Raw genomic sequence first — 65,355 nt, forward strand, 5'->3', positions numbered from 1 at the left:
AGATAAATCACATGTACTGAATGATTATGATGATGATGGAAGTTCATACTTGATGTATGAAAAAGTTTCTCTTGGTTTTGATAACATACTTTATCTCCAAGTATTTGAGTTGTATGCAAATTATTAAACTATCTCTTGTTTCAGTGTAGGGCATGTACCTGTTTATATCTAAACAGGTGAGCACCTGTTTAGATATTTTTCAGACTGAAGAGCTGGAAAAACCAGAACAATGAACAACATAATGCGACCGACTGATATGTTAATGCTACATTAATTCACGTATTAAATTATAACTGCACATGACTTAGTTTTTGTGTGATTTCTATCTGAACAAAAATGTGCTCAAGCCATTAAGAAATGATTACTTGTTCTGATTATCAATTATAAGATAAATTAATTTTGTTCCTGTTACTAACAAAAGATGAATTTATTTGTTCTAGTAACTGAACATTGCTGAGGAAATGTTATTTTTGAATTTTGAACATTTTCATTTGCTACAATTTACCTCCATCTGTCAACTTTCCTCCTCTATGAATCATGAGACCTTGCCGTTGGTGAGGGGGCTTGAGTGCTCAGGGATACAGAGTAGCTGGACCGAAGGTGCAACCATATCGGAGAGGTATCTGTTGAGAGCCAGACTAAGGAATGATTCCTGAAAGAGGGCAGCAGCTCTTTCAGTAGTTGTTAGGGGCGTGAGTCACAATGACTTAAACGGCCGTATCAACATCACTCAGTCCTCTGAGTACTGCGCAGCTGAAAGCAATGGAAAACTACAGCTGCTTTTTTTCCAAGAAAATGTGGCTCTCTGCATTTTCACATAGCAACAATGGAGGCGCCTTCCTTGGTAAAATATTCCGGAGGTAAAATAGTCCCCCGTTCGGATCTCCGGGTGGGGACTACTAAGGAAGGGGTCACCAGAAAATTAAAAAATAACATTCTACGAGTCGGAGCGTGGAATGTTAGAAGCTTAAAAAAGGTTGGTAGGCTAGAAAATTTAAAAAGGGAAATGGATAGGGTGAATGTGGATATAGTAGGAATTAGTGAGGTTCGGTGGGAAGAGGAAGGCGACTTTTGGTCAGGTGATTTTAGAGTAATTAACTCAGCGTCAAATAATGGGCAGGCAGGAGTAGGTTTCGTGATGAACAAGAAGATAGGGAGGAGAGTGGAGTATTTCAAAACGCATAGCGATAGAATCATTGTAATAAGGATAAAATCAAAACCTAAACCGACAACGATTGTTAACGTTTATATGCCTACAAGCGCCCATGATGATGATGAGGTAGAGTGTGTATACGAAGAGATTGATGAAGCAATTAAACACGTAAAAGGAGATGAAAATTTAATAATAGTTGGAGATTGGAATGCAAGCATTGGAAAAGGCAAGGAAGGAAATATAGTGGGTGAATACGGGCTGGGCAAAAGGAATGAAAGAGGGGACCGACTTATAGAGTTTTGCACGAAGTATAATTTAGTAATTGCCAACACCCAATTTAAAAATCATAATAGAAGAATATACACTTGGAAAAAGCCAGGCGATACTGGAAGGTATCAGATAGATTATATCATGGTTAAGCAAAGATTTAGAAATCAACTCGTTGACTGCAAAACTTACCCTGGAGCAGACATTGATAGCGACCATAATTTGGTGATAATGAAATGTAGATTGGGGTTTAAAAACCTGAAGAAAAGTTGTCAGATGAATCGGTGGAATTTAGAGAAGCTTGAGGAAGAGGAGGTAAAGAAGATTTTTGAGGAGGACATCGCAAGAGGTCTGAGTAAAAAAGATATGGTAGAAAATGTAGAAGAAGAATGGGAGAATGTTAAAAAGGAAATTCTTAAATCAGCAGAAGCAAACTTAGGCGGAATAAAGAGAACTGGTAGAAAACCTTGGGTTTCAGACGATATATTGCAGCTGATGGATGAACGTAGAAAATATAAGAATGCTAATGATGAAGAAAGTAAAAAGAACTATCGGCAATTAAGAAATGCTATAAATAGGAAATGCAAACTGGCGAAAGAAGAGTGGATTAAAGAAAAGTGTTCAGAAGTGGAAAGAGAAATGAACATTGGTAAAATTGACGGAGCATACAGGAAAGTTAAGGAAAATTTTGGGGTACATAAATTAAAATCTAATAATGTGTTAAACAAAGATGGTATACCAATATATAATACGAAAGGTAAAGTCGATAGATGGGTGAAATATATTGAAGAGTTATACGGAGGAAATGAATTAGAAAATGGTGTTATAGAGGAAGAAGAGGAAGTTGAGGAGGATGAAATGGGAGAAACAATACTGAGATCTGAATTTAAGAGAGCATTAAAAGATTTAAATGGCAGAAAGGCTCCTGGAATAGACGGAATACCTGTAGAATTACTGCGCAGTGCAGGTGAGGAAGCGATTGATAGATTATACAAACTGGTGTGTAATATTTATGAAAAAGGGGAATTTCCGTCAGACTTCAAAAAAAGTGTTATAGTTATGATACCAAAGAAAGCAGGGGCAGATAAATGTGAAGAATACAGAACAATTAGTTTAACTAGTCATGCATCAAAAATCTTAACTAGAATTTTATACAGAAGAATTGAGAGGAGAGTGGAAGAAGTGTTAGGAGAAGACCAATTTGGTTTCAGGAAAAGTATAGGGACAAGGGAAGCAATTTTAGGCCTCAGATTAATAGTAGAAGGAAGATTAAAGAAAAACAAACCAACATACTTGGCGTTTATAGACCTAGAAAAGGCTTTCGATAACGTAGATTGGAATAAAATGTTCAGCATTTTAAAAAAATTAGGGTTCAAATACAGAGATAGAAGAACAATTGCTAACATGTACAGGAACCAAACAGCAACAATAACAATTGAAGAACATAAGAAAGAAGCCCTAATAAGAAAGGGAGTCCGACAAGGATGTTCCCTATCTCCGTTACTTTTTAATCTTTACATGGAACTAGCAGTTAATGATGTTAAAGAACAATTTAGATTCGGAGTAACAGTACAAGGTGAAAAGATAAAGATGCTACGATTTGCTGATGATATAGTAATTCTAGCCGAGAGTAAAATGGATTTAGAAGAAACAATGAACGGCATAGATGAAGTCCTACGCAAGAACTATCGCATGAAAATAAACAAGAACAAAACAAAAGTAATGAAATGTAGTAGAAATAACAAAGATGGACCACTGAATGTGAAAATAGGAGGAGAAAAGATTATGGAGGTAGAAGAATTTTGTTATTTGGGAAGTAAAATTACTAAAGATGGACGAAGCAGGAGCGATATAAAATGCCGAATAGCACAAGCTAAACGAGCCTTCAGTAAGAAATATAATTTGTTTACATCAAAAATTAATTTAAATCTCAGGAAAAGATTTTTGAAAGTGTATGTTTGGAGTGTCGCTTTATATGGAAGTGAAACTTGGACAATCGGAGTATCTGAGAAGAAAAGATTAGAAGCTTTTGAAATGTGGTGCTATAGGAGAATGTTAAAAATCAGATGGGTGGATAAAGTGACAAATGAAGAGGTATTGCGGCAAATAGATGAAGAAAGAAGCATTTGGAAGAATATAGTTAAAAGAAGAGACAGACTTATAGGCCACATACTAAGGCATCCTGGAATAGTCGCTTTAATATTGGAAGGACAGGTAGAAGGGAAAAATTGTGTAGGCAGGCCACGTTTGGAGTATGTAAAACAAATTGTTGGGGATGTAGGATGTAGAGGGTATACTGAAATGAAACGACTAGCACTAGATAGGGAATCTTGGAGAGCTGCATCAAACCAGTCAAATGACTGAAGACAAAAAAAAAAACTGTCAACTTTAATGTGGTAGTCGCACAATTTATACAGAAAATACAATTCTAACTCATATTTATAATGAAACCACATTTTATTAGCAAATTATTGTCATCTACTGAATGATTTAAATTCTTTTTTAAATTATACGCATCATGATGGCAGCTTGTGTCCTTTTTGTGTCGTTGATTGCAATCTGTTTTAAAACGTAAATGATTGCAATCTCTGCCCGTCAGCAATGAATTCAGTTGAAAAAATAGATCTATTTTTATTTTTAACTTTTCTGGAAATGTCAAACAACGATTCCATTTACTTCAATTTAAAGTATATTTCTGGTGTAGAAGGTTTCTTTTTTAACTGTGGTTTCCATATCGGATTTCAATAAGTGATATTTTCTTCCTGTGGATGTCTTTAAAATTCTTCAAATGTAGGTGAGAGTGTTTCAGTAGTTAGTACATTGGTTATGGAATCTTGTAGAATCATTGAATCCTGCATCAAAAGATCTTCTGAAGATGAAGATTCGACGATTCTTCATTCTTTTTTCATATTTGTTCTCCAGTTTCTTTTTTATTCGCTATTATCCTTTTCTCTATGCAGTTATTTATTTTTTCTTTGTTTCATCATATATCGCACCAGGGAGCTTTATTTTTTCTTAATGTTTCCTTTTTTTTCATTCAGCAAATGCCAAGGCTAGCTTCGTTATTTACACTGTTTATTATCAGTATAACACTATTTATAAATAAATATAATTTAAAAGTATTATAACTATAAATACACAAATTAGGATACTAAATAGGACTGCATTTCAAAAATTTAATACTGCAATCGATAACATTGATAGATAAAAAATTTTTTTTTAATGTTTCTCTAAGTGTGATACCATTTATTGAATTGCTTTGTTGCGTACATTACAGATCTATAAATACAATTTTTCTATCACCCTTACTTTTAAATAAATTATGCCTGAAAAAACTAAGGGAAAATATAGTTAAAATTTGTAATTTTGCATTGTCATACCTGTCTAGAATGATTTCGCTGATGCTTTTCTATTATAAATAGATACATCCTGAATTAATGAAATTAATAAAATTAAACATTTTTTTAGAAATTCCAAACACAAAGTTAAAACAAAGGTAACAATCAGGCAACATGGTAACAAAGGTAACATGATCCTTTGGTTCACAGCAAATAGCAAAGCCTTTGTACCTTTCAGCCATCATTTTAAATATAAAGAACAATTAGTACATACTATATGAGAAGCCCATGTCTTATCCTGATCACCAATTGTACACTGAAAGAACAAATGATATGCTTTTTTAATTAAAGGTGTATTATTTTTTTCTATTTGATTTTACCACCACATACAGAAAAAAAGGCACCCGCATCATTTACACAATTTCAAGGCATTATGATATGCACTGTAACAAACTTATGACAGCAATAAGACTAAACAAAATTAATTCATTCCAAAATCCAGTGCTTAAAACCATCACAGCTGTGTTTTCAGCTATATGTTTTGATCTGCACAGACATGATTATTAATCTTGTCCATGAAGGCTCATTCTTCAGTATTAGATATGATGTCATAATATGTGACTATGATATGATGTAGTCCTTTGTCTAGTATTGTTTATTTATAGCTTACAAATTATATTAACAAAGTTAAACAATAAAAAATGAGCTAACAAAATACAATATAGGAGATTAAAATGCTAACTATACATTCAAAAATGAAAAAAATCCTTTAATTTAAATTTAAAATTTTTTCAAAAATGGTGGGCGATAGAAAAATTCTGAGTTCATATTAGTTTTAAGCATAAAAAAACATTAAAATCATGTATCACATGTTAGGAAACAAAAATTATGTTTACACTTATAACATTCATTTTTAAATTAGTTTTTACATGCTTGAGGTTCACTTGAAAAGTTATGAAAACGGTACAGTCTGACATTAAAGTCAACCAAATGTAATCTTATTAAATACATCTATTTACACAGACGGATAGCATATGTTTTATACCTCGTCATATTTAATTGAATAAATCTTTCCCAAAGTGAAATCATCTCTACATATACTTGCAGGAATAGGAATCTGGAAAATTTTTACATGTACCACATTTTCATTATTTTGTCTTTTTATGTGTTGAAGTGAAATAGTTCAGATAATTTTAATTTAATTGTAATTAATATTATGAAATAAAATATACTTAACGTCGATTTGGAGTAAAATTCCTTTGTTAAATAAGATTTACTTTTAATGTAAATTGTAAAATAAGCGAGATTGAATCGTAAATAAATTTAGTTTACAGTTTTGTAAACACTGGCACGAGAAATATTTGTATAATCGTTGATATACGCAGTATATAACGTTAGATTACAAACTTTAGATTTCACGTCCCCCCCCCTCAGTAAATACAGTTGACCTGGCGAGATAGGGGTACTTTTCGTTTCTTCTCCGCAAACGTTTGCAAATCTTTCCACTGTATATAACTCAAGATAGTATTAAATACTAATATTAACAATAACCAGGTTGGAGGAATAAGCGAGCGTAGGTTAAGTTTGATTAGATTATATTTGTAATATAAGAAATTATGCTTATATTTTTAATATGAACAATGTTAAAAATGACCGGTATGAAACAGCACGTTAGTGTCTGTTCGGGTTATTTCTGCAATCTGATTATTCTTAATATCAGTACTTCCTACTGTATTTTTTAAGTTTTTCCTGCTATTTCCAGACGAAAAACTTGCAAACTTTTGGCGGGGAGAAACTAAAAAGAACCGAGACTGGTCCCAAAGAACAATTAAAAAAATGTTTAATATACAATTCAACTGAATTTGACGTTACAAAAGTTCTAAGTATTAATTAATATTTAAATCGGCCTAGATATAAGAATTAGATCCCGTCAAGTATCATTTTTATAGTAATAGAAAAATATTTCACTAGCTGCTAAATAACTCGTAGTCATTCCAAACGTTTGTTCCTAAATATAACTTTTCATTTGTTCCTAAATAAAACTTTTCCCGACTCTTATAGCAATAATATAAGTAAACCTGCTGTTCAAGATAATAACACTAATAATATTAATGTCGGTGAGAACGGTAGGAAAATTAATATAAAAAGTACAAATGTGGATTTACCATTAAAAAACCGATGAAAACAAATTAATCATAACCTAACATTTTTTCCGATCGTAAAAAATAATTCGTTTGATCATTTGAATAACAAAAAGATCTCTCGATGTATTTCGATATTTCAGTAATCGAAATGTTTAACTTACGTGATTTGAGATTATAACATTTCCTGTTAGTCTCGTGTGTATGCAGTAAATGATTGTGTTATTTTTGCAGGTGTGTAAATTTATTGTAAAATTTGTGGACGGTGATTTTTTTTCACAAAATGTGAGTATTGGTTCCGTTGGTTTTATATTTCTGAAACGATAAATAATTGTAACATGAGGCGATAACGCAATCAGTGTATACAAACTACTGTGTAGCCTACATAGTAAGTAGTAGCTTATAATCGTTAACGATTGTTTATAAAAAGACATTTTATATTTTGGTAAAAAACATTTTTTCCTCGTATTTTTGATTCGAGGGTAATTAATGATGTATATGTTCAAATAATTTAATTTTTTTGTGTGATCTTACGCAATAATTCTATCCATTAAAGAATCGAGGAGTATCTGCTTATTTTTAACCCTTTGGCTTCTGACGATCGAGTAAAGTTTTTTGTTTTCCTTTTATAATTTGCATAAATAGGATGCAGTAACACTGTATACACGGTTGGTTTAAAAAAAAAACCGTAGTGCCTCGATATTTAAGTCCTATCACAATTAATTGTGACATCTGGGAGTAAATTCACACCCGGTACAATTGTGATATTTGGTAATTTTTTTAAACCTATTATACTTATCGAGGGGGTTTTGAGTATTGTTTGTTTGTAAATACAAGTAACAATAAATATTTTTATCTTTTAAATTGTAATTGGACAATCTGTTACACAAAGTAATATTAAATTCGGCATGTTACACAAACTTACCGGGTTGTTCTAGTGGTGAATGCGTCTTCCCAAATCAGCTGATTCGGAAGACCAGAGTTCTAGCGTCCACCCCGAGTAAAGGCAGTTACTTTTATACGGATTTGAATACTAGATCGTGGACACCGGTGTTCTTTGGTGGTCAGGTTTCAATTAACCACACATCTCAGGAACGGTCGAACTGAGACTGTACAAGACTACACTTCATTTACACTCATACGTATCCTCATTCTTCCTCTGAAGTAATACCTGACGGTAATTGCCGGAGGCTAAACAGGAAAAAGGAAGGACATGTTACACAATAAAAAAACAAAATAATAGAAAAGTACATACCATAAAATGTCTGTTTGTTGCGTTACTGAAAACTCCTCGGTTATCTAAGTAGGCTTACGTGCATGTCAAAATTAAGAAATTTATAAACCTATAACCAGTTTTAATAATTAAAAATAATAAAACGTTGATAGAATGAATAACTTTAAAAAGCATTCACACATTTTTCAGTAAAAAAGTAAACTACATAAGTTTTTAAAATTAAAAATAACACGAGATAAATATTAATTTTTCACACGTAAGGTAACTTATTATTATGTGAAACTTTTTGAAGCGATTAGATCGTAACGTATGTCAGCAAATGGGATCGGCGAAGGTATGTAAACGTTACTGCTACTCCCGATTCTAGAAATGTTACTTACATCATCGTCGTCTAAAGTTTCTTGAAATTGTCGTTTCCTGAACCCGTGAATCAAGTATTCAGATATTGCCAAACAAAAAAACAAGAGATCTAGAATATTTTTTAAAAGTGAATTTTTTTACATTCAAGGCGGTACCTCGTCCAACTATTAACAATAGCTAGATCAAAAAGGTGTAGCACATCTTTTAAAGTCCGTTTTTAGTTTTTATAAAATACCGGTATTATTTGACGAGCCGATCACATAAATCTACACCCCCCCCCCCCCAACCTCAACTTTTTTCATTTTACGTATTTATTATATCACGGCGTGGAACAGTAATGTACTGTTTAGTGATTTGGTTTGTGTGTCATTTCTCCCACCACCACCCCATTCGTGCCAGAATTATAGCATAATAAAATTTTTAATGAAATATTTGGATCTTATAAGGGGAAGGCACATCTGTTCGAATCAAGACTTCATTTCTTTTTTTTTTTTAATTTTAATATATTGATTTATTAATAACCTGTGATTGTAAACACAAAATTTAACAATAAATAATAATTCAATATTAACAACACAAAAAAAAAGTAAAAAAATTTACGGTTATGAAGTCTGATTCGAACCGAGTGCGCACGGTTACGAATCTGACACGTCCGCACTTACACCATATATCTACTTCAGCGAATTGTAACAAAATTAATATATAAACTAATATAAAATGCTAAGGGAATTTTTAGTAGCAAATATGTGTATGTGTAATTTAATAGGTGTACAAGGAACTCATGTGGTGTCCACATCAAATTTTTTTATGACGTAAAACTTTGACCAATTTTCTAGATTATTAGACATAATGTTTCTGGAAAAATAGTAATTTAAAAAATATGTACCATGTGAACACAATTTATGCGTAAAAAATACAAAAATTCTCAACAAAATTGAGAATGAACAACATTTATTTTTGTTTTCAAACTTTGACATGACCAAACACTATTTTCAAGTTTTTAATTTTCTCGGATTTAACAATACAGCTAGAGCAGCTATAACTTTAACAACAAAATATATAATAGATTGATCAAAATAAATCTAAAAACATTTTTTTTTAAAGTTTTTTTGTGCCTTACGGAGACATTAAAAATTTGTTTTTTTTTTTATAAAAAAAAATAATGGTTTAAAATAAATTGTAAATATTGTGAAGAAAAAAATTATTCTAACTCTCTCAGGCCCAATTTCAGACAGATGATTGTGCCAGTATTCTTATAACTCTGGACCCTGTCGCCGATTGATTTTCTTCAAACTTTGTAGACAGGAACTACCGCCTTTAAGGAGAAAACTTTTTTGCAAAAATTGGAAAAGAGGTGAGGGTGTTCTGGCAAAATAAAATTGCATACTCTTCTTGGGACACTTTAGCAAAAACCTTTACTTACCCGTCTAGATAGCGCTATAGCTGTAGAAGGGAAAGTATTGCGATCGGTCTGATTTGAGCATATAACGTTTTCACCAGATCTTCACCTTTTCACACCTAAGGAACCCGAAAAACCCGATGGAAATTTTCCGGATGTTCGCATATACTTGTGTGTGTTCGGGTGTCATCCTCTAAATCACCTTATATCTCCAGAACTACTTGATCGATTTTAGCCAATCTTGGTCAGAGTACTTTTACGTATGGGGTATTGATTTCGTTAAATTTAAAAAAAAAAGATCAAGGGAGTGAGACTGTAGAGCAAGGTCACCCTCAGTATCTCGAGATTTCGCCTAATTGTCGTCTTTTTCTTAGGCGTATTTGTTAACGATTAAAAAATAACAATATTTGAAAAAAAGGTTTTTTTGCAAAATCGTACCCCTACCCCAAAAAATGCTATAAATTAGTGGCGAGTGGGCATACTGGGTCGGTAGTATCCCTTGTCACCACAAGGAGCGTTAGTGTAACACTGACGTACAGCTGGTGTGACGTCAAAGGTGAGCGATAGAATTAACCATGATGAAAGTAACAAGTTGTAGCATTGCGCACAGTATTCGGCGCGCATGCGTATACGCTCATCCCAAAATCTCATTTTCTACCGGGTTATTTGAACATATAAGTAAGGAATTTTGGGACAAAAGTTTTTAGTTGTACAAAAATTTTACAAAATTTTAAATACATGATAATGATTAAACGAGCTAACAATAGAATATTTATTAAATATAATAAAAAATTTTTTTTTAATAATCCTTAATAAAAATAAATATTTTAAACAAGTCTATTGATTCTTAAGAGTATTGAAATTGATTGTTAATTAAGATAAAATTCAAAATAATGAATGAAAACATAAACAAACAAACAGGGGACACATCTTATGAAGTGCAACTTCAAAATTTTATAACTAAAGATCTGATATTATTTATTTTGGTCAATCTTCGGAATTGATGATTTTTTAGTTTAATTAAAAATATTATCACAAAACACTCTTTGAAAGAAATTGCTTTTAATAATCTAATTTACACGGGAAAATGAGATATTACTTATTTTTTTACGGATACCAAAATGAATATTACTTTATAATACTGAAATAAAAAGTTGTTGTTTAGTGAAAAATAATTTTATATTCAATAAACATATTTTTCTAATGAGTCAAATGAAATGCAAGGGATTTTCGAGGTAAACCATTTTAAACCGCGTGCAATAAAGAGAACAATTGTTCTGCATTCAGGTTTGATATCTTAATCCGTTTTGTTTTACAACTCTAACTCGTTTTTTTACCTGGACAAAACAGAAAAGAATTTTCTCTCTGAAGTCACAATTCTGTTTTAGCTTTTACACGGATAGTTTGTCTCTGAATTTTCTCGATTTTATAACTACTCGCTTTTAAACAGTGTTTTTTTTTTTTATACAAATTTATTCTGATGCAAATGTAAATATGCCGTCGTGTTATTTCCCCAATTGTTTGAGCAGAACTGATTCGCCAGCGAAAAAGAACGTGAAATATTTTCCGTTCCCGGAGAATGAAGCATTACAAAGTGTGTGGCTACAAAAATGCGGAAAATCACGTGATAATATAAAAATTGAACATGGTAAGTTCGAAAGTGTGTTTTTTATCTGAATTTAAATTTTGATGAAATAAATACGATTAAATTTCGAATTCAAATGCCTGTATGGGAAAAATGAAAAGAATATATTACTGGCTAATCGATCAATGGAATGAAATTTTCTCTGAACTTATTGACTTCATCTTCAATTGTTATTAAATTTTAAGTTCTAAAATTAATTATTCTAAAAAATTATATGATTTATACAAATTAAATGTTTGCATAGATGAATTGTCCCCTCCCGCCTTGATAATTCTGCCCTTAATCACAATGATGTCTTGCTTCTGTTTGTGCGCCAACCGCATAAACGAATTTAAACATCATGGCGGGAAAAGGATTTTGGGACGAGCCACTGCGCAACGCTGGGTGTCCGACACCTTGTTACTTTCAACATGGAATTAACACGTTCCGTACACTTGTGACTCGTGACAGGACGGTGAGGAGCCACGAACTAGCCCGAAATAAGCCGATCGCTTGGTCGAGTTCTCTCGTAGTCGAGCCACGCGCGTATTTCAAATTCAACTTCTAATAAAGAAATTACGACTTGAACGTGAATTAAATTGACGGCTTTTTGTTTATAATTTTAACATTTAAATAATTATTAATTATTCATAATTTTTAGTTATACTTATTTACAATTATTTTTGAATAAAAAATAAATATTTGATTAATTATAAATGTATTATCTACTTCATTCAAGTGATGGGGAAACTACAATAAAAAATTTAATTGTTTCCACATACTCAACATTGTAATCGAAACTATTTTTTTTTTCAAAAATCTTTTGTCAAACGTAATTGGTTTCTCAAAAAGCATATTTAATCTTAATTTGATAAAATTTTTTTAATAAAAAATTTTGTTCTAAAAATATGTCGTCTAAGTATTCAATTACATGGTTATATACGAATTTTGTATATTTTTTTAATTAAATGGTTTAAATAATTGTTTTTCTGACAAAAATAAATTTAAGGAATTTATGAAACGGCTGCTTTAATTTCGATCGATTAATATGTTAAAAAAAATAATAATTCGTAATTCTATTAGGCCGAAAAAGTTTTCGCTGTTTTTATTTAGAATTTAATGCTGGGAAACGAGAACTTTTCAACGTCCTAATAGATTAATAATTATTAATGAAATAAATAACAAAGTTTTATTGATTTTTGTCCGCCATTTTGAATTTTGAAAAACGAATATAAAATTCCTAATATACGACTTGAAAAACCCTTGTATAACGAATTTCATTAAAAAACAATGCATTTTTTGCCTACCATTTTGAATTAAAAAAACTTATTTAAAATTCGTAATAAGCGAATCAAAAAATCCATCGGTACAAATTTTTGTCGAAAATGGACTATCAGAAAAACGTATTGGGTGAAAGGGTTAATGAAATAACGTCTACATCAATCTTTTGTAGATATGCCGTTTACTGTACTATGCTGTACACTACATGAAGTATTTATTTATCTTGCCCGTTCTTGACTCCGGCAACAAGAACCGTGGTTAGAGGCAATAAAACGTTTTTGAAATATTTTCTTATTTTTTCCAAAAAATTATGGCATATTCTTGTAAAAACTTTTTTTTATTATACAGTACTTTATCGATAAAAAAATCGACATTAGTTTTCATTTGTGTTTTTTTTTTTTGATAACACACTTTTATTAAGAATAAACCGGTAAATACATTTAAAAATCAAATAAGAAAAATTTCAATAATAATCATTATTCAGATTCATTATTCTGGTCATAATCGCTATCATCATTACTAAACGGTTCACTCTCATTTTCAGAGTCAGGTTGCATCAAAGCTAATGCAAGTAACTTCTTTTCTCGTGAAGACATAATCTTATTTTATCTTTCTTTCTTTTTTTTTCCTCTTTAGCCTCCGGTAACTACCGTTCAGATAATACTTCAGAAGATAAATGAGGATGATATGTGTGAGTGTAAATGAAGTGTAGTCTTATACAGTCTCAGTTCGACCGTTCCTGAGATGTGCGGTTAATTGAAACCCGACCACCAAAGAACACCGGTATCCACGATCTAGTACTCAAATCCGTGTAAAAATAACCGACTTTACTAGGACTTGAACGCTGGAACTCTTGACTTCCAAATCGGCCGATTTGGGAAGACGCGTTCACCGCTAGACCAACTCAGTTGTTTTAATCTTATTTTATCTAAAGAACAAAACCGACGCTGACTAACTACATCGATGGTTATACGCAAACTGAGGAGCAGCATTGCAACACCAAAATTATTGATCGAACGATCTGACAAGAATCAACATGTCTGTATTCAATGACCTTATACGAGCCATGAAGTCTTCTAACGTGCATGAAGGATTATGTCTGCGTGTTTTTGTTATTGACTCTTGAGAGCAAGAGCAGCATAAATATATAACTTCATAACATAAAATCTGGTCTTGGCGCTACGCTCAAGAATATGTTGCGCAAAGAAACGGCTATTGACCCCATGGTCAAGAACACAATAATCGATAAAATTAAGAAAAAATTAACACTATATACCTATTATTATAAGAAAAAACAAATAAAACAACACCGTTTTTTATTAAGTTATACCAAGAATTACCCCCGGTCACTAGTAAATTAAATTTTTGACCTTGTGGCCAAGAAACGTAAAGAACGTGTTAAATAAATTAATTTATTTTTTAACTCCGGGACCACCGTTAGGTATTACTTCAGGGGATGACATGAATACCAATTTTTGTAGCGTGTGAAAATGCCATGGCTGACCGGGATTCGAACCCGGGACCTCCGGGCGAAAGGCCGAGACGCTACCACTCGTGCCACGGAGGCCGGCAAATGAATAATGTAAATTGTAAAAAAGTAATTCGTCCTGCTAGATCAGGAACTCGATACCCGGTGCGTTAAGCCTTGCGGCTACACCTTTCTGCCGACCGCACTAACGAAATTTGTTCTATTTAATTTGTAAAATTACATTAGTTTAGTTAGTGCCGACCGTCGCCGCTACTACTGGCACACCCACTCGAATTAAATACGGTATGTGCGCGCGCTTTAGTTAGAATCGTCGAATTAAATAAACGAAATTTATTTTATTTAAATAAAATGATAAATATTTTAGCTTTATCGTTGTATTTTTAAACAATTTTAAAAAGTTACGGTTTTTGTAATTTATTGTCATCGTTTGTGAATTATTTTCTTAAAAATTATTTCAGATTTTTCACGATCAAAATATATTTTATTAGGCAATAAAGTCGCTGAAATAAGATAATACCCTCCACTGATCGGGTTACTTCAAAATTTAAAAAAGAAATTGAAAAAGTTATTTTCGCCCGGTTATAAATATTGATACCCTTTACATGGTAAATCGGAGCACGACCAGTAGAAGAGCCATATATTATTACAGGACAAATCCTAACCACAATTTACTTTTCATTTTTTATTACTTATCCCATGTCTGCAAGGATATGAGATAAATTATAAGCTATAAGTTAATAAGCTCAAAGCAATATAACTTGAAATTATAGGAAAGTTATAGCTTATGGACCGGCTCTGGACCTTCTTAGGCGTGTCCTACTTTAAATCCAAAATGGCAGCTTCAAAGTCGGCTCCTTCTAGGAATAAACTATTTTAGACAGCTCTATAGCTCTAGAAGAAAAAGTATCGTAATCGGTCCGTTTAGGCATATGCGGTTTTCACTGGATCTAGCCGTTTTGACACCTAAAGAACCCAAAAAAATAAAAAAACCGGATGTAAATTTTCCGGATGTTAATGTTCGTATGTACGGGTGTGTGTTCAGTGTCGGCCTCTAAATAAACTTACGAAATACCGGGCCGATTTAGACTTATCTCGGTCACATTACTTCCATATTTTGGGCATTGATGCTATTAGATTTTAAACGTAAAAGGCCAAAGGGCTGAGGCTGTAGAGCTAGGTCACCCTCAGTAACTCGAGATTTCGCCTAATTAAGGTCATGTTTTTCTAAGGCGCAATTTGTTAACGATTAAAAAATAACAATTTTTGCAACATCCCACCCCACCCCACCATAAAAAAATGTTCTAAACTACTTACTGCTGTGTTGTGACATCACAGGTGAGCGGTATAATTCAATAAACGAATGATATTTAAACTGTAAACTCGATCTTACAGGGTCTCGGAACTCGATCGCCCGGAAAATGCCATGCCTGATCGGAATGCGAAGCCGAGACCTCCGAATGAAAGGCCTAGACGCTACTACTCGCGCCACGGAGGTCGGCCTGCTGTAAACGTGCTTGAAGTATTTACATTTTCAGTAAGTTTATCTAAGTACTCCTGAAATGGGATAATCTGAGTGGTTAGTTCACAAGGTCAACAGAAACCTTGGAAGATATTTTCAGAATAAAAATTATTCCAGCTCTTTTGCAGTAATCTGAGCACTTCATTAGTGCCTGCGCATTTTTCACAGTGTGACTGATAGCACGCACGTTTCATTTTCTATATCAAAATACCATGGTTGAAAGGAAAATTTTATAATCAAATTTCATTTCAGAGCAGATAACATGGGTTTTACATTTTGGTGTGTGTGTGTGTGAGAAACCTGACCCACCAGCCATAAGAAAAAAATTACGTGTTAAATCAGCCCACCGGGTTGGTCTAGTGGTGAACGCGTCTTCCCAAATCAGCTGATTTGGAAGTCAAGAGTTCCAGCGTTCAAGTCCTAGTAAAGTCGGTTATTTTTACACGGATTTGAATACTAAATCGTGGATACCGGTGTTCTTTCAATTAACCACACATTTCAGGAACGGTCTACCTGAGTAGGACACTACAGTTCATATTTACACTCATACATATCAAACTCATTCATGCTCTGAAGTATTATCTGTAAGGTAATTACCGGTGGCTAAACAGGAAAAAGAAAAGAAAGGTTATATATGCTGACGATGTAGGCGTAATTAATTATCTTTTCTATAAAGGAGCGGATATTAATAAACTTACTAAACACCAGGATGAGTTACGACTTTCTGTACAACTTTTGAAGAGTAGTATACCAAAATATTTAGCGGTAAATTAATCCAGAATCAATAAGTACTTTGCTGTAAAACATTTTTAAACTATAATCTATAACTATTTTTTAACTCTAATGTGAACAAAAGCATTATTTTTTTGATATTTGTAACGCTGCGGATATTTTGATATGATTGATTGATGATGGTTTGTATTGATGCTGTAGGTCAACGCTGCTTCTTGTCGTAAGGATGTATCTAGTTATATCAACTTCTTCTTTCTTTCCTGTTTAGCCTCCGGTAACTACCGTTCAGATAATACTTCAGAGGATGAATGAGGATGATATGTATGAGTGTAAATGAAGTGTAGTCTTGTACAGTCTCAATTCGGCTATTTCTGAGATGTGTGGTTAATTGAAAAAACCAAACCACCAAAGAACACCGGTATCCACGATCTAGTATTTAAATCCGTATAAAAATAACTGACTTTACTAGGATTTGAACGCTGGAACTCTCGACTTGCAAATCAGCTGATTTGGGAAGACGCGTTCACCACTAGACCAACCCGGTGGGTCAGTTACATCAACTTAGGTGTATATTATGATGTGTTGCATCATAGCAATTATGGAGTAATTGCTATGATTGTCTCTCTCTCTCTCTCTCTCTCTCTCTCTCTCTCTCTCTCTCTCTCTCTCTCTCTCTCTCTCTCTCTCTCTCTCTCTCTCTCTCTCTCTCTCTCTCTCTCTCTCTCTCTCTCTCTCTCTCTCTCTCTCTCTGTGTGTGTGTGTGTGTGTGTGTGTGTGGGCGATCTTCCCGCTCCTGAAGTAATGCTTCTTTAAACTTCTGATAACTGCCGCAATTATGCGCCGATCACTTTTAAATTGTTTCCTAAAAATTACTCGACAAAAAATCTCGGTCTAGTTCGTTAACGGCCAAAATGCGACCAAGGGATGGAAACGGATGGCTTTAATAAAAAATCGCTATAACTTTCTTATTAAGTAAAATATCGAATTTGTTTAAATTTCTTACTATTCTTTGGATAAGGGCCTAAAACTTATCTAAGGAACGTTTTTGCTATAACCAAACATTGGCCCGGCGGATGAAAAAAATGGGGTTTCGAAGACAAAAAAAACCGTACCTACCTTAATAGGCACAGTATCGAATCGGTTTAAGATGGTCGTTAGTCCTCTAAAAATTCCATAAAACTTTTTTTTTTAACAATTTTTTGTATGACCAACCATTAAGGCAAGGAATGACCAAAATATCGCTGTAATTGTAAGAATATGGGGCTTGTCGTAACCTGAACACGTGAAACTTTTTCACACGCAGCCGTTATCGTATTTAGTAAATTTGAAGTTTTTGTTAACTTTAAGGCGGAAATCTTTTTTATCCCCTACTTAGCACCGGTGAAATCTACCTCCGCCTTCCGGCGTGCCAAAAAGGATTTTTTTAATTTTATCGTAATCAAATTCCTCAAATGTATTAAAAAGTAAAAAATACTGTAAAAAAGTGTTAAAAAAAGAAAGAAAATCACAAACAAATGTTACTTAAGTAAAACATTAAAATTTTGTATAATTATTTTATTTTATTTCGTATATGCACATTTATTCAATAAAATTTAAATAAAGAAAGAAGTTTTTCAAATTTAAATGGGTTAAAATCCTAATTTTTCATTAGTAATATGGCATTAAAAAAAAAGAAAGAAAGAAAATAAAAGCAGTGTTAAAAATCGAACAAACAAGGTATTTAAAATTTAAATGGATTAAAATACGTAATTTTTCATTAGTGGTACGGTATTTAAAAAAAAGAGACAGAATTAAAAACTAAGAAGGTATTTGAAATTTAAATGGATTGAAATAATAATATTTCATCAGTGATACGGTATTTAAAAATTAAAGAGACAGAATTAAAAACCAAACAAACTAAGAGGTATTTAAAATTTAAATGTCCACCTACGATTTAATAAATTATAAAAAAGATTAAAAAGAGAGACGAAGGTAAATATTTAATTAATAATTTTTATCCTATTTTACAATAATATTTATTTTTCATTTTAATTATATTTATTGATAATATCAAAAATAAATAAAAAAATAATATTATTATTATTAAATTAAAAATTATTAAAAATAATTAATTATTGATAATATAAAAAAATAATAAATAAATAAAACGATGTCGTACGTTTAAAAGATACTAGCAGACCCGGCAATGCTTCGCTATTGCTACGTATATATATATATATATATATATATATAGAAAGAGAGAGAGAGAGAGAGAGAGAGAGAAAGAGAAAGAGAGAGAGTTTTTAAATGAACACAATTGAAAATTTGATAAAAAAATAAAAAACTGAACATCAAAAATTTTAACTTACACTTATTCTCCTTTTCCAATTTCTCTCTTTCATCCTTCTCCCAGTTTCTTTTTTACCCTTTCCGTTTTCCCCATTTTCTTTCCACCTTTTCCCCGTTTTCCATTTTTCCCCTTTGCCCGCGCGTAAATCGGTCCATTAGTTTTTTGGTCTTTACCGGACACACATACGAACATGCCTTATATATATATATATATATATATAGAATAAAAAAGTCTGTTTGTATATTTGTTTGTTTGTTTCGTAAATATCTCGACACCGGCCCCACCTAGCGGGTATAGTTTTTGCAAAAACATTTCTTTTCACGTAACTAATATTCTTATTCTGAATACGAATCAAATCGGTCCATAAATATATTTTTTCTAAATATCTCAACCCCAGCGCCATCTAGCGGGTCCATTATTTACAGGGATAATTCTTTCCGTGTAAGTAACACGTATTCTGAATACGAGGCAAATCGGACCGTAAATATAATTTTTCGAAATATCTCGACGCCAGCGCCACCTAGCGGGTCCAAAATGATTCAGACACCTTCCCTGGCATGCGTCAACGGTTCCCCAAAGTTTCATCGCTATCGGTTGAACGGTTTAGGAAGGCATACGAGATATACAGACAGACACAAAAGGAAAAATTCATTAAAAAAAAATAAATAAGGGAAAGAGAGAAAAACAGAGAATTTGCGAACGATGTACGTAGTTAAACTTTTCCTTGCGCACAGTATAAACCGTAGCAATATTACAGCCCATCTCCGTGTCGTAGTGGTAGCGTCCCGGCCTTTCATCCGAAGGCCCCGGGATCGAATCCCGGTCAGGCATATAAAATTTATTTATCGTTGATCTACAACTTTAAATCGGTGTAAATCTGTTGTTACTGTACATAAATAAATAAATACATATAAACATACTTGTTTATATGTATTTATTTATTTATGTAATCCTAAAATGTTTTTTCGACAAGTTAAAGCTAATGAAATATTTTGTTCGGGTTTCAGCTACCCCGGTCAAATGAGATCGTACCGAAATTTTTAGGACTTTGATTGAGGGACAGAATTTGTGATTTCTAATTTTTTTTTAATTGAAATAACGAATAAAAAAGGTTCCAGAATCGTATCTGTAGTCGTTTTTGAGAAATCTGTGCAGAAAACCAATAAATTGGGGTAAACAACCCTGTTTTTTAAGTTGACGTACAATAACTTTGTTAAATGGGTTTTAAATACGTGAAACTTTCAAATAAAACTTACGGCAAATTTAATTCTGAACAAAATGATGTAAGATAAGTTGAAAAAATCTGATGTGGACACCATATGACTTCCTTATACGCCTGTTGAATTACATATACACATTTTTAAAAATACATAAATTTTTATTTCACAAATAACTCCTGATTTTTATTCATATATTTTTTTTTGTCTTCAGTAATTTGACTGGTTTTATGCAGCTTTCCAAGATTCCCTATCTAGTGATAGTCGTTTCATTTCGGTATACCCCCTACATCCTACATCTAAATTTTTCTTTTACAACATTAACAGCTAGTTCTACGTAAAGATTAAAAAGTAACGGGGATAGGGAACATCCTTGTCGGAGTCCTTTTCTTATTTCAGCTTCTTTCTTATGTTCTTCAATTATTACTGTTGCTGTTTGGTTCCTGTAAATGTTAGCAATCGTTCTTTTATCTCTGTATTTGAACCCTATTTTTTTTAAAATGCTGAACATTTTATTCCGGTCTACGTTATCGAATGCCTTTTCTATGTCTATAAATGCCAAGTATGTCGGTTTGTTTTTCTTTAGTGTTCCTTCTACTATTAATCTGAGGCCTTAATGTTATTATTTAATTATTATTTATTATAATTTTTTTTCAATCAGAGGTTAATAATTATTAATAAATCGATATATTTAAATTTTAAAAAAAAGTTAAAAAATGGATTCGAACCGATGTGCCCTCCCGTTTGTACAATCCAAATATTTCATTAATTTAAATTTGATTTGGCTGTAACTCTGGAACCGATGAAAATAAGTACTACTTATAATATATCGTTGAAAAATTCTCAATTTCAAGTTTCAAAATTCTCAAGTCTTATTACTACAGTTAAGAAAAAATTCCAAAATCCAGTGTTTTTGGATATTGGGCTTTTTTGGACAGTTTTGATCCAGTCGATTGTAATCAAAAGAGGAGGTGCACAACTAGAGGTTACAACAGTCTTAATTCCAAAATTTCAACATCCTACTACTAATCTTTGTACGTCACGTCACAAGATACGTACTTACCTCACGCCGAAACTAGTCAAAATGGAATCAGGGATGGTCAAAATAGATATTTCCGTTGAAATCTGAAAACTGAAATTTTCCGCGATAACAGTACTTCCTTTACTTCGTAAAAGAAAGTAAAAACAAAGAAAAGTTAAAAAAAAGTAATTATAATTAGAAACAGTACATTACTTACATTGTCAGAAAATAATTTACGTAATTAAAAAAAAAAATTTATTATTAAAAATTGCCGTTAAAAAAATTAAGAAAATGGAAATTACAATAATTGTAAAGTAAAAATAAATAAAAGTTACTAGGATAATAAGTATTTTATTAATAACAGAAATACAATAAATTTTTTGTTCAAAGGTGGCAATAAAATAACAACAGCTGATCAAAACCCTTATTATTAGGGTGTAAATCATTCTGTAAGGTACATTAAGTATTTATCGGGTACTTTGAAATGCGCTGTCGTTAGCGAAGTTTTCTATGAATTTTAGTTTGAACGTGATCGGTTTACCGTTGAAATAATGCCGTACTTATTTAGAATACGCCGATAACTGTATTAATTTTGGTTGTGTATAAACGGTATTACATCTACTGCAGTAGAATATGAAATAGCTTCCGACATCTGAGGATTCCAAATCCGAAAAACACAACTTTTCGGGAAACAGGTTCATTACCTTGTATTTATAACAGCTACGAACACGACGCTGTTATTGATGAAATTATTATCGATGCGGTTCAGCGCACTTAAGCCTCCAGGCGACGATTGCTAAGGGGAAGGCGAGTTTCGAATGTAGCGTGGCGGAGGGTCATTCACCGTCCTTGGTGTGGTTTCTATAGCAACGGTACTGTTACACTTGTCGAATAAAAACATTGTGTTTGCAGTTGCAAGCGGTCTGTTTTTTCTGCTTTCGTATTATTTTTTAGTTCATTCGCTAGGAAGCGTTCCAGCTTTTGACAGGGGTTTACGCCGTAATTTTTGTTATTCATTTAGTTCTGCGTAGCGTTGTTTTGTTGTATATTTTTATTAGTTTGTAAATATATTAATATATTATATTTTATAATATAATATATTATAAATATTCAGTGGCTAGAAGAATACATTTTTTCGTAACTGAAGTTCTTTAAAAAAATGAACTCCAAACTGAAACGAGGACAAACAGTACATAGTGAAGCCCGAGAAATAATTCGTAGAGTTATAAATAAATGGGATGAGGTGTATAGCTAGGGTAAATTGAGCATCCCATTCAGAAAAGAAATCTGAAAGCGTCGACGTACACTGGAAAATATGAGCGGACCATATCTATCGTATCCTTGTGGAACGCATACGTTATGCGGCCTTGCGTCGTAAATTTAAATTGCCCAGCAATTTTCTTCAAATATTGAGCAATAATATAGAAGTTTTGGACCTGGTGTTTTTATTTCTCCTAAGTATTAGCATTTTACATACTTTTTAATAGAACTCTTAAAATTTTCTTTTTTTTATGTTGTCTTTGTTTTTAGTATTTTAGTTTGTTTTAATTTTGTTTTTAAATTTCTAAGTTTTTATTTTGTTGTTGTCTTATTAGATTCTATATTTTATTTTTTATTTCATATTTTTGTTTTCCAGGAGATGATAACGCGAAATTGTTTTTTGCCCAGAAAAAAATCTAAGATACGGAAGGAATATTTAGAAGCAGGAGAAAGTGTTCTTACAACTCCACGGAAAGAGAGATCAAAACATCAAGGAGCATCGTCATCCGTCGATGAATTCGATAGAAACGTACGAGGGTAAGTCAATTTTATCCGCAGTGTAGTTATAAATTTTATCGCAAAACAAATAGTGAACTTACATGAAAGTCATTTTTCAACATAGTCCCCTTGCATTTCAACGCACTTGGTCCATCGTCCCACAAGTTTCCTCATGCCCTCGTAAAAGAAGGGTTTCGGTCGAGCTGCGAGCCAGGAATGCACCGCTTCTTTCACCGTTTCGTCCGAGATAAATGGACGGCCCCTTAATGCCTCTTTGAGTTGACCGAACAAGCGGTAGTCAGAAGGGGCAAGATCAGGACTATACGGAGGACGAACCGGTACTTCAAAGTACAATTTCTGGAGCGTTTCAGCAGAGCGGGTAGCAGTATGTGGACGGGCATTGTCGTGCGACAACACAACACCTTTCGACAGCAGTCCTCGGCGTTCGCTTCGAATCGCAGGCTTCAGCTCGGCAGTAAGCATCTCACTGTAACGCCCGCTGTTTATTGTCGTGCCCCTTTCCTCGTAGTATTCCAGTACCGGGCCTTGTGAGTCTCAAAAAACCGTAATCGTCAGTTTTCCTGCGGACGGCCGGGTCTTGAACTTTTTTTTGCAGGGTTAATTTGGACGTTTCCATTCCGTACTCTGCCGTTTACTCTCCGGCCCGTAATTATGGATCCGTGTTTCGTCACCGGTGACGATTCTGTCTAAGAAGATGTCCTATTCGTTACCGTAGCGATCCAAATGTTTTTGGCAGATGTCCATGCGCGTTTGTTTATGCGACTGTGTGAATCGTTTTGGGACCGGTCTTGCACAGGCTTTATGAAACCGAAGTCTGTTACGGATGATTTCGTAGGCAGAACCGTGATTAACTTGCAGACGATGTGCCGCTTCAGCGACAGTTACTCGTCTATCTAAGAAAACCGTGTCGCGCGCACGCTCAATGTTTTCCTCATTTCTGGCGGTAAACGGTCGTCCGGCTCCTTCGTCGCGCGTAACACTTGTGCGACCGTTTTTTTTAATTTTCACGAACCGTTTTTCAATCCGTTCGTAGACACTCCATTACGGCAACACACTGTTGCCGTACTGTACCGAAAGTCTTCGATGAATTTCGGCCCCTGATACGCCTTCCGACCGCAAAAAACGGATTCTTCTTTGGTGCTAAGAGAAAGCGGAGGGGCCACGATTAACGGCAGGGCAACGATAATGGAACTAACCTAGCAGCATCAAACCTGCACAGACATAACAATTAAAACGCGCATGCGTCATTTACGCACACGACAGTACTACCAACATAACAAAAATATAACTAAATTGCGGATATTAATTGAGTTACACTCATATATTTTTTATTGTTTGGTTATTGCCGCTGTCAGTAGGCGCGCTCTGGCGCAAGCGATGTTTTTGAAACTAGTGTTAATTTACTAGATGAGTAATGTTTCCGGTGTGGACGGAGAAGGTCGGCTTAGCGCCTTTCCCTTTACGGGTCATATGAAAATTGATATAATTCGTACTTATAATTAATTAGTTTTCGGTTTTCATTAGTACGTTTTCTGTGTAATAGCGCATTGTTATTTTAAATTACAGCATAATAATGATTCAAGCATCCAGTGATTTTATTACCGCTACGTCCACTTATACCTTTACGTTATGACCGTTAATCTATATAAACATTCATTCCATCGTAAATTCTGGGTAATTATTCAGGAAAAAAGTGAGATAAATTTCAGCCTCACAGCATTTCAACGAGTTGTACACAAATTGATGTTTTAAAAGAAAAAAATATATAAAATCAGCGAATGAGACGTTGATGATGATCTTGTAGTCGAAATGCACTGTTTTGTTTACTAGGATGAGATAAGAAAAAAAATATTACTATTTCAGTCGTCTGAAGTATTGAATTCTTAGAATTTAGGTTTTTTTTATCGATGTTGCGGACAAATACCATTATTTACGCATCCCCGACGAGGTGGGGGTGTCGAACTCACTCGCACGGGTTCGGCTAGATGTTATTGTAGAGCCCGCACCCTAACTACTAGAATTCCGGTTTCACCGTTCCTTTCCACTCGGGGCCTCTTTTACAATTAAGTATGTCATAACCCGGGGGTGACAAGGCAGGAGAGCGGTAGGAGTCCCGCAGCTACATCGCCGCCGCCCACCCGCGTAAGCACGGACAGACGGCGACTTCACTGAAGGCTGTCCCTCACCCTCCGACTCTTGACGCTACTTCTGACAGCTCTATTATTCTGACTGTTTCTTCTCGGACTGTTTTAGTTCACTGCTTTGACTAAATAACTATAGTTTAGTGAATTTGGCTAGTATTCACATCCTACGTCGCTGTTTACCTTACTTTTGGACATCGGTATCACTCGCTACTTGCTCAGAGGCTATTGGAGTCTCCCCGCTTCATCATACCGCCCATCCGTGTAGAATGCGGTTCAAAGTGCACATGGAAAAACTGTACATCCGATTTTTTTTTTATCGCACAACTTTTTATTTTACGTATAACCTTCTTATAAGATACTTCAAAAGGAACGTTGAAACTAAAAAATAAATTATTTCTAATAAAGTAAAAAACAGAAATGTATGTTCCCTATTTTCATATTTTCGGGTTTAATATTATTCTGACATAATAGTGATTTAGGAATAAATAATCCAGACGAATATGCATAGAACATCTCCAATATTGTTTGCCAAACTAAGTAATAAAATACAACAAATTAATTATATTTTATTGAAAAATCAATAATTTTAAAACGATGAAAATTTATAATTTTTGGGAATAGGTTAGTAACTTTTAAATCAGCCGCTTCACAAACAAGATAAATATACCGTTGTGTAAATTTCGCTATTGCATTATGAAATTTTTGTCCTAGAATACAAATAAATACCCTTAGTAGTCGGAAAACACATCGAGACATCAAAACAGGTCTCATAAGCATAGTCCCTTGTAATTTGCGCGGGTACTCGGCCGCGAGTATCAAATTCCGGTTATCGTATTTTTCCAGTAATCGATTTATAAATGTCGTCCGTACTTTTTATTATCATTAACGTTTCAGAAAACGGGGGGGGGGGGGTTGTCGATATTCATTAAACTGTGATTTTTAAAAATATATTTCATCTTGTTTCTTTGTGGATTCTACACGACTTGTAGAATAGTTTTTCACCCGCTTGAAAATGCAGTTTCTAAACGTAGGCTCGGTATAAAAAAGACATCCAAATCTCTGATTGTATCAAATTATTTACTAATTAACCCGTAATTCTTTAATTAAGGTTAATTAAAGTTTGTCAATTGTTTTGTGTTGTGCAGGCGAGTTCAAGAAAAAATTTTAACCGAACGTTTAACATATTTTTTCATCTTTAAGTGATTATTATTTCCTTGTACGAATTAAAGGAAGTATTGTAATCGCGAAAAATTTCGATTTTCAGATTTCAACAGAAATATCCATTTTGACCAGCCGTGAATCCATTTTGAATAGTTTCGGCGTGATGTCTGTACGTAAGTATGTATCTCGCGTAACTCAAAGATGATTAGCCGTAAGATGTTGAAATTTTGGATTTAGGACTGTTGTAACATCTACTTGTGCACCTCCCTTTTTGATTGTAATCGACTGAACTAAAAAGTGTCCAAAATAGCTCAAAATCCAAAACTCTAATGCAGTAATAACCTTTCATTCAGAGCTTTTCAAAAATACGAGGTGTGTGAAAAAGTAATGAAACTGACTTTTTATTTACCAAAGTTTTTACTTTTTTCAAACAACAATGCTATCCCCTTCAAAGTAGTTCCTTTGGACAGCTATACACCGGCGGAGTCGTTGTTCCCACTCTTGGTAGCAGCGCTGGAAGGCTTGAACCGGTCGGTCACAGTCTTTTTAATGTTCTCCAAAGTTCCAAAATGACGTCCTTTTAAGACATGTTTCAATTTCGGGAAAAGGAAAAAGTCACAAGGACTCAAATCAGGTGAATAGGGAGGTTGAGGAACCGTAGGAATGCGTTTTGAGGTCAAAAATTCCCTGATGGAAATGGCCGTGCGACACGGGGCATTGTCATGATGAAGCACCCACTTGTCTGCAATGTCTGGTCTCGCGCGAATCGCTCTTTTCCTGAGCTTTTCAAGGACACATTTGTAAAACACTTGGAGTTTTGTCCTAAAACGTTTGTCTTGGAGGAATAAATTCTTTATGCACGTTACCCCTACCGTCAAAAAAGCAAATCAGCACGATTTTGATATTTGATTTGCTCATTCGACAATTTTTCCGTCGAGGAGATCACGGAGTGTGCCACTCTTCGTTTTGTTTCAGGATCTTACTCAAATATCCAGGATTCGTCACCTGTGATCACACGATTGAAGAATTCTTGGTCGTTGTCGATCCTCTCAAGAAGATCAACGCACACGTTTCTTCGATCGTCCTTCTGTTCCGTTGTGAGGTTTTTCGGCACCGATTTCGCACAAACCTTCCGCGTTTCCAAATCGTCTGTCAAAATTTGACGTACGGTGAAAGCGTTAAAATTTAACCGTTCACTCATCATCCTTATTGTTAAACAACGGTCTGATCTCACAAGAATCCTCACACGCTCAACGTATTCGTCAGATTTTGAAGTCGAATACCTCCCTGAACGAGGTTGATCTTCAACGTGTTCTCGGCCTTCCAAAAATGATTTGTGCCGACGGAAAATTTGCGCTCTTGATAAGCAATGTTCTCCGTAGGCTTGTTTCAACTTTTCAAAGGTCACACAGATGATAATATTTTCAAGTGCTCCCAGGATGCAGTTCGGAAAATGGAGAGAGGGTGCGATGGGATGCCACTGTAATATCTTGGTTACTGCTTGTCCAATTTTCACGATTCCAACGGCGTATGTATCAGCAGGTCAACCACTAACTGTTTAACACATTGGGTACACTCTTGATTGACTGGATCTTGGTTATCCGAAAATTAAATCGTTTAGCCCTACGTTTTGATTGCATTCACCCACCGTAAAACATATCTATCTGTCTTTTGCTAAATTCACTCAAACCAGTTTGCTTGCGCAACTGTAAAGTATAAACTTATGAAGACTAAAAAGTAGAAAAAAAGACATATGAAAGTCAAAGCTTCAAATTAAAAATTAGACGTTTTTGCCAATTTTTCATATGCGTTATGCCTAAAGAGTGAAGTAGTAACGATTTAATTTCCAAATAACCAAGATCCAATCGATCAAGAATGTACCCGATGCTGTGTATCAGCAGGTCGGGCGCTAAACAATTAGTGCCCGACCTGCAGATACAAACGTCATTTGGATCGTGAAAATTGGATGAGTGGTTCCTGAGATATTGCAGTGGCACCTCATTGCACTCCTCCCCAATTTCTGAACGGCACCCCGGGAGCACTTGAAAATATTATCATCCAACAGATACCACTGGGAGTGGACAGGGTTATTGAGCTGGGATCAAAAAAATTTTCAGAGGGCTAGGACCGACCATTTTCAAGATATTTGCGATTTTCATCTGAAAATTCAGATTTGGTTAAAAAGTACTAAATTTTCCCCGATCTTGGTCGCAAATTTTAGATCCAAACTTACCGCAGGCTAGGTTATAATTCACTAAGAAAATATGCATGTAAATGAGGTTGCATAAGTTCAAGGGGCATTTTTTTCACTAATTAACGCACATTAGCGACTTCAAAAATGTTGCTAAAATGTGTCGTCATCAGGGGCAAACCTGTATGCAAAATTTCAGAGCGAATGGATAAGCAGAACTCCTTCAAAATTTGACTGAAAGGTTCTGTACTGTGAATCTCACTTACATAGTCCAAGATCGAGTTAATATAAGAGTGGTAATAAATACCTTGAGACCTAAACACTAAGAATAACAGCCGATTAGTCTGCTTAATATTGCATAACATATATGTTTCAGTATCTAATAAAGAAATAAATTAATAATATATAAACTCATGATTAAATAGGTAACTAATATATATGTGAATTTGTTTATCGATTGGAATTAGCAATAGTCGTACTGAATATATACTGTCTTTAATAGAGTAGTATTATAAAACCCTGCTCATTAGGCAGCTAATTAGGCTTGGACAAGCTATACAATACTGTTTATACACATAGTGTATACGGTATAGATAACAAAGCATGTGCAAATTTTACATAGTACATAATGTGACGTGTCATTCATATCATCATATCATAAGAGGTTTATTGGCTGACTAGGCAATATGACTTGACTTAGATCGATTATTATCCTGTGTATAATGAACTTGTAAATCATCAAACAAAAAAGCCTATTTCTTATCGGTTTTCAATTCCTATTACAGAATATTTGTTTGCAGAGATAATTTAAACAACATTTGTTTATTAAAATTTGTACCTACACAATATTTTTTTCATAAAGACTAAGCGTACACAAATTATAAACACACAGTACAGATTGTGTGGTGGCCTATGTCATATCATTTTTTCTGAAAATTAGGATATAAAAATATGTACTGTATATTATTTTATTGCTCTCTTTGTTAAATAAAGAGTAATAAAGCATCATTCAGAATCTAATTTCCACAGCAGCACAGTATTATTAGTAGGCCTATATACGCACAGTAGAAATTCGGATAATCTGAGGTTCCGATAATCAGGAGTTTACTGTAATGCTATATGATAACATAACAATTCAGAGATAAATGTTAGGGTTAAAAGTGTAATAAAACATAAAAGTATTGTACGTGAAGTGGCTGAGAACAGATTGGAAGGACAGATGATGTCGATGGTAGGCTGCATCATGAATAGCTGGAAGATGAGTTTGGTTTTTTAGAAACTATTGCTCGATAACAGAAACTTTCCCACCGCTGTACCTCTCCTGGAACTGCATTAAATTACAAAAATATAAAACGACAAAAAGTTGATTAAAAATAGAATTTTTCTTTATCAGTCAATAAATAAATATATTAATTTTACATTGTAATGATTATTAATTTTTAAATCGTTATTACCTACCTCTTCATCTCATAAGTTCTATTGAAATTATATTTTGCGGTTTAATTGTTAAGATATTTATTTTGACAAAATGACATATCATTTGTTAAAATATAATTTCACATGACTAGGTTAAGACAGAAACTACGTGGAAGGTTCAGAGAAATTTTTGATGATCGACAAAGTAAATTATTTACTTTCATAATCTATGAGTAAGTTGCAATTAAAATTCAAGCCTGAAAGTGATTTAATGATTAAAAGGTTTTTTGCTAGCGGTGAACTTTATTCTCTTAACACTTAATCATTAATACTCAGCAAATTTTTAGAATTCTGTATAAGAGTATCAGTGGTTATGAATATTACTTACCGCCAATGAAAGTGGAGATATCACTTCTATGCCAAAAAGCTTAAAAAATTTTCCCCTAAAAATTAAGATTAATTAATTAAAACCCAAACTGTCTTATCCAAATTAATCGCTTCGTTACTAATATTATATCGGTCTTCAAGGTACATTATTTTTTATCTATGGTAATTTAATTAAATTCATGAACTTCAGTATAGAACTAAGCCTCTAAATATAATAATAAAATAAATAAAATTTTTATTTTACTGATGTTATCACTTTTCTACATTAGTTTATTTAAGGGTTTTTATATATTGTATTGCAGATTTTATGTATTGAAATAGATTCAATTAAAAATTCACAGACTACTATTTCGTCTCCAATATTATTTGATGAAAATGAATATTCTATTTGTAATTAAATTCAATGATAAACGTCTTCCATAACTGGACTCCTTCCAACACTGCTGAAAAAAATGTATGAACCAAGTTATTATTAAATAATAAACAAAGAACAAGTCTACAATTTGTATTAGTATAATTCCTTGTTTAATGACATATATTACCCAAGCAATTTAATCCACAAAGAAATTAGAAAATTTATTTTTATACTTGTTTTGAAGTAATTTGATGAATTAAAATACAAGAAATCTGAATTAACGAATTAAGACATCTAAGTCTATGTATGTGCGATTTAATATAATAGTTGACCTGGGAAGTAAGGGTCTCCTAACCGCAAGGGTATCATTCTATAAAGGGACTGTTAAGAGGGTACTGACTTTAGCTATTGCCTCAGGCTCAAAGATAAAGTCACAGCTTTATCAAAAATAAAGCTCAAATATATAACCAATATTCGTGGAATCAATTTTGGTAATAAGGAACCTTGCTCGACTCAAGGAGTCTAGTTTGAAGATGATGTTACACCTGATTGTGCAAGTTTAATGTGATTTTTTGTTGTTTTTTTGTTTTTTTTATGTCATATGGGAAGTGCCACTGTGTCATTAAACTATAACATTAAATTGTTGATTTTATGTTTTAGGAAAATGAATCTTTGCAAGTGAGAGAGGAGCCACTGTGCAACGGTTATGATAATTACAATGAAGTGACGAATCCTCTTGAGATTGTAAGGACAGAGTTAATTGAAAATGAAGCGGTAAGTTTAATTGTGCAATTATTTTATAATGAAATTGATTGAGGGTACTGCCACATTGGCCCAAACATACTGCTGTTTACGATAATTCACTTGTACCCACGTCTCAGATTGCAACTCCAAAACTCCATAAAAATTTACACTTTGACAATGACATGTGAAAGCATGTACTGTGGTCATCTGACTTTGCTCCAATTAATTATTTCCTCTTCCTAGACCTGAAAAAATGGCTCGTCGGGCAAAGATTCATTTCAAATGATGCAAACGTGAGATAATTGCTTATTTTGCAGAGTTGGACAAATCACATCATACTGAAATAATTTTAAAAGTTGGAAAATCTGAGCAAATGTATCGAATTGTAAATGAGAACTAAGTTGAAAGTTTATAAAACATTTTGCAAAATTTTCAGTCTTTTTTGTCAGGCTTAGATTTTTCTGAACAATCTGACCCGTATTTGTTTTCTGTTGACTTATAAAATCAATTTTCTCAGAATTAAATTTGTGATAAATGATTGCTTTTTTTTTTGTGTTAATGATTTAAGAAACAATTTCCCCTTGTCATGTGTGTAAAACGGTTAATTTCGCTTCATAATTTATGCCAAAAAAATTTTAAGTGCATCATTATTTTTCACTACCTGTAACTAAAAAATTTATGTACATAAAAACATTAATGTATTACCTTGTACAATCTGAAAGTCCGGCTAAATAAGATTTAAAATAGAATAAATTTTGATCGTTGTTTATTTTAGGTCAACAGGCTACTGTTTGCTTTGAACTATTTTTAAAGTAATTAAAATTTCTCACTTGTGTCGTTCTTAGATGAATCTTTTTTCAGCTGAGTAAATTAAAAAAAAAAAACATTGAAGAATTAGGTTTTTTTTTAGTAAATGAAAATTAATTTACAATATAAATATTTTAACATTTACTGACAATCTTATAATTTTGGCAAAAGATACTAAAGATGCAAATCAAAATTCATGATTTAGAAAATTGTGTAAACAAAATTACTATAAATTTCATGTGATTAAACAAAATGGTTTGCTAATAATAAAAACAGAATCCAAATAATGATTTCAGAAGGAGATGGCTCAAAAGATCAAAAATTTAATTACCCCAATGTCAAGAAGGAAGCGGCTTATCAATTTACAAGGAACATTCACAGTGAAAAATTCTTAACCATAAACACAATATTAAGATGCTATAAAAAAAACTGTACTTTTACCACATGCGTTATATACTGCAGAAGACCTATCAAATGTTTAGGAAAAAATGTATGAAAAGTAAAAAAAAATTTTAAGAAAAATTCACCACCCAGAACTCAAAGATAATATTTTTAAATTAAGAATATGAGCGGAAATTTACCAAAATTTTGAAAAAGTGGATCATGTAATAAGAAACAGAACATTCAAATTTTATAGTCGCTTATGTAGAATGTATAGAAAATAGATTAACAAAAAAAGATTTTTGTTAAAAGATGTTTTAACAAAAAAACAATAATAATCTGGTTCAAAGATACTGAAAAAGACATAAAATTATTAAATGTTTGAAAAAAAGTAATTTTCAACAGACATTCTTTTAGAAAACTAATGGATGGACCAAAGAAAGGAAAGAAAATTTAAGGAAAAAATTAAAAATTTTGGAAACCAAAGAAGTCAGGATTATGCACTTATAATCCTTAAGAGGTCTATTTAAAAAAAAAAGTAAATAGTTTTTGTCTAGTATGAAATTATAGATTGCAATATTTCTTATCTAAATATATATATATATATATATATATATATATATAGAGAGAGAGAGAGAGAGAGAGAGAGAGAGAGCTTATTGGTTTTTAATCAAGATAACCTTTATATTGCATAATGATCAGGAGAAAGAAATGAATGCTTGTACTATATGGCTAGTGCTGCTATAAACTGATTTGTTGTTTTTCTAAGATAATTATTCAGTTTTCTATGATTCTAATTTCATCCTGGTCAGGCATGGCATTTTCACACGCTACGAAATTTCCATTTCATCTTATCCTCTGAAGCAGTTCCTAATTTTGGCTGTAGAGACTAAAATCCAGCTGTCATACACGTTTATTACAATTATTTTGTAACATAATTAAGTATAGAAATGATTGATTAGGCCATTCTTGGTTTGTCGTTTGCTACGTGTTTTTTTTTTATTGCACCCGTTTTGACACAACTCATGTGTTACATGAAATTTACAAAAGCATTCTTTTTGCTGTTACCCGATTTATATTTATTAATAATCAACACTATGTTTAATTATGTGATTTATACAGCGTCCCAAAATCATTTTACTAAACTGAAAAATTATTAATATATTATTTACTGAAGTCTCCATGTGTTAGATGTTTTCATTTTGCAGGATCGCTTCCCAGTTTTAAAAAACAAGATCTAATCGGCTGATTTTGTTGCTAATTGTTTTAATGCATCTTCTGAATAACAAGTATCAGTTGCAAACTGACAACAGAACAATGCTTGTTTATTCTACAATCTTGGTAATAAATAATGGTGAAATAATGATCTTGAATTAAAAAAAAAAAAAAATTATTAATGGTGATATTAAAAAAGATTGTTTAGCGACTGAAGAGACCGATTTAGTTGAATCAAAAAATTTTAAAGTTGAAAATGTTAATGGTAAATGAAACGATTAGATTTTGCATATAGCGGAACACCAATTATCCAGATGGATCTCTGCATCGCCAAATATGGGTAATATAAAAAAGATTTATCGAATTATACTGGGCATATTCTATTGTTTAACGGGTACGCTAAGTAAAATAAATAAATAAATATATCTTGGTAAAATTAAAAAGAAATTTGGAACTTATGCACAATATAAGAAAAAAGTGATACAATAATATGGTAAAAAGATACTGTGTACTCTGTGTATGGTTTTGGTAAATGAATTGCAAAAAAGACAGTTAAAAAATCCAGTAAAATAAAGTTTGATAAAAAACTTCTTGTTTAAGCAAAGATTTATTTGAATAGTGTTTAAAATTTTCAAACGTGTATTATTTTTTTTTAATTGCCTAGTCTGAATTTAAACAGTCCAGTTAGTTGGGCATCTGGAAAATTGGCACCCCACTGTATTATCTTTTCACATTATTATTTCTTGATTTGTAAATTTTGTTTTTCATACAGTTCATTTCTTATATATATATATATGTGTGTATTGTTATTTCTGTGGTCTGTTATAAAAAAAAATGTTTTTAATTCAGTTTAATATCAACTTATTAAGCTGTGTGTGAATGATAAATAATTAATGTATTAAGGCAAAAGTATTGTTTTGAAACTTCAGTTATAACCGAAATGTATTGTAATCTGTTGATAGAATTTACATTTTAATAAGCTCTGGATGATTTATTATGAATTGTATTGGATCGTCATATTTGAATATTTATCAGGTAAGCAATTTAAAACAGACCTGATACAGACTAAATGTGTTTGTGACAAAATTTTATTAACAAAATAAAAATAAAATAAAATTTTATTTTATTTTTACATTAGCAACTTAACATATTTGCAGTATCTTTACAAAAGATATTTGAAGTGAGTTGATGCAGACATCAGCTGATGCAACAATGCTAAAGTAATCGTACTGGGAGTCACCTGACGCAAAATCTTTTCATTTACATCGGTATTTTTAATGTGAACGTTGGCCTTCGCTTATCGATAGTGTACGATTTCAATTTTTAAACTAATCCTTCAAATAACTTAAAGAAAAATATTGCAACTAGACAAATCTGGTAAACACAGAGGCTACTGTCCTCTGGTGATTGTAAAAGCTGCATGAATGTGTGCTGATGAGTTGTTTATGTGCAACACATTGTTTTCTCATCTTGATGAAAGAAGCCATAGTTTTTTCCACAATCTGTTAATAGAGTATAGAATTCTGTGAAAATTGTACAGAACACTTTTCTTGACAGTACAATTAAAAAAAAATTGCCCCTTCCTCTAGAATTACCAGAAACAGTAGGAGTTTCATTCGGTAGCCTTGATAAATGAAACTGTGCCTCATCTGGCAAAAAAATATATTATCAGATGTATCTATCCATCGACAATGTTTGTCAGAAGTCGATACACATTAATTGAGATTTTTCAGTTTGTTCTCATATGTTGTTGCACGATACGGTTTCAAATTTTAACCATGAAGAATCTTAAGGCAAAATAAGTGTTTTACATCGCTTTATTGTGATCACTATTATATAAATTTTTTGGTCTGACAAATCCTTCGAATATTGGCTATGGCCTCTGGAGTAATAACAGAAGGTCATCTATTCGTCGTGCAATTTGAAATCAGCCTCGTCGGATGCCTTTTTCTAACTGAATCGTGTAAGCTACTCTTTGCTGGGATTCTGATATTCAGAAATTTTTCAGTGAATATTTAATGCGTTCTTGGAAAGGATTCAAGAACAGTAATTAGCTTCTAAAACAACACCCCGTTCCTCGATCTATTAAGGCATTGTTAGAAAAACACTACTCACGGAATGAAACTTGTTGCACATTGAACCGTGAATAGTTTACAACTGACAGCTGTAGATTAGAGTAGTAACATTCACAACCGATAATGATGCTAATAGAAGTGGTAAAGGTAACGTTCAACAACTGCAGTTCAAGCTTTCAATTCGGTTTTTAAGTTACTCACCCTATGTGTGTAAGTATACATATTAGCGCTTTTGCGATGCACACCGCTTCATCAGATGTATTAAAAACTTTTTTAAAAAAATTTGTAACTTTAAAAAGTTTTTAATACATTGACAAAAAGATGCACACCACAAAAGTGCTAATTGTAAGAATTTGATAAAAGCAAGCAGTAAGAGATGTTTTCATTTTATTTATTATGAATTTATTGTTTTATCATATTATTATTATTATTATTTATAATCTTGTATATTTATAATATAAGATTATATTATTATAAATAATGTTTACTTAGTTTTATCATATATATATATACTATAATGTACTGGATGTCCATACTAAAAGTATCCAAAAGTATGGCTTATATTAAGAAAACCAGTTAATATAAATTAATAGTTGTTTTTAATAAGCGGAGCATTTTACCGTGTTTTAAGGTAGGTTATTCGACTTCAATGTATGCTCCTTTTTATCTCGTAGGCGATACACATTAATTCTTGCCGGGTGTTTAGGAGCATCATTCAAATAACTGCAGTTCAAGTTCTCTCAGTTCGGTTTTTAAGTTTCTCACTGTATGTGTAAGTATATATATTAGTGCTTTTGCAGTGCGCACCACTTCATTAGATGTATTAAAAAAATTTTTTTTTTTTAAATGTATAATTTTTTATATATTGACGAAGAGGGACATACCACAAATGTGCTAATTTGTAATAATTTGGAAAAAGTAAGCAATAAGAGATGTTTTAATTTTATTTATTGTGTATCATATTAGTTATAATCATAATTATATGTATTTACATATACACACTATAATCTACAGGATGTCCTGACTAAAAGTATCGAAAAGTACAGCTTATATTATGAAAACTAGTTAATATAGATTTATAATTTTTTTTAATAAGCACAGCAACTTACCATAATCTTAACTCTTGCCAGGTGTTTAGAAGCATCTGCGGCATTATTAGACAAACACCTTAACAATTTTTTTGTTTTAAATCGTCCAAATATCAAACTTTTCTTTGTTATAACTTACAATAAAACCCCAAGCAAAAATGTCCAGAGGAGTGATAACTGACTGATCTAGGTGGTCACACAGTTGGACCTCCTTGTCTGTTCCAAAATGCAGAAAATTGTTATTCAGGAACATGCTAACATCTCAATAAAATTGGTTTTGGAAACAACAATCTTGTTGGAAACTGAATCCTGCAGTATTCTGAGAAACAGGAAAATTCTGAAGCACGTCGAGGTAGATGGGCCCTGTCACAGTGGGCTCCTTGAAAAAAAAAAAGAGCCTTATGATGCTATTCTTTTTTCCATCATAAATGACACTGACTTTCAGTATGTTCCTTTCATTTTCAAATACCGCATGGGGTTTACGGTACACCAAATTTTTCAATTGTGTCTTCCAATATCCCGCACATATGAAAAGTATCCTTATCACTAAATAAAATATAATTGTTTTCAATATGATGATTACTTCTGCAGCAAACTGATATCATTGGCAGCGATCATTTGGTTTAATGTGTTGGAGTTGTAAGGAATTTACAGTTCATAAGTAGACTGCCTAATTGACTTAACAGAACTGGCAGTGAATGGATCACTTCCTTGATCGCTAATAGAAACTGTTGGATGACTTCCAGTTTGTAAAACCAAGTTTCTCTTAAAGTCTGTATCTTTGGAATACAAATAGACTTTGATATAGGAGAATTGATATTCCATTTAGTTTGCACAATCTGTTGATCTTGCGTAACTGATTGAAACTCTGCTAACCGAAGCACACTGAATTTGTTTTTGTGGTCTACATCTTGACTGACTACAATTACATTGGAACATTTTTTATTCGGGGGACTTGAGTTTTTTAGTTTAGTTACTGGTTCCAAACAGTCAAGCTTTTAAGTCGTGTTTTTTATGTGATGTTAATAAATAACGTTTTGTTCATAATATAAAAGGGTACTTAAGTATTAACGCCACGGCAGCTACAGCTGCTATTTAGGTTATGTTGACTTCGTGTACTGACAAATCGTACGTATATCAAAATAACCTAACTAAATATAACTTACGCTCGCTTCACTCACTAACCTCTTATAATTAACATTAAATACGCATAATATATACATATTATGCATGTTATAATAATATAACCTTAATGTTATAGCACCAAAATCCGATTGACTACTTTGTTTATAAATAAAGCTGTAGCTGCGGTGGCGTTAATACGTAAGTACCTATAAAAGATTTCAGAATTGTGTAGTTTGATTTTACAATATGTCTGTGAAATCAAGACTTTAACATCCACTTAAATATTAAGTGGATTAAACAATAGTTTATATATATTTATATCTATTTTAAGAATTGTATTATCGATTAATTTTCAAATAGACATTGTAAGATATTTATTTTTGTATCTAATAAATAAATTTCCACAGAAAACAGGTTGCTTCTTTATTTAAAATGTATCATTCGTTTTCGTAAAAACAAATCGATTGTATTATTGTGTAACTGGATGCAAGTTTATTATTTATCTTTACTAATTATGATGATTAAAACTAAAGTTACCCACTTTATCCAACTTACATGGTGAGACTGGTACTAATGTGTGTCTACATCCAGGTTTTGGGTTTGAATCTCAAGTTGGTTTTGAATTTTTTAATACATTACATAAATAAATAATTTGTAAGTACCTGTAATTATTGGTTATCCTGTCGGATTTTAAATAAAAGATAAAATATGATTTATCAATATCTTTTAACTTTTCTATCTTTAATAGTCTATTAGCTATTATTGTGTATGTTTGTACACCGCCTATACTCCTTATTCTTTTATTTCATTATCAGTGACGGGTAAGACTGCAGCAACGCCTGTTTCCACTTGATATTATCGATAAAATTTAATAGATTGAGTCCTTTTTTATGTAATTCTTTCTTTATACTTGTACAGTATATAATCCTTAAGCTTAATGTTAGTATCCATCCCCCGGTTTATGAAAAAGATACAAAAATCTTTATTTGGAACTGTGTGCTTCAAAGTTCCAGCAGTGTGGTGTTTTGCTGTTGTGTGCATGCACACATAGGAAAATGCATGGGGGGCTGCAAGAGAGAGAGAGAGAGCACCATCGCTCCCGCAGCGCCGACCCTAGCATGCTAGTGGAAGGTAGGTTTTTTTATATGTGTATGGAATGTTCCTTATTCATTCCCTTTTCTAGTTTAGTCGGTGAAAGGTATAATAAAGTCAGTTGACTTTATTATAATAAAGTTTTGTTATAAGTAAATAAATAACAGTAATATATTTGCATTATTTATTTTGTTACAATATTAATTTGCAATGTATGTTACTGTAATTGTGACCATAATTTATAAATAAACACATCAATAGTAAAAATTAAAAAAAGAAGTACACTTTAAAAATCTTAATTCTGTATTTCTGTCAAAACAGCTTTATAATTATTTTAATATGGACAACTGTTGTCAGATTTTGAATTGCACCAAATCCTTACAAAGAAAAATTTTATTGATATGATTTCTTATTACATAAAACTGTTAAAAATGTGTCTTGGAATGTTCAAGTGATTTAAAAAATTTTATGAATTATTCATATTTTTAAAGCGTATTAAATAAATAGTTCATAAGTAACATCGATAACAGACACAATAAGTAATTTTTTTTACTTAATGTATTTACTTTAACATTATTTCACATGTTTGTATTTAAATGATTAAAGATTTATCTATTGATTTAATTACAGCAAAAAGGAATTTTGAAAATGTAATATACACAATTTAATAAATTACACAAATAAATAAATTGAATAATAAAAATAATTAATTAATAATATAGTTAATTGATTAAATAAATAAATTATAAAATACACAATTTAATAAAGAAAAATTAGATTTATCATAAAAATTCTATAAAATAAATTTTTAGACGGCTTAAAGTCACTGAGAGATTCATTGTTCTACTGAAGTAATGATGCTGTTTGATTGAAGGATTTAAATATATAAAAAGAATAATCAAATAATTGTTTATGAGAACTGGGTTTGTCATTATGAGACACACCTTTTCTTTTGCTTGTGATCTCACAGTCGATCATTATATGGTGACTTTTGACAAAAAAATAAAAATATGAAAAGCAATCCACTTTTAAAAACATTGAATCTTTTCTGTTAAAAGTACCTTCTTTAGTGGATTTAACAACAAACAGTTTTGCTAATAGCATTTATCTTAAAAAGATTAGGAAACCACTTAAATATGTATTAAATGCATTTGATATTGTTATCAAATTTGGTACATCTGTAAATTTCTTACTGTTCAAATGTGTCAAAATCTTGGTTTACATATAAATTTTAATAACGTTTTTACACTCTGTTTGTAGACATTAATGTGAAAAAAAAATCAGACATAATAATTGGCATAGTTTATAATATTATAAAGCTAATATTAGGTTAATACAATAATATTATATTCAACAGCAGTAGCTGTGCAAAAATTTCAGGAAATGTTACTGCTCTTTTTAAAAAAATACATAAACTCACAAAATATCTACAAAAACATTATTAATAAGCACAGCAACTGAGCGGTATAAAAATTAAACTGTAATATTGGACTAAATACTGCTTTGGAGACTTGATGTACATTCAATTACAAATAGAAGAGTCCGTACAGAAGTCATTCTAACACCATTCAATTATTTATTTAAATAAAGTAAAAGTAAAAAATAATCTTATAATATCTATGACTATATCTACTTACCCCTAACTGGTATTGTGAGCTAAGTAACTGGTGTCAGTCCAGGAGACCTCTTTCATTTTTTTTATTATCTTTACATTTTTATTTATTCATAAAATTTTTTGCTCACAAATTGTTTAAACATGACTATACAAACTTCAATTTAACAAAAATTTACATTAAATAAAATATAGCTATAAAATCTTGAAATATGTGTTCCTGCCAAAACCCTTTTTTCCGTTAATTTCTTTATAATGCTAGTTTTTTTATAATTTTTTTCTGTTTAAACTTTTCATAGTATTTTAAAATAATCATAAACCAAGTATTAAATAGTAAAATAAGAACTTAGATTTTGATTTTAACAGTCTTCCATTTTTCAGACTCATTTTCATTGTTGCAAAAAATTTAACTACATTCTTCTAAATCTATTTACTAATAAAAATTTTTAATTTATATAAAAATTATTTATTCACTGTAAAAATAACTAAGAAAAAAAAGAGCCTTAAAGTACATAAATATAGCGATTAAAAAATATAAATTTCACTACTTCATAACACGTGACACAAATTTTTATTAGAACTTTCCAGACAAATTGGAGCAGTACATTTCTGACATGGATATTTGGTTTTTTTGTAGTTTTGTAGGGCAACATCCACATATCTTCAGTTTTTCAAACAAATTGGGTATTTCTTGTGAATTTATGACTTGTTCAAAATTTTAAGGATCCTTTTGATTGTGAACATCAATTCGTGTGGAAGATTTTTCATGAGTCTACAGTGCACTTGCGGGTAAGTAAGTGACTTTGCCAAAGTCTTCATAAAGTCATATTGAGTCATCTTATCTGATTGGGTAAATGACTGGTGCAGAATGCAAGAATTTACACCACTTCCCATGTCGACAAGCGCGAAGAAGATTGCCATTGTCTACCTCTGTGTCCTTCGACTGGTTGTGTAGTTTGCACACTTTTGATCAATTCGGTCAACACCTCCTTTGGTTAAGCTGTAAAATGAAATTATTTCAGGCTTATCAGTGTTGGGGTCATCATTCTGCGAGTGGTGCATTGATAACACTAATATAACAGCTTTCAACTTTTTCGGTACATACGAAAGAGTAATGTTCTCAGTATAACCATAGAGAGATGATGTTTGCATTTTACTAGGCTAAAACTGAGGAAGAATTTCCTTTTTATTTTTTTTTTAAATTCCAACATATTTTAACTCTTTAAGAGCTCGTTTACTATTTCGATTGAACTAAACCAATTGTCCACCGTGACATTTCATGACGTGTTCCTTCAATTGGTTTGACAAGCCATTGTATAGATTGTGTTGGAATGCTGAATTTTTTCTCTTCACAAGTTAAGAGTTTTTCCATCACTGCTTTTCCCTGAGTAAATATATGCGTTATATAAATAACGGCTCCTGGCCTCTGCCATACATAAAATTTTCACACTATACTTTGCTGGTTTTCGTGGCATGTATGTGCAACCCTTCCATCGACCCCGAAAGGTAGTAACATTCATTCACGCAGACTGTAGGACCCAGTCTATAACAAACCTGTGAATTCTCCAAAAGTTTATTAAAAAATTCCAGATATTGCTGCTGTATCATCGTTTTTTTCTCTCTCTTTTCAATCTATTGGTTAAAGCATAAAGACACCAAAAGAAACAAAAATCTTTTTTTTAGTCATTGTGCAACGAAACACATCTCATCCAGTTCCATCTGTCTCAAGTAGTCAATAGATTCATTACTAGATTTGAAAGTAGCAAACCAATGAAAGTTTTCAGTTTAATCATATCTAGATCCTGAATGAACGTTTTTCTTTTACTTTTCTCTTAGTTTAATAATTTTGTTATTTGTTCACATAAGAATTTCCTCTAATATTTCTAGAGTAAAAATAAGATTCCAAACGTCTTCTATGTGGTTTTGCTCCTAATAATTTTGACTTTGGTTTCAATCTAGGTAGTTCCAAAATAATTATGCAGTCTTGTTCATAGATTAACAGGTGGTTGTTCTTTATTCCACAAAAAAAAATTCTCTTTCCCATAGAAATAGGAATAGATACTACGTCTTGGTGCAGTCAAATTTTTACCTTCAGCTTCTTCCTCGATTTTTTCCTGTCCCTCTAATTCTTGGTTTGTATCATTTTCAGCCCTATTTGCTACATCAACTTCATTATTTTTGTGCTTCTTGTTCTGATTCTGTATTGGGATCACTTTTGCTTAGATAATCGGATCATCTTCGCTATCATCATCCCCATAAATTCTTCTAGGACATTTGAAACAATTTCCTCTAAATCCTTTTCGAAACTTAATCAGGTTCCTTGTAAAACACGACACGAAGGACCTAGTTGTAGATCAATGGCATCATTACAGCTTATTTCACTTATATCATTTATTGTTAAAAAATTTATTATTAAGAAATATTATACAGAACTAGAAACGAACTATTAAAATTAATAAAAAGAAATAAAATATAGCGATAAAAATAAATAAACAGTATAAAAATTAACTGAAAGAAAAAATATTATGCTAATATTTTTTTCTATGTTAGAAACTATTCAAATCAACCACTGAAAGCACTATGAAAAATGTAAAATTAAAATAAAAAACAACTACAGCAACGATTAAGTTAGTAACAGAACTGGTATCATACGTTTTTTGAGACTGCCTAAAAAACAAAACACAATAACTCACCACTTAATGTGACAAAAATAACACGATTTTCAGAGCAAGTAATACGCATAACAACTGGAAGGTAGGTAAAGTGGGTCGACCATTGATCCAATATTTGAGGAAGGGGAGGGAGACAAAAAATGCCAGCAGTCTGTGAGACGTATGATACCAGTTATTGGTTAAACAAAAAATAAATATTAATAAAATTCTAATATTTTTTTTTTTTTTTTTTTTTTTTTTTTTTAGTTATTACTATTAAAACTATAATTTACCTGCCAGAAAACCATCAGGTAAAGAATAATAAATAAGTATAATACCATTTTATAATAAAAATTTCAACATAGAAATGAATCAAATTTAAAAGTAAAAAAGACTAACAAAAAAAAAAAACAGCATTTCAAACTAAAACAATAATTTTTATTGTTTTTCTTTTCTACTTTTAGAAATATATGGTGAATTAAAAACAAGTAATTCAGGAGGTAACAATCAAACTGTGCTTTGTCTATTTTTTTAAATCTAAGATTATTGCTTTGTTATTGGAATTAAAGTGAGAATCATTCGGTCAAATAATGCTTTTTCATATAGTAATTAATGTAGAAAAGTTAAATTTCAAACAGTATGTGTTTTGTTCATAACCAGATTTCATTCATAGAGTGATTTTTCCAACTAACCAATGGCATAACTTCATTTTCAATCGGCTGATTACACATTTCATCATTAACAAAAGTGTTCCAAACCTGGTTGTACATCACAAAATAAAAACAACATAGTTTTAAGAAGCACTCTACGTTTCCTACAAAGTGTTTTGAACTTCAAAGTGTGTGGCCATAGCTTCCTTCCTGCTGACAGAATTTTTGGCATCGCAGAATAAATCATACGGAAAAACCAATAATCTTGACCACGAAGAGTATTTCGAATGCTACATAACAATTGGATGATTGGAATCAAGGCAAGGATTGGAATCTTTTTTAAAACTAATGGATGTATTACAAAGTTGCTGACTATCATTAAGTTTAGAAATATATAAATAAAATTTAATGAAAGGATTGTAAAAAGAAAAATGATTGTTGAAGTAGCAAAATCAGAAATCAAAAATTTTTTATTGTTAAAAGAAATAAGAAACCATAAATTTCATTAAGGAGAAAAGGAAACATTAATTTTAATAAAATAATCCGCTAAAAAATGCCACTGTTGATCATGCTATCAGTGAGAAGCAAAATGATGTCAACAAACTTCTTATGATGAAAACTACTGAGCTGGTGAGCAACTTGTTGAACGATTACAGTGGTACAAGGAAATAATTTTTGGTCATCCAACAGCTGATGAAGAAGAGGGTGTAGCTGTCTAAAATATGAAAGATGTGATATGCATATTTAAAATAAAAACTGTGAAGAATTGTTTGGTCTATTATTTAAAACTTTTTTCTTTTTTTTTTAATTTTTTTACTTAAGCATAATTGTTTCATATGCCTATTTGAAATAATTTATGTTTTTACAGAGTTTTTTTGAATACTATTAGAAATAGACTAACCAATAAACATTTTGTCCAATTTATTTTATTATTTTTTCAGATTTCTTTTGCAGTACTATTTTAATATGTTGTTTAAATAAACTTAAAACATTGTCTTAAAGCAACTGGTCATAATTTTATTCTTCAACAAGCTGGGATTCACATTAAATTTTTTTTTTTTTGTGATTGCTTTTAAGTACATTGGCTGGGACAAAACACTTTAAATGTTACCTCCTAATTATCAAAAATTTATTAACACTTAATTTAGCATTAATTTCAAACGGTCAAAATTTAATAAATAATAGAAATAGTTTTTTTTTAGTTCAGTATTTTGAAATTGGTTCTATCATTTTTTTTTAAATTAAAAAACTTTGGTTTTTCATTTTGTATTAAACCTGAAGGTCTTTCACCCTTATATCTGATAAAAATAGTCAAAGAGAAATAATGTAAAAAAACTGCTGATACTCGACTAAATCTTTTCAAATATTTTTCTTGAATTTTCACATAAAACATTTTTGAACATAAGTAAAATATTAACTTGTATTTCATTACGTTATAATTATCAGATGTTTGCAAATTTATATTATGCTATTTAAATTTATATTCTTTATATTATGTTATCAACCTATGTTTGTAAAAAAAAAATTAAGAAATATTTTTTGATTTAAAAACTTTGCAGTGGGATTACCCGAGGAATTTTGTTTTTTAAATAAAAATAAAAAATGTTGAACTTCCTATGTTCAGTAAAGGTAAGGTTAGAATATAAAAAATTGTACAAAGTACTAATGTCATGTCTATGGAGTAAAATGAGGTTGTTTATCTCTATTTGAATACAAAATATTATAAATGTGTAACGATTAAATTTAAATGCAATAAAAGACAATGTAAAATTATTAAACCATCTTTCTTTAAATTTTATATTAAATTATTTCTAGGATAATGTATATTAATTTCTATTACTGTCTGGAATGATGTTGAACGAAGACTTACTGTATCTTCTCTCAGAAGTAGGGTAGCATGTCGAAGTACATGTACATTTATGCCTGTAACTCCAAAACAATTATATTTACTTTTATATATAAAATTTTACAGTTATCAAATGATTTATTAAATAAAACAAGTAATACAGAGTTTTCTGACATCACATCCCATCTTTGGGCATCTATTTTGGTATTACTGTATTTTGGCATAATAGCAGCATTTTAATAAAAATTTTATTTTTCTTAACAAAATAATAATTACAGACTTATTTGACATGTTGGCTGCAGCATTACATTACTCCATCTTTTGTAAGCATTCACCTTTTCTAATGTTGTATGTCAGTCATTGATATAACTATTATATAATTATAATTTATAATAGTTTATTTCAATAATAAATGTTCATTAGTTTGATAAATATATTCTTCTCTTTCATTTCTTTTTTAATTAGAAATGAAATATAATAAAATAACAAAAAATTAATAAGAAAAGGAAAATTTAGAAATTAAAATCGCTCGATAAAGATTAAGTTATGGTATAAGCTTTTTTTCTTTTTATTACATTTGAAGATGATTTTTAATGAAGTAATTTTATTTGATAACTCAATTCAGTTAACTGAAAAGAAAAGCCTTCAAAGAATTTATATTGTTGCTTGCAAGTAATTGGATGAAAGATTGTTTCCAGATCCATATTTCCTTTTCAGTGAAATTAAAAAACATCTACATTTACTTTTCCCAGGTTGTTTGTCATGGAAGCAGCTTTGTTCAAATCCAATTATTACAGATAAAGAGCAAACTTGTAAGGGGAGATAGAATCCCATAGAAATTAAACCCAGTTGTCTAGGGACTTCATTAATACTATGAAAAAGTTTATATTCCTGTTCTTTATTCAGTAGATCATATCTTTGTATGAATAGATCCAATACAAGAGAACCCACTAACTAGTTTAGAAGGAAGTAAATCTAAACAACTTAGCGATTAGTTTCTTGAAAGGTATCACTTTTTGTTTGAAGAATAATTCCATTAATAAATTCGAATACGGATTATAATAATTTCTTGTTTTGATTAAATATGTTTTTAAGTGTTTCATTGGTTTTGAATTTCATTCAGGAAATTTCGGTCCAAAATATTGACTAATGACCACAAGAGTATTAATTTTCTATCTGTAATGGTTTAAGTAATAGATCTTCATTCAAAAAAAAATAAATAAATAACAGTAATATTAATTAATATTTTTGATTTAATCAAGTAAGCAAAACAGATCAAATTTTAAATTGGATTTGTTATAAAACATGCTCGTACTGCATTTATCTATCATAAAATAAACTGTATCTAGTATTACTAGATTTTTTCTTAAACACAACATGGTATATAAGCTGCTAAACAAAGTTTTCACTAAAAATTTCCAAGCTGTAATAAAAAAAAAAAGGTACATTTCAAGGAAAATTATATCTGCATTTTTTGTGTCTCATTGTTAAAGAATATTATTACTATTTATTTTTGATACATCATTAACTGCCCAAATTTATTTTGTGTTAAATATTTTTTAGATTGCTTTTTATGAAATAATCAAGATGCCAAATTATTAACCCTAAATAGCCTAAGCTATTTTCTGTTTCATTTAAAGTGATTTATTTTACCCAATAAGTTTGAAATTTAATACATTTTATAGAAACAAAAAACTTACAGGTGTTTTAATAGCTTCATTAACTGTCTGTTAACCAGTGCAAACACATTACATTATAAAAATTTAAAAGAATTAAACAATTTACTTATTTATGAATAATTTTTAATCTAATTAAATTTTTTTATAGTGTAAAAAATTCTATACGAATATTGTATTAAATGCTTAATAAGAGATAAGAAACCTTACTTCAATTTATCAATAATTTTCAAGCATTATCTTGAAAATCTATTTTCTACAAAAATACAAATTTCTGTAACAAGAAACTGAACCAAACTTTTTTTTTATAAAACCATACTTCAAATAAAGAAATTAGTTGTCTTTCTATTTCTTTTTTATATCAAAGTAGGGAAAATGTCTAACACACACTACCTGCCGCCAGCACAAATGATAGTGTTGAGTCCACTAATATTTATATAACTGGATAAGGGATCCTTATGGTGTAAAATACAATATTTTACGCCATCCTTAAGTGTTCAATATTGAAGCATACTCCAGCGCCGCAGAATGAGCGGAACTATATAAAACCATTGTACACTTGCGCGACTATAGCTAATTGGTTTGCTTGGTATTTGTCCCGCTACCACCCCATTTGGTCGCCCTAAAGCATAAGACCGAATATCTGTGCCATAAACAGCTACTGAGCCTCGAAGCAGTATAGCGACCAGTATCCTAAACAGCTCCTAGGGCTTACCTAACAGCGTGAGCGGACTAAGCGCGGTGCCATACACCACCGGCTTACGTGTTCCAATTGCTCACTTGTCATATATTTACTAAAATGGGTAGGCGCACCCCGTTAACTACTAAAAATATATATGACATCCATAAATAAAAATTTACTTTGTCTAGACAGCAATTCGCTGCCACGCATAGGTCGCTGATTGCCAGCAAGCACCTGTCCACCACATTAAAGCGCTTGGAGCCCTATTTGGCTGGTGGTCAGCCATATATCTCAAGGTTAGCCTCCCACAGCAGTACATTAGGAGTCTTTCCCTTAAGTAACCTACTGATGTCGGTTGAACATAGCAACCGCATCAAGGAACTCCCACACGGTCCGAGAATGGGGCTCTTGCTACACTGACTCGTCGCTTGTGAGTGGCCATTTTCCCCTTGACCTCTAAGGTCCAGGGTGGCCCAGTCTCTGGCTCCCCCAAGAGCAGGGCAGTCAAACATCAGGTGTTCATTGCACTGGATCTCCCCACAGACGCACAGCTCATCAGCTGCCAGGCGGAACCGAAACAGATATTGGTTCAAATTAACAAGGTTGGTGAGCACCTGAGCACCCATTGCCCTTAAAATCGAACTCGAGGCATATCATTCTCCCATTCACTACACTTTCCCATAAACCACCAAAATGGGGAGATGAAGGAGGAATAAATAACCAAGTAATCCCTTGTGATGTTGAAAAGGTTTGAATATTTGTTTTAAATTTGTCTGCCTTTAAAAGTTGATACAAGTTGTACAAAATACTTCAAGCAGAATGAAAGTTACCACCGTCATCAGAAAATACTTTTCTGATATGCGAAATCCTTTTTTATCTTAAAAACTCGTTCTGAGATTTTGAGGGAACTTTAAGAGATGACATACTTAACACAAGAAAATATGTAGATATAATAAAATTTAGTAATAAAGACAAGTTTAGTGTTTTATTTATTCACTTAAGAGCAAAAAAATATGGTTTGATTTTGTTACAAACAAAATAAATTTCATCGTTCCACCAGAAACTGTCATCTAATATGTACACTTTCGCTAGTGTAAATACAAAATTTATGTTTTCATTTCATTCTTAATATGTTACCTGTCACGGTTAGTTTGTAGTCGCCTTTTAAAGTTCTTTGAATTTATGTTGTCTGCCTCTGATTATTTGTTGCTGTGCTCTGTTAAGCATCACCCATATGCATAAAACTAACATAAGGATGTTACATTTTTGTAACAAGTCATTTTAGTGATATTTAAATGCAAAATTTATTCAAAATATAACAGATATGCACTTTTAGACAAAAATTGGTGTGAGTGACGTGGCCCACAGCCTCCTGATCTTCAGTTTTTGATGTGAGGACCACGTAATCTGTAGAGGGAAAACATGATTTTTTACATTATTTGCAAAGTATTGTATAAAAAAAAGTTATTTTTAACTCTAGAAAACCACCTGTTTACATCTTGACTACTGTTATTATTAGTTACATCATACTATGTTACAAAAAAAATTATTTACAGTAAACAATAACATTATACCAGTTCTATTAATCATTTTTATCAATTAATAATTATATTTTTTGAAGTTTTTCAATATGTTATTTTTTTTTTTGTTACATAAAATCATGATCAACAAAGTTTCTATCAAGGGTTTTATAAGAGAGCAAAATTTATTAATTCATTTCACAAAGCTTAAATGTGCTGTCCTGAAGCAATCATGACAAAAGAAGGTATCACACACAGAACACTTTGTTGTGTGTGTGATGCCTTTCCACAATTTTTGCTAAGGTTTCTCTATTTTTTGTTTGCCTCTTCATTTTGTACTGGCTACTGCATGTCTGTCTTGTTGTTGACTTCTTACCTTCAATGCTGATCAGCCTATGTAGTGCTATAGTCTCATTTGTAAATTCATCTTGACTGACTTCAGTTTTTCACATCATTGTCAAACATCAGTAGAAAATGAAAAGTAAACTCTCATTTAAATTTTTTAGATTTCATTGGAGATTTCTGTCCCATGTTAACTGGGTTGTATGAAAACCACCACTGACAGTTGAAGTTCCAAACAAATTTCAAAAATGATCTTTCAGTACCACTTGATTGTACATCGAAGGCTGGTGAAATATGACCTCATTTGGTCAGACAAATCGATAAGTGCTTTTGTTCTTTCACAGTCTGTTACCATCTTGGGTTTCACGATGTCTTTCCCTCTCTACTGTTTTGTTACCGTTTCATCTCTGAAACAGATTTTTTGAAATCATTAATACATTCCTATTATTTTAATATTTCAATACTATTAATTTTTTTTGTACCTGAGCTTTGGGCTGTAACTACTTCATCTTTTTTCAGTTTGTATTTTGTTACTTGTTTTGAATTTGCTTTTTGATAAGACCTTAAGGTACCAACAAAATTTGTATAAACAGTTAAGTAACTGAGAATACAACAATACACGGTACCAATTTTCACATTGAATTGTTTGTTCAACATCATGTTATGGTCCAGCAAACTCATAGACATTTTTCTGGAACCCCTTTGCCTGAAATTGTTCTTTTCCAGCATACATCATGAGATTCGATATTGACGATAGACAAGGCATAATTTGAAAAGTTTCACCCCAAGCTGTTGTTTTTCATTTGGACAGTAAATTAAAGACAAGCCATCTTCTGAAAGGAATTATTTTTCATCTATGCACATCCCTTCCTAGGGATTCCTTGCATCTTGAAACTTTAGGATAAGCAAGTCGATGAGTTGTTGAACTTTGTTCAGCTTTGGTGAATTTCATTATTTGAAGCACGAATCATTCTCAGAAGAATCTCAAATCTGTTTTAGTACATTAGCTTTCTTGCCATGTTAGAATACAACAGACTTGCTATTTACTGCGAATTTTACAAATACCCATTCACAAAAATATTACAAAGAATCTTTTCATTTCATTTATATCAGGTGTATTCTAACTTGAGCTTTTTTTTTAGATTCTCGGTTGGTTTCTCTCTTTTTTCAAAGTCAATATTTTGTTCTCCATAATCATTTGTCTCATTGACTATTATAGAAAATTACATCATTGATGAAAAGTGCATAATTGGCCTCTGTAACGTTGCTGCTATTTCATCATCTGGAGGATCCAAAGCCGCACAGTCAAAGACACTTTCAGTTTTACCAGGAGTACAAGAAATCTGAGTATTGCTGCCACTACTTATGTCACCTGAATTACTAATAGAATCAGACAGATTCATAGTTGCAGCATAACTTTCCTCTAAATCATTCTCTATAAACCTCTTATTTTTTGTCCTGTCATTTACAACTGGTTTATCAAATTTTGATCTGTATGTTCAGGTTTTTCATCAGAATCTCTGTCAAAATTTGCATTATCACTAGAATCATTTAAAAATAAATCATCATTCAATTGTCAGTATGATTCCAAAATGTTCGGCAATCTCTCTGGAGATGATTCTGTAGCAAATAAAGTACCTTAAGAAAAAAGTATATATCAATACAGGTTAAGAAATGGTTCATTAGCAAGTTTCAGCTCATGAAACATTTAGCCCAGTACATTAAACAGTACTAAAATTATTGGGTACAGATTGAGGGGTAAATTTGGTGCTTTCTTATGGCTTTTGATCATTTTTTGATAAAACTGGTCCAAGACCTCTATTCTCTTAGATTATAAGAAAAACTCTGTAAAATACAAAAAACCTTTTGTATCAAAATACATTTTTTTGGTTTGAAATAAAATAACAATGTTAATTTCCAATACACAAAAATTTCTAGTTAACTTTGTAGAGAATTTAATTCTGAGAAACACTGATGTAAATAACGTATGTTAAAATTAAATACAAATTTAGGGGGTTTTAGCAACTTTAATAAAAAATAAAACACACAAACTGGATTTGAAAAGTAATATGATTTTAAACAGAATAGTTTTTGTCAATGTTTGAACAACTTAATGTAAATGAAAACCAAATAGAAAGCTTATCAGTAAAGAAAAAAATGTGATGTGGACACTTCATGATTACCTTCTCTGCCTGTTAAATTACATATTCTTTTTTTTTTTTTAATAAAAAGTACATAAAATAACTTATGATATTTTTCCATATTTTTTTTTAATATTATTATTGAATTTATTATTTATTGTAAAATTTTTTTAATCGAACGTTAATAATTATTAATAAATCAATATATTTAAATTAACAAAAAGGAGATGAAGCTTATTCGAACCCCTTTGTAAGATCCAAATATTTCATTAATTTAAATTTGATTTGGCTGTAAATCTGGAACCAATGAAAATAAGTACTAGTTATGATACATCATTGAAAATCTCTCGATGAGAGCTTATTGCTGCAGTTAAGAAAAAGTGCAAAATCCAAATTTGTTTTGGATTTTTGTACTTTTTTCAACACTTGGTTCAGTCGACTGCAATCAAAAGAGGAGGTGGATAAGTAGATGTTATAACAGTCCTAAATCCAAAATTTCAACATCCTATGGCTAATCATTTTTGAGTTATGCGAGATATATATGTATGTACAGACATCACGTCAAAATTAGTCAAATTGAATTCAGGAATGGTAAAAATGTGGATATTTCTGTTGAAATCTGAAAACTGAAATTTCCACAAGGAAGTAAAAAGAAAAAAAAGATTTAAAAAAATAAAAAATGTACTTTACTAAGAATCAAAGAATCAGTGAGCCGAGGGCTGTGTGACATGGTGTCACAGACAGATTTAATGTGAGCCACATATGGCGCACATGGCAGTCAGTGTGTTAATATTATTTGCCTGTTCTTAATTTTTAATTAAGAAAGCTTGCATCAGTATCAAGTCAACGTAAAACATAAACCAGAACAATCTTTAAGGAATTACAAGTGAGATATTTGTGAACAGTTTTTTATACATAAAATATTTTCTTATTACAAATGTTTATTTTAATCTTTCTGTTTTTGTTTTTTTTTTTGTACAGATAATGAATGCGCCTGTAAATAATACTTCTATTAATGAAGCTCTGCCTCTTAATAAAGATATTAAATTAGAGACTGAACAGGAGAATGTAGCAGGAATTATATCCATTTTTTACCACCCTACATGACTCTAACTGATACAGCTTTTTTTAATTTTTTTTTTTTTTTGTGTGGCCGATTGAGGACCATGAAGCAATATTTTACATTCATTTCTTATTCTTCTGTGTGTTTTCTTTCCTTTTTTCCAACTTCTTCATTCTTTTGCTTTATTTTTGTCTTCTCTTGTTTGACCAAATGTCATTGTTTCTTTTTTTCTTCTCCTTGAAATCTTTTACCATCTTCTTCAGATATTTTTATTTTATTTAGAACCACTTAAATCTATTGATTTCTCTTTCTTTTCTTCTGTAAATGTGGTTGAAGATTTGTTTTATGAGTGAATAAAGATTTGGCTCTTCTTTTTCTGATGGAATTTGACATTTTCTCAGTTTCGTTGTATTTGTAAATATCATTGCTTCTTAATTTGCATCCACTTTCTTGTATTCTTGTTGGTCCTAGGATTTTTCTCTTAAGTTTTACTTTCTTTTTCTATTGGATTTATTTCATCTGATTTCAAATTGAAAATTGATGCAAACAGGTCCTTTGGCTAGATTACCTTATTTTAGTGCCTAAGTTTGGCATCTGTTGAGATGTTCATTTTGTTGAAATGAACATCTCAATATCTTTTGTTAGTTGGTAGGCTTATTTTATTTTTCTCATTCTTGTTCGTTTCATTTCTTTATATAAACCATGTATATTTGTTATTTTTCCCATATATTTAAATTTGTTGACTTTATTGATTTTTCCATATTTTGTTTTTAGGAATGTGGAGGAATCTTTGTTGATTATGAATTGTGCCTTTTTGAAAGATGTTTTTAGCCTTATTTTTCCTGCAATTTATTTTAGGTGGTTTACTTGTTCTTTTCAAAGTTCAAGAAAATTGTAATATCGTCAGCAAAGGCTAAGCAGTTAATTCCAATTCCTTTCAATTTCTGACCTAATTTTATTTACTGGTGGGACTAAAAGAGAGCAAAAATGTAAAATTAATAACAACAAAGACGATTGCAAAATTTTGACTTTTTTCATCTTCCAACTTCTTCCATCCTCTTTTCCCATTCTCTTATTGTTTTCTTTAAGAATTTATAATTTGATGTTAACTACATCAAACGCACAACGAAAATCGACATAAATTGCATCAAAATAACCATCATTTAGCACATCAATGGTGTCTTCCATATACACATATACGTTTGTGTAAATTTATCTTCCAAATAACCATGTTGTTCAGGAACTATAAATTTTTTATACAAGGTGTCTTTGTCGTACAAAATAACCTACATTTAATTTTCTAAGCATTTGACACCGTTTGTATTAATATATTTTTTGTATAAAATAATATTTCCACTTACCAGCAGTTTTTAATATAAGTATCCTAGCGCTTTCAGAGTCACTTCTCCATCATCAGGGATTATTTGAAGTTATTAATGTAATATTCAAGTATGTAATTTTTTTTTGTATAACTATAAATAAATTGAAGTTAAAATTCTTAAGTTCATTATAGTAGATTGTCAATCAATAAAAATGTAACGTCATGTCGGTAAGATGTTTACAACTGTTATGAGCTATTGCTATTATTGGAAATATTATTTTATACAAAAAGTAACTTATCTCAGAGTTTTGAAAAAAATATGGCATTGCTGATAGTGTGATAATTATTGATGTTTAATGCATATGTAGCAAATTTTTCAGACACTAGGAAAAAGAATAGTATTTAAAGGATGACTGAAGAGCTTAGTTTTTAACAACTACAAAATTGGCAGATCATTTCTTCACTAAAAGAGGATGTATTCTAGATACGTCAAAGAATTAGCATCAAGTTAGCAAATGACTTCTACAACATTATTCTCAGTTAAAATATTATTACTGCAGCGATCATCACAGTTAAGCATAATTGTAGTCTAGGAAAAATCATTGTTAGTGTAAACACTACCAACATTTTTTAGCAAAAGGTTCTACAATATCAGCACCCATATCAGCATACTCATTTTCAAAATGCACATGACATGGATGAGATTTACCATTGTCATTTTTATTAGCAAATTTAAAAAATCTTTGCAATCATTAGATAAAGGTTCCTTAACTTTAACAGTATAACTTAATAATAAATCTTTATGACTAAGAGAATTGCATGTACTTTGTTCTTAAACAATTCTTAATAATAAGTAGTTTATGTTGTTTATTAAGATTACAGAACTTTTTCTTATTAATAATAGTGATAACTATACTAGACAACCGCTTTGAAAATTTCACTTATTTTATAAGTACTTTGGTGCATGGCAATCAAGAATATTTTTAATACATACTTTCAGTTCCTCAGCAAAAATATCTATATCATAATGAATATCAAATCCCACTGAAGCATGGTATTTTTCTTATGTTACAAAATTCCATTTCCGTGTTCCATGCAAAAGCTTTGAGCTTATGTGGCGATATAAAAAATAAACAATTATTATTTAGAATCAAACTCTTATTTAATAAATGTTTATATTTCAAAATTTATATTTTTATTATCTGATCATCAAACTATGGTAACTGTGGTAAATATGTTAGGAAATGTTTTCTCTAAAGGTAAATGATAATTATCACAATAAAAAATTTCTAAAGGTAAATGATAATTATCACAATAAAAAATTTCTAAAGGTAAATGATAATTATCACAATAAAAAATTTCACCATGAGCAATATTAAAAGTAATTTTAGTAAGATTAGAAAAAAGCTAAATTAGGATAATTAACGCAACAGTTTTACATTTTGTAGAATAATCTGTAAAGTGAGTAGCAGCATTTTTAACATTTAAATTTCTATGATAATATTAAATGAATGTTTTTCAGGTTTTCCCATACAAAATCTGGCACATTAAAGTCTTAACCTAGTAATTAGAGGTACAATTTATTTTTATGTTATAAACTATACAAAAAAATCATAAACATATTTACTTTGTAAAATTCATTTTTTGTTTTTTAATACAGCAAGTGGATTTAGTATAACCGAAAGAAGAATCACTGGATATTATTAATGGTGATATTGAGAAAGATCCTTTAGCAATTGAAGAGACCAACTTAGTTAAATCAGAAAATTTAACAGTTGAAAATGGAAGCGGTAAGTGCATTAGATTTTGCATACAGTGGAATACCAGTTATCCAGATGGACCTGTGCAAAGCCAAAGCTGGATAAATGGAAAAGATAATTTAAAAGAAGTTAATTACATAATTCTCTAATATCCATATCATTTTAATGTATAACGGGTAAAAAATGGATAAGTAAAACAAAAAACCCAGTAAAATTAAATAAAAATTAGAATATATCTGCATTGTAAGAAAAAACAGTAACATGGTACAAGAAATGCAGTGTGTAGAAATTTGCTTTTCTAATTAGTTTAACAAAGGCACTATAATCTATTGTTGTCTGCACTAAAAGTATCCAAACATATAGGTTATATTAAGAGAACCAGTCAGTATAATTTTACATATATATTTTATTTTTAATGAACACAGCAACTCACCATGCTTTAGTGTAGATTAGTCAATATCAAGTTTTGTAGCTTGGCAGATGTCTAGATGTTAATCTTAACTCTTACCAGGTGTTTAGGGGCAACCCACCGGGTTGGTCTAATGATGAACATGTCTTCCCAAATCAGTTTATTTCGAAGTCAAGAGTTCCAGCATTCAAGTCCTGGTAAAGACTTTTATACGGATTTGAATACTAGATCGTGAATACCGGTGTTCTTTGGTGGTTGGGTTTCAATTAACCACACATCTCAGGAATGATCGAACTGAGACTGTATAAGACTACACCTCATTTACACACATACGTATCATCCTCTGAAGTAATACCTGAACGGGAATTCCTGGAGGCTAAACAAGAAAAAGTGTTTAGGAGCTCGAGTGGTATTATTACACAAACACTTTCAACAATTTTTTTATTTTAAATCGTCCAAATCTCAAACTTTTCCTTGATACAACTTTTAATAAAACCCCAAGAAAAAACGTCCAGAGAAGTGATATCAGAGAGATCTAGGTGGCCATTAAGGTGGGACTCCATGTCTGATACAACTTCTGGGGAAGCATTATTTTGGAACATGGTAATATCCTGATAAAAATGTGGTTGAGCACCATTTTGTTGAATACTGAATCGTGCAGGGATCTGAGGAACAGCATGTTCTCAAGCAAGTGGGCTCGATAAAAAAAAAAAAAAAGCCTGATGATACAATTTTTGTTCTGTCATAACCAGACATTGACATTCAGTGTGTCTCTTTCATTTTCAATTACTGTATGGTGTTTTCAGCACACCACATTTGACAATTATCTATCCTGAAATATGAAAAGTTGCTTCATCACTAAATAAAATATCAATATAATTAGAATTGTTTTTGATACAGTGCATTACCTTTGCAACATTGGTGCTGATCATTTGGCTTAATGTGATTGAGTTGTAAGTTGTACGCTCACAAATGGTGCGCTTATGACCAATGTCATTCCATTCATTTTGTACAAGCCATTGAATACATGTAACTGATTGAAACTATGTTAACCAAAGCTGAAACTTTTGTTGTCGGATAGACATCTTGACTAACTGCAATTGCATTGGAGTCGGCTTGTCTGCACATGCATATTCTGCTGACTATGATAGTTTACTGAACAAATCGTGAGAGATATATCCTGTCGGAGCCTATGTTTAAGATATTACAATTTTACAGTTTTCTAAATATAGGCAATTAGTTTTGGAAAACTTCAGCCCAGGATTCTGGTACTTACGTATTAACACCACCGCAGCTACAGCTTTATTTAAAAACAAAGTAGTCAATCAGATTTCGGTGGAAAATGAACAGTCTCTTTATTAATTTTAATAAATGGTTATTTATATTTATTTATTTTATAAATATAATTTTACCAACTAAACCTACGCTTACTAACCTTGACTAATTAACACCGTCATTTTTTGAGTATTTATTTAATAAATTCAGTAATTATTGCAATTATTTATTATTTAAATAATCAAACACTCCTGTTAATTAGTCAAGTGCCAAGAAAGCATGAGACCTCCTTGGAGCACTTATTTAGCAAGTCAAAATCGTATCGCTTTTAACAGGTTTTTCATGATTTTTGAGAAACTTTTTTATTAGTATAATACTAAAGAAATATTTTTATTTGCCATAAACATCTACAAAAACACTGCAAGTTGTGCAAATTTGAGATTTTTGTCACCAGCCCCATCAGAGTTATTTGAAACCAAAATTTGAACGTTTAGAAAAAATTAGTTTTCAAAAACTCATAAAAATTTAGGGGTAAGTATATCACAATTAATATTATTTATGGTAAAACTACCAACATATAAAAAAAGAATTCAAACTGTGTATGCCAACCCTGTGTATAAGTATAAAATATTTTTATACTTATTACTATAGTTGAAATAGACTTGTTTGAATCATTCAACTACAGTGTTCATGTTATAACAGGTGCACCTATTTAGCGAGTCAAAATGGTATCGCTTTTAACATGTTTTTCATGATTTTTGAGAGGTTATAAGTTTTTTATTGGTACAATACACAAGCAACCTTTTTATTTGCCATAAACATCTACAAAAACACTGCAGGTTGTGCAAATTAGAATTTAAAAAAAAATTAGTTTTTAAAAATTCATAAATGTTTAGGGGTAAGTGATCACCATTAATATTATTTATGGTAAAATTACTAACATATACCTACATAGTAAAAAAATAAATCAAACTGTGTATGCCATTCCAGCCTCTTGAGAAAAATTACCAAAAGTGATTTTTCACAGTTTTTCATGTTCAACTCATTCTATTGGTAATTTTCTCATAGAAAAGAGAGATAGGTAAATAAACCACTGGACCATTCTTTTACCTTGAGAAAATTTGAATGAATTACTTTTTTGTCATCCATCCAGGACCAATAGCTTTTTAGTTACAATTTTTCTATAAACTGTTACAATCACAAAAATAGGTGTGTGCACCACAACAAAAATGGCTGCCACAGCTTTGCTGCTTAAATAAAAAATTTAAAAAAGTTAATTTTAAGTTCCCAAGACATGTAGGAACAAGTGGGTAAGTTTCAGTTTTTTTTGAATTGATCAAGCAACCAGCTTAGGTTTTATTGGAACACTTCAAAGAGATTGACCCATAATAAAGTTAACTCATTGATGATTAATTAATATTCAAAACCATGTTGCTTATGAATATATATTAAAAATATTCAATTTTTTATACTTAGTGGCTTTTTACATTTAATATTATAATCAAAATAATTTTACATTCATTATTTTCTTTTAATTATTTATATTTTTTTTAATTTACAGGTTACTGTAAATAAAGGAACCGTCAAGGGAAGTACCAAGAATTTTATTACTTGTGGGGGATGCATAAATAATTTCGTAAATGATGGAATTATTAAAGAAAAATCCAGTGAATCTAAGTGTGCATACGGCGGTGACATTTTGATAGAAAATATAGTCGAGAATATAAGTAGTGAAAACAAATTACCACTGCAGAACGAAAAGAAATTGGTTTGTGAAAACTACAATGACAGATTCTCATCTAAATGTTATTTAAAAACACACATTAACTCTCATACTAAAGAAAAAAATAATAATAGTAACTTTGTCAAAAGTCTCTTATTCATGGTAATGATTCAAAAACGCACCTTATTACACATAATGAAGAGAAAAATTATGTTAGTAATTTTTATCAGAAGTCTGTTAATCAAAGTTCTACTTTAAATTTACGTTTAAATATTCATACTAAGGAGAAAAATTATGTTTGTCATTTCTGCCAAAAGGTTTTTATTTGTCTCAAAATGCACAATTCCATTAAAATAAAAAAAAACAAGAGAGCATCAGTTTGACATCGAATCGAAACTGATGTGCTCTCTTGGGGTATGGAGATCCTTTGTAAATCCATTGTAATGATGAACTTTTGTCTCAATGTCGTAGCCGTAAACTCAGCTTTCGCTCCTGTTATGATCCTTTGCATGAATCTTTCATTGTGGCTTATTCAAAAAGCTGCTGCTAAACGTCTACTCGATGTTCTTTCTGCTGTTCAGTCGTCAATCATTTCTGAAGTTAAAGGTTATTAATTTACACTCCAATAAGAATAATTATGTATGTGAATTTTGTCAAAAGTCATTTAAACTCGAAAGCTATTTAAAAAGACATCTTAATTAATATTCATACAAAAGAGAAAAATTATATTTGTAACTTTTGTCAAAAGTCATTTAATAACAAAAGTTGTTTAAACAGACATACTAATATTCATACGAAAGAGAAAAATTATGATTGTAACTTTTGTGAAAAGTCATTCAATTGTAAATACAGTTTAAAGGCTCATCTTAATGTTCATACTAAGGAAAAAGATTACGTTTGTACCTTTTGTCAAAAGATATTTAATCATAAAACCATTTTAATGAGACATCTTAATATTCATACAAAAGAGAAAAATTATGTTTGTTACTATTGTCGAAAGTCATTTAATTTTAGAAGCAGTTTATATAGACATCTTAATATTCCTATGAAAGAGAAAAATTAAATTTGTAATGTTTGTCAAAAATCGTTTATTAGAGTTTTACTTTTAAAAGACAACATAATAAAATTCTTATTACAGAATCTTGATCTTAAAAAATCAGATATTAAGAAATTTGATTAAGGAAAAATTTAACAGCATTCTTTCAAGCGAGCGCAATTTAAAACTGAAACAAAATTTATTTAATGTTTATAATTTAAAGTTACATTTTTCTCATTTTTGTATGTTACAACTTAAGGCAGAGGTTTCTACCTTGTATGCCTCAAACACAGGCAATTTTTTAAAATGTTTTTCAAGTATTAAAAATGCAATTTTATATATGTAATTCATATATATTGAGTAAAAAAAAATTACTGAGTTTTTTAATCGACACAATGGTAAAGAAAACTAGTCAGTCAAGGTATCACTGAATGTGGTGGTCGATGGTGTAAGGGATAATTATTGAAGGAATTATCTAAAATTGAGCAGTTTTATAGTAAGTAAATATCAACACATGTAAACTGGAATGAAATTAAAAAATTTACTATTGGTTTAAAAAGGCTACAAACTTCTTTATTTTAACCTATAGGATCATTGTTAGGTATTGCATCAGAGGATGAGGTATTTATATCGCGTGAAAAATACCATGCTCATCTTGGATTTGAATCCAGGACATCTGGATGAAAGGGCGAGACACTACCACTCATGCCACATAGACTAGCAAAGGTTATAAACTATTTAAAAAAACAATTTAGATTTATATATGACTACTTAAAACAATATTAGATTTATATATTACTCTGGTTTATAATATGCAGGTGATGATTATGAACATTTAAGCCCAGAATCACACCAATCAGATAATTTGGTTGGTGCTGAGGAATTCCACCAGTTTTTAAAAAATGGTGTAGAAAAAAGTTTGTGAATTTCACAAGTGAGACTTTTATAAAATTACAAGTTACATTTGTTTATCTTGAACATTGTTTTTCTCAATTGCATTTTCACAAATAACACTGATTTTGAATGAATCTATAAAGTCTCATTCTGATTCTATATAAAATTTTACTTCACGTCACACGTCTTGCATTATAGTAATGTTTGCAATTATTAAAGCCAAACAAGAAGTGTAAAATCTGATATCTGTGCCTGTTGTTATCAATATTGACATCAAAATTTTTAGTAGTTTTTAATTTTTTACCAACATACGTGTAAAAAAATTGACTGTTTCTTTCATATGAGGTCTGTTCAGAAAATAACCGACTCTATTTTTTTTTTTAATTTTTATTATTAACTTTACAGATTATTGGTCCTCATCCACTTCAAAGTATTCCCCTTCTTTATTTACATACACTTCCCAGCAGTGTTTCTGTGAAGAATTTGCTTTAATGTCATCTCTAATCTCAAAACGGTATCCTTTCGTCACCGATTTTAATATCGGAATTTTGAAAAAATTGCAGAGCCATGTCTGGCAAGTAGGGAGGTTGAGGGAGAACGGTCATTTGATCTTTGACACAACTGACAAATTGACAAAGCTGAGTGTGCAGGCACATCATCGTGGTGAAGGAACCACGGAGTTGTCTGACCACAACTCTGGTCTCTTTTTATGGTTTTTTTCATGTAACCGTTGTAAAACACCTTGATAGTATGCGTGGTTCACTGTTTCAACCGAGGCAAGAATTCAAAATGCACAATTACATTAAAATAAAAAAAACAAGAGAGCATCAGTTTGACATCGGATCGAAACTGATGTGCTCTCTTGGGGTATGGAGATCCTTAGTAAAGCCATTGTAATGATTGAACTTTTGTCTCAATGTCGTAGCCGTAAATTCAGCTTTCGCTCCTGTTATGATCCTTTGCATGAATGTTTCATTGTCATTGGCTTACTCAAAACGTTGCTGCTAAACGTCCACTCGATGTTCTTTCTGCTGTTCAGTCGTCAAACTGGGAACAAGCTTTGCTGCAACTAGATGCATGTTCAGTTTTTCAGTCAAAATGTCATGGCATGATCCATTCGAAATGCTAACTTCTTTTGCTACATTTCTGAAGTAAATCAGTGATTTGCACATGCCAGATCATTGATTTTCTGAACGGGGTGTTATCAGTTATTGAAGGCCTTCGTGGTAGAGGATCATTTTCCATTTATACTGTGAAAACCATTTGTAACATTTCATACTACCCAGCGCATCATCTCCGTAAAGCTTGTTTCAAAAGTTGAAACATTTCTGTGATAGTTTTTCCCAGTTTCATGCAAAATTTATGTTGTATCATTTCTCCCCAAAGTCACGCATTACAAAAATTGCTACTAATACTTAAACGTGTACTTAAATAACAACATGATAACTAGACGAGATATCAACATTCCAAGAACATGTGGTTACAGAGGAGGTTATGTGGAACATATTGTTACCAATTGCAAGACACTAAATATCTCCTTTGGCCCTTAATTCTAAATGTTGGGTTTTTTGAACACATCTTGTATATCAATTTCTTTAAAAATGTCTTCTTTTACTGTTATCTTCTGGTTGTAAATTATTTTCCTCTTTTTTTTCACACTAACATACTGTGTATATGATTAAAAATGTACATGATTGATAAACTTGAGAATAAACAAAAACTAACATTTTGAAATGTATGTCTCAAATTATTGTAATAGTCCTATTACATTCTCAGATATATCGTGCTCACAATAGAAAAGTTTTTAGAAAGGATAAGAGCTGCATACTTAATACAGGGAAGAGACGTTAGATACCAGTTCTCTCACCGTGCTCTGAAATTCTATCTGCATCTGTAGTTTAAGTTGTTGACCTTAGCAAATATGAATTTGAATTTGTACTTGAGAATTTACTTACATATTTTTGAAAGTATATACTGCAGAAAATGTAAAAAAAGTTATTAATTTTAAAAAAGAATATTTAGAATGACTGGTAATAAATAGCATGTTAGTGTGTTTCTCTAATATGTTATCAGGTTATTTTTATGAAGTTGTAGAGTTACTATGGAATTTCTCTTATGTTTTATTCATGAATTATTGTAAAACATGCTATATTAAGTAATTTTTGCATGAAAAAATGCAAAAAAAAGTGGGGCATAAAACGAAAAGTACCATGTCTTTTAGTCAAGTAATCCAAGTTGCCAGGTGTAAACAGGTATGTTATTGTGAATTATTCAAGCTCATCGTGTTTTTCAAAAAAATGTTATACTAGATTGAAGTTTATAATTTTTTCTGTACACATTAAAACATGGTTGCTTCTAAAAAAAATGGCTGCAAGTAGGGTTGCCACTGTTTGAAATAATTACTTTCAGTCTGGATGAGTGTGAACGAGAGAGAAGGAATGTGCACGCTGCTTCATTTCGAATAAAGACGTTGACAGTCAATTTTAGACTTCTCATCTTTTTTGCTGTTTTCATTATTATGTAATAAGTAATTATGGATAAAAAAATATAGTTGCAATTTGTTAACAATACATTTAATTAAAGGTAATTGCGGCTAATTTTTGCTAGGCAACCTGGCAGTAATACATTAAATTATCGAGATGAGAGGTGAGAGCCCAATTAGACGTGTCAACTCCTTTAGTTACCAGGTGGTGTATCTTCCTCTTCTATTGACCACTGTTTTATCCCTTCCTTCCTTTTTCTTTTATGCTTATTTTAGGAATGTTAGTCCCAGCCAAAGTTGCAGCAGATGGTTCTTATCTTCCATATTACATTTTTCTCTCCACGTTGCCACAGGTGAAGTTTACAAAATTTTTAACTGCCACCAATGTGCACTATGCTCAATTACGCATATTTTGATACTCCACTTAATAGAATTCAGTGTTCAAAAAAGGAGGGACAGGTTTTTTTTGGGGGGGGAAATAAAAATGTATAAAATCAAAAATTGGGTGTCCAAAAAAGTATCCCTCAAAAAAGGGTCAAAACATTTGTGTGGGAGGGAGTCAGAGGGACCCCTCCGACTAGGTTATTTTATATCAATATAACCCTTTTTTCTTGTTTAACTTCCAGGTCCACCGTTAGGTATTGCTTCAGAGGATGAGATGAATGATTTGTAGTGTGTATGAAAATGCCATGCCTGATATCAACGTAACCTAACCGAACATAACTTACACTCGCTAACCTTGTTTAACTAATGTTAAATACACAAATATGAATGTTGATATGGAGAATTTGTAAAATGACCTGTATATTTAATAGATCGAGTTATTTAATACAGGGTTATCATAAAAGAATGGTGCGGTTTTGAACATGGTTTAAATTAAAACAGAATTACTTACAGTTTATGTTTTTTTATTTTTCAAATTTTTCGTCTCAAACATTTTTTTACATAATTAATAAATTTCAATATGTACGCCCTTAGTTGCTCAACAAATGTCCAAACGATACTCCACTTCTCTCCAAACATTAGTTAACATTTCTTCGTTAACGGTTGTCATTGCTTCATTAATCCTGACTACACCCAACTATATCATAAAAGCTGCTCGTAAAAATCCATCTCTATTTCAAGCTATTTTCATTAGTTGCATACACCAGTTCATTTATATCTAAAAAAAGCCAAAGCTGATGAATTTTACTCCCATTTTCGTGTGT

The 65,355-nt window shown here is 31.3% G+C and overlaps 1 protein-coding gene across 3 annotated transcripts; it reads left to right on the top strand.

Annotated features, from left to right (window-relative positions):
* Positions 1–7,094: 7,094 nt before the first annotated feature.
* On the top strand, positions 7,095–60,742 carry LOC142320367 (uncharacterized). 3 transcript variants are annotated; one of them, XM_075358072.1, is made up of 5 exons: positions 7,095–7,184; positions 22,741–22,901; positions 31,198–31,311; positions 56,229–56,358; positions 59,574–60,742. In XM_075358072.1, the coding sequence occupies exons 4-5, from the start codon at positions 56,350–56,352 to the stop codon at positions 59,991–59,993; spliced, it is 429 nt and encodes a 142-aa protein (XP_075214187.1). In that variant the 5' UTR covers positions 7,095–7,184; positions 22,741–22,901; positions 31,198–31,311; positions 56,229–56,349; the 3' UTR covers positions 59,994–60,742. The 3 variants fall into 2 exon arrangements, 2 of the variants coding, with proteins under 2 accessions (XP_075214187.1, XP_075214188.1); XM_075358073.1 differs by lacking the exons at positions 56,229–56,358; positions 59,574–60,742 and having other exon boundaries at positions 31,198–31,750.
* The last annotated feature ends 4,613 nt before the right edge of the window (positions 60,743–65,355 follow it).

The sequence above is a fragment of the Lycorma delicatula genome, chromosome 2, assembly GCF_047948215.1.
Source record: "Lycorma delicatula isolate Av1 chromosome 2, ASM4794821v1, whole genome shotgun sequence".
Lineage (NCBI taxonomy): Eukaryota > Metazoa > Arthropoda > Insecta > Hemiptera > Fulgoridae > Lycorma > Lycorma delicatula.